The sequence below is a fragment of the Quercus lobata genome, chromosome 1 (assembly GCF_001633185.2).
Source record: "Quercus lobata isolate SW786 chromosome 1, ValleyOak3.0 Primary Assembly, whole genome shotgun sequence".
NCBI lineage: Eukaryota > Viridiplantae > Streptophyta > Magnoliopsida > Fagales > Fagaceae > Quercus > Quercus lobata.
The window spans coordinates 43964050-44035139 of record NC_044904.1 but is presented as its reverse complement, the minus strand read 5'-3'; the positions used below and the strand labels follow the sequence as shown (position 1 = coordinate 44035139).

Below are 71090 nucleotides of genomic sequence, written 5' to 3'. Positions count from 1 at the left end.
GATCCAAGTATGGTATATAATATATAAGTTTTACTATATTAAAACATAAATTATGATATATAATTAAAAGAAATATTAATTTTTATTTTAAATTATTTGAAAATTTTAGTACTAAATTTTAGTTGAAGTATTATTTTTATTTAAATTAGAACTATTAATAACTAATAAGTCATGTAATATTTTGGTAATATAGTTTAATATAAAGTAAACTATCTTAATAATTAATGAGAGTGTGAATATTTTTAACAAATATCAAGATAGTTATGTAGGATAAACATGATTTTTATTATCCAATTTTTATTATATAGTACATGATTTATATATATATTTTTAAAAAGTATAACTATATTTGCATTCTATTTTTTTTTTTCAAGTAAAACAAACTGATAAGGATATTTCAACTAGGAAAATTTTCTAACTCCTTTTAGCTGTCAGGTTGGCAATGCCCTTCGGGTTTCTTAGACCCTTTAGGCTTGAATCAACCTTTTGGCCAAATATACCCTTCGGGATCAATATACCTGTTAGGATAAATATACCCTTCAAGATCAATATATCCTTCGGGACAAAGGTGCCCTTTAGGATAAAATGTCTCCTTCGAGTCTGATGGCCACGTGACATTGTCTATACCCTTTATCTACATTCATCATCAGGTATGAATCTACCTGTCAAGTTAATCAATACCAATGGTGGAATATACTTAGTCCCACTCAATTTTTGTACTATCCACTCATGATTCCCTATATGAAAAGAACTTGCACACCACGTCCAAGGATCCCTCTAAATATTCATATCCTTTCAATATGGGAAATAAACCCCTAAAATCTTGGAACATTAACTCCACATCTTCCCTACAAGGAAAGGTCTTACGTCCATGGGATCTTGGTCAGCTCTACACCACTATATAAGCACCAAGTCTCTTCTTCTCCAAGGTATGTGAAATTTCCTAACTCTTACACTTTCAAGTTATTGGAGATTCTTCTATCACTGGCTTAACTTTTGGAGGGTCTTTGGTTGGCACCCCACCGGTGCTCTCTATAAGTTCTTCATTCTTTTTGTTCTTCAAGTACTTCAATTGCAGCCCGTGTGGATGATCAACTTAGTGATGATTTTGTGTATCATTAGTTGGCACCGTTTGTGGGAACTAAGTGATTGACCATATCACTGCTTCTAAGACAAATATTTGCATGGTCCAGACGCGATCAATGACTACCACCAACCTAAAGATCGGAAACCCCTCCAATGCCTTGGAGAGGCAAGTGTAAACCCTCTCCGCGGTCGTCAAGTGGCTTACCCAGTGAAATTAGGATCTCGAACAATGGATGAACCTGATGAATGAACGTCACGCCCAAACCAAAGATCAGCATAACGATGAGCACGACAACAATCATCTCCTGACGAGTGACCAATGTGAAAGAGAAGATCAGAAAGAAAGCAATGTCACCAACAGGCACAACCAACGGGAGGATACTGACTATCAGTCAAAGCTGGAGAGCAGCATAATGCCCACGACATAAGATATGTAGATTATGAAAGACAAGATGCACATTGATGAAGCCAAAAATAGTCATTAGTTGATAAACTTGTTAGAGCTTATGACGAGGTCGTGCTCCCTACAAAGATGAGAGAGAAAGACACCGAAGTGGTGTTAGCCAACGGTTCTCCAATGTTAAAGTCAATAGAGTTCTCAATATCTCTTAGAGAATAAGAATGTAATATGTTTGAAATTGTGTACCTTTCTTCAGGTGCTTGGGGGCTTATTTATAGCCTTAGTACAGCTGTTGGGATCATCATTATGAGTGTAATTGTTGGTGGCATCTTAATGGCTCTCTTGGCTATTTTGAGTAATGTCTGCTTAAGCTTAAATGGAGGTTTGATTGGTTCATGATTGGCCTTTCTCATCGTTGGAGCCCATCAATTACAAAACCATTAATGGCTACACAATTAATGCTAAATGGCCATCTTCTTATATGACGGTCCGTGGATGGGATGCTCATCATCTGTTATAACGATCTTGTAAATGTAATACTCGTCCGTTGCTTGGACGATTTCATAATTTTAGTATATGTCAGTTGCTCCCTTATTCATTTGTTGGTCTTTTGGATGGCTGTGGGAATATTAACAATTTATATCTCGTATGACGAGGATTTCCCTCTTTTAATGTCATTCACATCGCATTAAATGCGCTTTATATTACACGTTTGGTCGTGGCCATGTGTCGTTTTTCGATTGGTTGGACATGCGGGAGCTAAGTCTTGGTTTTCTTGCGTTGATTTCACGTTTTTTCTTAAAAAATCGTCAGTCTCCCTTTTTCATTTTATCTTCTTCAAGTTTTTGAGCTTACTTTCTCTGCGTCTCTCTATGAGTTCTCTCTTTCCTCCCTTGATTCATGATTGATTATACTACCATTAGGTTAGAATCCCCCTTGTGTCCTTTTTCTTTGCTAGGTTAGGGGTTTTTCTTAAGTACTCGAGTGGTTGGCATCCCCAAGTGGGTTTCTTCGTGGTTCGAGACTTTGCCTTTAGGCCGATCTTGCTTGAACTTTACCCTTTAATTCGATACCATTTAGCGAGTAAGATGGTCAAGGAAAGGGTTGTAAGTTCCAAGGTGAGGTTGGGCGAGCTAGGTACGGGGTTGTCGTCTAGTGATGACCTTGTGGGTATGGAGGTAGACATGGTGATGTCTAAACCATCTACATCTTCTTTGTCCAAACCATTTCAAGCTCTGATCATGGAGTGACACCTGAAAATTTTTAGGAAATGTTTCCAATTACCTGCTAAGACGAAGATACGTCTCCCTCATCTAGGCAAAAAGGCTTGTGCCTTTGCTCATGACCATGTTTGTTTCTACGAAGCCGATTTTCTTTGTGGTGTTCATTTTCCAATCCACCCCTTTATTCAAGAGTTGCTTGATCACTTCAAGAATGCCACTGGTTAGCTTATCCCAAATGTGTGGTAGATGGTCGTGAGTGTTATGTCGATCTAATGTCTGTCCATGAGGATAGTATAGTCAGTCTGAATAAGTTCTTGTATCTTTATTATTTAAAGCCTTCGACCCACTAAGGGTATTTTGAACTTCATCCTTGAGATAGGAATTCTAGGGTCGTCCATGTTCTCCCTTCTTCTTTTCGTGACTGGAAGTCTAGGTACTTCTTTGTTTATGGAAAGGAATAGGAAACTGCTTCTGATGAAGTTTAGAGTGAGGTGCCCCCATTGCCATGTACATGAGAGGTTCCCACACTTGGTGCATTTTCCCTTCTTTTGATTCCGTTTGTCGTTTGAGTATTAGCTCATCCTAACCCTCTTCTTTTTGCAGTGAAAGCTCGTCAAAGATTGAAGAGACGATATCAGGAATGGGTTTAAGCTACTTTGGACTTCTCTCTTGGTATCGAGGATTATGATGAGCTTATGAATCCTCAATCTTTATACGACCATTGTTTGGGAACCTTCAGCCAATGTCCATAGGTTGCTTCTTAGGGCAGAGTGGAGTAAGTTTTCGGCTTTATAACCTCACTTCGTCATTTCCATATGAATGAGCTATTCTGTTTTGTAGACGTGGCCACTCACCTCAGCTAGGATAGGTATGCTCGTGCCAAGGAGAAGAAGAATCAGCATTTGTCAAAGATTTCTTCACCTCCCTTGAAGAAGCAGAAGTTCGGGGGTAGTGGAGGCATCATCATATCTAGCCTTGTTCGTACCCCTCTACCGTCCTCTCTCGCGGTGTCAATTGAAGAGCTACCTTCTCCTTCTCTAACTCAAAAAGGAAAGGAGAAGAAAGGTGAGAGCATTTGGACGGACCCTGCTACAGCCCTTGGACAGACTCACAATGTCATCTCTAATGACAAGTTTAAAGCATTATCTTCTATTCCTTCCCACGAGCTCGTTAGTTGTCATGTTCACAAGCTTGTGCGGGTGATTTTTCCTTAAATAGTTTCTTCTCGTACATACGTATTTGTTTGTCTTTACATATAGTTACTTTCTTCAAGTCCATGGAATCGTTGTGCCTAACCACAGACTATCTCTTAAAAGAGGAGAAGGTTGTGATGGTCAATTTGAGGGCAGAGGCAATTGAGGCTAAGAGCTTGAGGCTAAGGAATGACCTGATTGAAGCAATGAGCCAGACAAATAAAGCTAAGACCCAACTAAAGGAAGTTTCTGAATAGCTAAGGACAGAGAAAATGCTTGAAATTCAAAAGGACGAGCAAATTCAATAGGTAATGCCAAAAATTGGCGACGAGTGTGAGAAGTCTGTGGCAGACTTCCAAGAGTCAGAGGCCTTTGGTATCATTACCTTTGATTAGTTCTTCAAAGGCTTCGAACTTTGGCAACGATGGACACCGAAGCACCTCTCTACAGCTATCGACTACTCTGACCTAGACTTCGAGGCCATTGACAAGGAGATAATGGCTAATGAAAGAGCTAGGGCCAATGAGAAAGCTGGAGTAGAAGGAGAGGATGAAGGAGAAGGCCTTGTGGATGCACCAGTTGATCCCCCTATTGATCTCGTCGTTTATCCTGCTGTTTAAACTTTATTTTTATTTAGCTTTACTTTGGTTTGCCCTTATTTTCGAGTTGGTTCTCGTCCATGTTTTGACAAGTTTGTTTAAAACAATTTCACTTTTTTTTTTTTTTTTTTTATGAACAATTTGGAGCTTTGCATGCTTCTGATAACTAGGAAGACCTAGCTTTGTTGATATTGTTGTTATTGCATCCTCATCAGTTCTTATACTTGGGATTTTATTCATGTGTCTTACCCTCACTTTGAGGATTAGATTGTCAACATGATTTTACTCCTTGGTTTTAATCTTGTGAATTTGATCGTATGACATATTCTTGCTTCGATGATTTTTCATCATCAACATGATCTTACTCGCTGATTTTAACCTTTTGGATCTGATCACATGACTTTTACTCTTGTGATGAGAATTTGACCGTCAATATGAGTTAATCAGTTGGTATTTAAGCTTGTGAATTTTAATCATATGACTTATTCTTGATTTAAAAATTTGATCATCATTATGACTATTCTCGTCAGTTTTTAACCTTATGAATTTAATCATATGAACAACTCTTGCTTTGAGAATTTGATTGTCATTATGACTATACTCGTCAGTTTTTATCCTTATGAATTTAATCATATGACATACTCTTGCTTTGAGAATTTGATTGTAAATGTGATTGTATTCGTCGGTTTTTAACCTTATGAATTTAATCAAATAACTTACTCTCACTTTGAGAATTTGTCGTCATTGTGATTGTACTCATTTGAATTTAACCTTATGTAATGACTTTTGTCCTTTGTTAAGGATTTTTATCATCTACATGGTTTTACTCATTTGGATTTCGATGAATCTCTTAAGGTGTTCTACATTCCATGGACAAGGTAACTATTTTTCATCTAGTGATTCGAGGTAATAAGTTCCCCTTTTGGAATACTTGACGATCTTGTATGGGTCTTCCTAGGTTGGGTTTAGCTTTCCTTGTGTTGGGTCTTTCGTGGATTCTGTTACTCCGTGCAGTACTAAAACTCCAATATTGAACCTTTTGAACTTGACCCTTTGGTCATGATACCTTATCATCTTCTGCTTGTACTTCGTCACTGTCCATAGGGCGTCTTCTCTAACCTTGTCAAGACAATCAAGGTCTAACCTTCGACTTTCATCATTATTCTTCTCGTCAAAAGGTTCTCTTCTGAGGCTAGACAGACTAACTTCCATGGGAATGAGTGCTTCTGTGCCAAAAGCTAGTTTGAATGGGATTTCTCCTATAGGAGTTCTTGCTGTCGTCTAGAATACTCACAACACACCAGGGAGTTCTTCTGGTCATGCCCCTTTTACCCCTTCAAGTCAGACTTTGATGATCTTTAGTAAGGTCCAATTTGTTACCTCTATCTATCCATTGGCCTGGGGGTATCTAAGGGAGGAGAAGTGGTTCTTGATTCCCAACTCATGGCAGAAATCTTTAAATTTGGAGTTATCAAATTGACGTCTGTTATCCGAAATGATGATCCTTAGAATGTCGAATCTAGAAACGATGTTTTTCTAGACGAAGCTCTGGATTTTTGCCTCCATGATCCTGGCAAAGGGTGCTACCTCAACCCACTTGGTGAAGTAATCAATTGCAACAAGTAAAAATCGAGTTTGCTTTTTACCTTGTGGGAGTGGTCTGACGATGCCTATTCCTTATGTTGAAAATGTCTAAGATGAGGCAATGCTCGTCATATTCTTTGCAGGAATTCTCAAAATATTTCCAAAGCATTGGCATTTGTCACATTTTTGGACCAAGGAGTATGCATCTTTTTGCATTGTTGGCCAAAAATACCCAACTTTGATGACCTTGTTTACCAATGACCTTGAACCTGAGTGGTTTCCGTAGATTCCTTCGTGAATTTCTCTGAGTGCATAGTTCGCTTCTTGCGGGTTTAAGCACTTAAGGTACGACAGTGCATACCTTCATTTGTATACATGGCCATTGAGAATGGTGAATCTCGTTGAACAAATCCTAGTTCTTCTAGCTTCGTCAAGTGCCTTTGGGCTCTACCTGCTGAGCTTGGATCTCTTCATTATTGGGCTTTGTCTGTACTTCAATCATCAAGCCTTCATCATGAGTTTACTGTTTTGACAAGGCTATCCAAGCAACCTCATCTACTTTTGAATTCTCCTCCCTTGGTAGTTGAACGAACTTAATTTCATCAAAATGATTAGCCATCTGGATTGCTAACCTTTGGTATTTTTGCATTCGTTCCTCTTTTGCCTCATACTCACGCTTCACTTGTCCGACAATAAGCTTGGAGTTGCTTTTGACCACTAAGCTTTTGACGCTCAAAGCTTTAGCTAGTCTTAAGCTAGTGAGTATTGCCTTATATTCTACTTCATTATTTGTGGCTAGAAATTGAAGCTGTACTCCATATTTGAGGACGCCCTTGTCAGGAGATATCATGATAACTCTTGTGCCACCCAGTTCTTTGACGGATGATCCATCAGCGTGAACCATCTAAAATTGCATTTGGTTGTCACCTAAAAAAGTGAATTCAGCAATAAAATCTACCAATACCTATGCTTTAATCGCTGACCAAGGTTTGTAATCGATTTCAAACTAATTGAGCTCGATGGCCCATTGCACCAGGTGTCTAGCTACGTCGGGTTTATTCATGCCCTACTTGATGGGTTGTTTCGCCATTACAATGATCAGATGTGTCTGGAAGTATGGAGGAAGCTTCCTCGATGCTACAATCAATGCAAATGATACCTTCTCTAGACGAGGTTAATTTGCTCCTACGCCTTAGGAAGCTTGGCTTGTGTAATACACTGGCCTTTGCACCCTGTTTTCTTCCCTAATCAAGGTTGAACTCACTGCTTTTTCTGAGAGATTGCAAGATATAGAAAAAGGTCTTCTCCCTTTACTGATGGGCTCGGGAGTGGTGGTCTCGTCAAGTACTCCTTCAAGTTTTTGAAAGCTGTTTCGTATTCTTTAGTCCACTTGAAAGCCTATTTGAGTGTTTCAAAGAAGGGCAAGCACTTTTCTGTAGCTTTTGACACAAACCTATTCAAAGCTACAACCCATCGCGTCAACCTTTGAACTTCTTTCACAGTCTTGGGCAACATCATTTCCAAGATAACCTTCACTTTCTCAAGATTGGCTTTTATTCCTTTTTGGGATACCATGAAACTAAGAAACTTTCCTAATGACACTCCAAAGGCACATTTTGTTGGATTGAGCTTCATCTTATACTTTCGGAGTGTGTCAAAGGTTTCTCTTAGGTTGTCCAAATGTTCTATGTTTGCCTTGCTTTTGACAAGCATGTCATTAACATAGACTTCTACATTGCACCCGATTTTCTTGCTAAACATCTAGTTCACCAACCTTTGATACGTGGCCCCAATGTCCTTTAGTCTAAAGGGCATTACCTTGTAGTAATAAAGTCATTGGCTTGTGACAAACATTGTTTTCTCTTGGTCTTCTTCGCTCATGCAAATCTAATTGTATCTTGAAAAGGCATCCATAAACGTTAGTAGTTCATGTCTTATCATTGAATCAACTAACTGGTCGATCCTTGGCAGAGGAAAGCTGTCTTTTGGGCATGCTTGGTTAAGATCAGTGAAATCAACACACATCCTCCATTTCCTATTTGACTCTTTCACCATAACGACATTAGCCAACCAGTATGGGTAATAAACTTCTCAAATGAAACCAGTTGCTAGGAGCTTATCTACTTTTTCCATAATGGTTTTGTTTCGCTCGAGGGCGAATACTTGTCATCTCTGTTGGATGGGCTTCTTCTTTAGATCAACATTTAGACGGTGTTCTATGACACTTCCGTCTATACTTGGCATGTCTTCATGAGTCCAGGCAAATACATCCAAACTCTCTTTCAAGAAGGAGATAAGGTTGTCCACTATTGCTGAAGGTAGAGTTGTCCCTATCATGGTGGTTTAGGATGCATCTCTTTCTACCAACTCCAAAATCTTCAACTCTTTTTTGCTTTTCTTCAATAATTCAGGTGTGGTTTTCTTTCCTTGCAAGCACTGCTTGATAGCATTCTTAGGCTAACACCTAATCTCCACGAATCTCTCCTATCCCATGGTCAGTTGGAAACTTGACTTTGAGATAGTATGTTGAAGTGGTAGCTTTCATGTGATTGAGAGTTAGTCATCCTAAAATGACATTATAGGATGATGGGTAATTAACTATGAGAAAATCAATATTTCTAGTTACTTGTGCAAGGTAGGTTCCAGCTGTAACAGATAGAGAAACGATCCCTTTTGGATAACTCGATCTCCACTAAAACTGACCAAGGGAGATTCAAAAGGATAGAGCCTTTTTAGGTCGATCTTCATTTGTTGGAAGGCCATCATATACATGATATCTGCTGAGCTCCTGTTGTCAACCAACACTTGGCGAGTGCTATATCCCTCTACTGCAAGCATAATCACCAATGGGTCGTCATGAGGCTACTCTTGTGGCATCGTATTCCGAAAACACAATGTCCTCTGCACCAGTACTTCTACACTTCGCCATTGGGTGTCTTGCATGAACACTGTTAACCTGTCTTTTGTGGGTTCTTGGTAAAGATTTGAATGATCCTTTAGTGACTGGTCCTCCAGTAATCATTCTTATTTCACCAATGGTAGCTTTAGCATCTTGCTCGTCATCTTTCCTAACATTAGCTTGCTTGGGCTTTTCTTCTGCCTGGTGACAATGATGGTCCTTTTTCATGAACTTCTATAATCTCCCATTCTGTATCAATTCTTCGATTTTCCCCTTTAGATCTCTACACCTTTCAATACTTCTTTGTGGAACCGGCAATACTTCTTTTGATCTCGTCTATTGGATTCTCCTTGATCTGCAACAAAACTTTCACCACTAGCATATTCAAAGGGGTGAAATTTACCATTTTCTTCAAGAGGCATGAGCTTCCCTTTTCATTCTTTTGATTAGGGGAGCGATCCTTCTTATCTTTCTTTTTGTGTCAAGGCTCGTTAGTGTCATCTATCTTTTGCTTACCATCCATCCCCTTTGCTGTCAACGCGTCTTCTCTATTCATATATTTTTAAGCTTTGAACAGGAGATTCGTCATTGCTTTTGGTGGAGTCTTGGCCAGGAGAAGATAAAATATTTAGTCATCAAACCAGCTTGGAAGGCCATCAATTAGACTTGGTCTTCCACTTCATCTACTTCCAAGATTGCTCGATTGAAACGTTTCACATAAGCCCTTAGAATTTCTCCTTCTTGCTGTTTCACCGTCAACAAATGAGAAGTCGGCCTTTTGTGCCTTTGAGCCTCGATGAAATGATGAACAAATGAATCTGTTAGGTTCTAAAGTTTAGGATTTTATGTATTTAGAACTCTAATTTGTATTATTGGCAAACCATGATCAAAACAATGTGTTTAGAAGTGTTTAAAACTAGCTCAAAGTTGTATGTCAATGTAAATTTGGAATCGAGTGTAAAGCAGGAAGCACTGTGGCTTTCGACCTGGCTCGATCGATCGAAGCTTAGGCTCGACCGATCGAAGCTCGGGCAGATCGCTTTTCTACAGAATTTTCCAACTCAGCCCAATTTGTTTTAAAACATTTTTAGGGTTTCTTATTTGTCCTAAGTATAAAAGGCAAACCCTAGCCACGTTTTAGTGTTACTCATATTGCGGTTTGTGTAAATCTCTTGTGAGATCTAGAGGAGCTTTCCTTTACACAAACTTAGGGTTTTCAAGGAGGAGATATTTTCTACACCTTGATGATCAATTCAGTTGCTGCCATTAAAACTTAAAGAATACACAAGCGGGGGTGCTTGTAGCTGGTGGGAATCCAAGAAAGAAGGAGTCCGTGGATTCGGAGTTTGCAAGTAGTCATGTCAGTAAGTTCTACTGGTTGGTAGCATTAGGAAGTCAAGCGGGGGTGCTTGTAAGTCCTTTTGTATGAACTTCGATTCTTTCAAGATAGTGGATTCAAGTTTACCTTGAGGATAGTTAGGTCAAATCCTCCCCAGGTTTTTACCGGTTTGGTTTCCTAGGTGATCATATCGTGTGTTATTTATTTTTCGCTGCTTTGCATGATTTGATCTTTATTATTGTGATAACCTAGACTTGTTTAATTGGACTAAGTAACAACTTGGCTAATTACCTAGGTTTAATCAATTGTTTAAGGGGTCTAAAAACTGTCAAGTGGTATCAGAGCGGGTAGCTCTTTTGTTGTTGATCCTTTGATCACTGAGCTGATCCTTGACCCCTGTTGTCATGGAACACGGACACTCTCTAGTTATTCCTCCTCACTTTGATGGGAATAATTATGCTTACTGGAAAGTAAGGATGAAAGCTTTCCTGAAATCCATTGATGAGAGGGTGTGGAACTCCGTTGAATACGGATTTGAGAAGCCCACTACTCCTGTTAGTGAATGGCAAACTTCTCAGAAAGAAGCAGCTTCGTTTAATAGCAAGGTTATGAATGCGATTTTTAATGCTGTTTCTATGGAGGAATTTAAGAGAATCTCGAATGTTGAGATCGTTCATACTGCTTGGAATATCCTCCAGACTGTGCATGAAGGCACAAAGGCTGTCAAAATAAATAAACTGCAGCAATTGACTTCTAAATTTGAATGCATTAGGATGTCTGATGATGAATCTTTTGATGAATTCTTTACAAAACTGAATGATATTGTTAATTCTGCTTTTAACTTGGGTGAAATCTATGATCAACCTAAAATTGTTAAGAAGATTCTTAGATCTTTGACTGAAGACTTTAGACCCAAGGTGACTGCCATTACTGAAAGTAAGGATGTAGACTCCATCCCTGTTGATGAGATTGTAGGATCTCTTCAATCCTATGAGTTGGATCTACCCAAAACTACCAAATCCAAATCAATGGCTCTTAAGTCAGTTGATGATGTTGAAAGTGGTGGATTTGATGATGAGCTCTCTGCTACAGAGATTGCCTATCTTGCTAAGAATTTTAGAAATTTTCTCAGGAATAACAATAGAAAGGCAAGAGGCACAAACACTGCTGAACCTAGAAATTTTAGGAAGTATGATCCCACTAAGGTTAATAACAATGATAAACCTAGAGAAAGAGTAGGTCAAACTTCCAATAATTCTTTGGGCTCTCAATGTTTTGGATGTCAAGGGTATGGACACTTGAAATTTGAATGTCCAACCTATTTGAAGTCTATGGGTAAGGCTATGGCTGTAACCCTTAGTGATGGTGAAGTTTCTGATCATGATTCTGATTGTGATGAGGATGGAAACTTCATTGCTTTCACTGCTACTGCTGTAGTTGATGAGAGCATATCTGTTGAAGAGAACCCTTCTGATGGGGAACTCTCTGAAGATGCAGATCTTCAAGAGGCCTATAACAAACTTTGCAAAGTTGCTGCAAAGGATGCTATGAATGTTGAACTTGGCCTAAAGAAAATTGAATCTCTTGAGCTTGAAAAGAAAAATTTGCTTGTTAAATTGCTTGATGCTAATGATCTTTTGAACAATGTGAAAACTGAAAACATGCTTTTGCTTGATAAAGTTAAATCTTTGAAACTTGATTTATCTGTTGCTAGATCTGCTAGTTCTAAACTTGATCAAATGCTGAGTGTTCAAAAGTCATCTTCTGACAAAACTGGTTTAGGTTATGTTGATAGCATCTGTGTGTCCGCTCCCCATTCCACTAAGTTTGTTCATTCATCTTCTTCTTCTGAACCTTCTGTGAGTGAGATAGTGAGTGAGACTGTCAAACCCTCTGTGAGTGAGGTTGCTAAACCCTTAGAAGGTTCATCATCTAGGAAGATTAGGGTTGATCTGAAAGAATCTGAGCCTAAGAAGCCTACCCTATCTAAGGACAAGACACATGATAAACCTGCATGGGTTTGTCACTTTTGTGGAAAGACAGGACACATACATCCAAATTGCTACAAGCTGCAAGCTGCAAAGAGAGCAAACAAACCAAAAGTACCTGTGCCTCAAGCACTTGATCCTATGGTACTTATTGGTGATTTGGTAAAGGTTTTAAACCTTTATTCCAATCCTGGAGTTGGTAATCATTCTCAAGTGAATAAGAACTCTAATGCTCATGGTGCATCTAAAAAGTTTTGGATGCAAAAGACTCGACCTAACTGAGTCTTTCTGACATGGTCCTTGTGCTTCATTGCTCTACCCTTTGTGACCATTGTTCTTTGGTTGCGTTTTTTTTGTCTCTAGGATTTGCATTGCATAACATTCATGCATTTCATTCTAGGTGTTTTTATTTTTATTAAAATAAAAAAAATAAAAAAAAAAAAGGAAAAGGAAGCACATTTTGTTTTTGCACTATTCTTCTTGATTTTTGAGAACAAGGTTGGTCAATTTATTTTCACATAACATGTTTTTTGTACGTTGTTTAGCTTTGATGAGCTTATTTATTACACTCTACTAGTTGAAGATTTGTAGTGCATGTTGTGTGGGAAAGATGTGTATGATTTTTGATTACTATGTCTTAATCTTGAAGTCACATGTTTTTAAATGTTGGACTTGAACTTTTAGAGAAAGGCATAAATAACCATCTCACCACTGTTCACTAGCCAATCATGAACACCTTAGTGCATATCATAAGATTTTGTGCTCGAGAAAGTGTAGCACATGCACAAAAAAGAACATAAGGTGAAGCCTCGGTAAAAGTGCTTAATTCTTAAAATCTAATTGGTGTGTACTATTAGGCTTGATGCCAAACTCACATAACTTAAAATTGGAATGTATATTATGAGGCATAAATACAAGAAACTTACATGATTGCAAGCTTATGATCTAGGAGATGTGGGAGTTATATGATGTAACTCTTTAGGTGATAGTCTCTTTTAAATTCTTTGTGATGAATTTTGTAGACTTTGTGATTGATTGCTATTCACATATCACCTCACATGTATCTCAAGTTTTTGCTAGTCGTACACACTACACGAGTTACTCTTTGCTAAACATTGTACATGTTATTGTGTGTGTTTATGGTCTGACCAACCAAGTTTTTGCAATCACTTTGAATTATGTGCAAACTAAATTTGTTGCTTGAAAATTTGTGGAGAATGCAAAATTTTGTTTTTGGGAATATTGGGCTTAAAATTCTTGTTTGAAAAATCATATCATCTCATACTCATGCATTTTTGTTCTTAAATTTTAATGCTTTGAGTTAAATCAACTTGTTTTTCAAAAATTGTGTTTTTTCCTGAAAAATATGGTGAGCCTCTGCCTGATTCGATCGATCCATTCTGTTTTTCGACTGATCGAAATTTTTAAAATTTTTTAACATTTGAGAGAGGGAGTCTCTGTCTGTTTCGACCGGTCGAGGATGATTTTCGACCGATCGAAACTCGTATATCAAGTTTTTTTTAAAGGCAGAATTGGACTTTTTCAAAGTCACTATTCAAACTTTTTCTTACTTTTCTCTCTCTCTACGTTGGCTCTTGGCTCCACCAATCAATTTTTGTCGTTTTCCTTCAAAATTTTTGCAAGGTTTTTGTCCTTAGAAGCCGGTAAGACCTTTTTGCCCTTCTTTTTCAAGTTTATTTCTTGTTTTCATGCATTTTTCATGCATTCTCATGGGTATTTTCGGCATCTTCAAAATTATTGGGGTTTTTGATGATTCAAGCCTATTCTTGTGTAATTGATCAATGGGTTTTTGTGCCATGATGTTATATTGATGTTCCCTATAGTTTAATTTGATCAATTTTGTGTTTTTTGAAAAATTGGAAATTCTAGGGTTTTGAATTTGATCCGAATTGGGGATTTTGTCAAATTGGCTTAAATTGATGAAATTGGCTTCTCCAATTGATGTAATTGGTCATTATTGTTGTTATTATATCATGTGTAATGATCAATTCGTCAATTTTTTTTTTAAAAATTGATCAAGTGGTTTCTATATTTTGGGGTTTTTGTGTTAAAAACCTTAATGTGCAAGCCAAATTTTGTAATTTGAATCTTTTTGACTTAATTCACTTCATTAGAACATGCATCATGACATTTAAACTTGTTCATGCATCATATAGATTTTGTTTCTATATTTTGTTTTCGTGCTAACTTGCTGTCTGCCCTTGGTTTTGGTTTTGTGGTTTTTGTTCTTTCGCTCTGTGTTTTGATCCTTATCTTAGCACCATGCCTAGGAAAACTAGAGCTCATAGGACCACTTCCACTTCCTCTGAGTCTCCGCCTAGAGTAGAGCTGTTTAAGAATGATAAGTGTAGAGAAGCCTATGACACCTTGAACTGTAGGCGTAAGATCTGGTCTGAGCGAGCTGTTGTGTTAGATGCGCTTGATCCGGCCATTAGGGCCAATTTTGAGTCTAGGGGTTGGTTGCCTCTCGTAGAGATAGATCATCCACCTCCGACCGCCCTGATTAGAGAGTTCTACTCGAACCTCTCTTGCCACATCAATGATTCCAACACTCTAGTTAGGAGTTGGATACGAGATGTAGAGTTCACCATTACCCCTCGGGTAGTGGCTGAGGCTCTTGGGGTGCTGGTTGTTCGGGATGCTAACTATCCCTATGATGAGTCACCCTCTTTAGACGTTGTCATGTCTTACATCACTGGGTCATCTATCCAGTGGAGTTCTGATCCTCGGATCACGTCCGCTGAGTTTATCGAGATTGCCTATCTCTTCTTTGGGATTGCGTGTCATTCCTTGTGGCCTATCTCTCACTTCTACACCATCCCTTTAGAGCAATGTGTGTTTTTGTACGCCTTTGCTTCTGGAGCGTCCATCAGTTTTCCACACTTGTTCCTTCGTTCTTTGAACGAGGTTCATAGGAGTTCTGCCGTAGGGCATGCGCTGATTCATCCTATTTTCATTCATAGGATTCTGCTCTATTTAGGTCTAGATGGTTTTCCATCAGGTGAGCCTGTTCATGTGATAGCTCCCATAGGTGCCACCTTTCTTCGTCAGAGGGTTGCTCAGTTGAGAGTTCCTCCTCCTCGTCCTAGAGGTGCGTCATCTAGTAATGTTCCCCCTCCTCCCTCTTCTACAGGTACAGCTGCTGCTGAGACTTCAGGTGCTGCTGCTGATGCTGATGCTGCTGTTCCTCCACCGACTGTTTCGGATGATTCAGACATTCGTCGCACGTTGGACCATGTCTTGACCATTCAGGCGGCTCAAGGACAGATTTTGGTGGACGTACTTGATGAGATACGTGCCTTGCGTGCGGAGTTGGCGCAGTTTAGACCACCTCCCTTTTGATGATGGTTGTCTTGTTTGCCCTTTGGCATTCCGTCACAAAAAGGGGGAGTACTTGTAGGTTTTTGTTTTCAGGGGGAGACTTTTTGTTTTTTGGTTGGAGATTGTGGAGTTTTAGATTGTATCTAGGTGCTTCACTGTGTACTTAACATTTTTAGCTCTTACCTTGTTTTTGATGGGATATTCATGTTAGGGGGAATTTATGTTTTTGTTGGTACTTTATTTGTTTCTTGTTTCAAACTGCTTATTGATTTATATTTATGAGTTATTCATTGATATATGTCTTTATTTGTGTGTTGTTTGAAATCAATAAGTTATTTTGTTTACTTGTATTATTTCCACACATGCGGTTATGCATTTTGTTTAGTGTTTCAAGAAATATACAGGTTGATTCAATTGAGCTGCTGTCTACACTTGCAACTGATGGATAGTAGTTAGGATTGAATTTGGTTTATGAGCATTATTTTGTAAAGGGCTTTTCATTTTGTAAACTTTGAGCTTCTAAGTTGTGTTTTGTCACGGATTGCCAAAGGGGGAGTTTGTTAGGTTCTAAAGTTTAGGACTTTATGTATTTAGAACTCTAATTTATATTGTTGGCAAACCATGATCAAAACAATGTGTTTAGAAGTGTTTAAAGTTAGCTCAAAGTTGTATGTCAATGTAAAGTTGGAATCGAGTGTAAAGCAGGAAGCACTGTGGCTTTCGACCTAGCTCGATTGATCGAAGCTTAGGCTCGACCGATCGAAACTCGGGCAGATCGCTTTTCTACAGAATTTTCCAACTCAACCCTATTTGTTTTAAAACGTTTTTAGAGTTTCTTATTTGTCCTAAGTATAAAAGGCAAACCCTAGCCACGTTTTAGTGTTGCTCATATTGCGGTTTGTGTAAATCTCTTGTGAGATCTAGAGGATCTTTCCTTTACACAAACTTAGGGTTTTCAAGGAGGAGATATTTTCTACACCTTGATGATCAATTCAATTGCTGCCATTAAAGTTTAAAGAATACACAAGCGGGGGTGCTTGTAGCTGGTGGGAATCCAAGAAAGAAGGAGTCCGTGGATTCGGAGCTTGCACGTGGTTGTGTCAGTAAGTTCTACTGGTTGGTAGCATTAGGAAGTCAAGCGGGGGTGCTTATAAGTCCTTTTGTATGAACTTCGATTCTTTCAAGATAGTGAATTCAAGTTTACCTTGAGGATAGCTAGGTCAAATCCTCCCCAGGTTTTTATCGGTTTAGTTTCCTGGGTGATCATATCATGTGTTATTTATTTTCCGCTGCTTTGCATGATTTGATCTTTATTATTGTGATAACCTAGACTTGTTTAATTGGACTAAGTAACAACTTGGCTAATTACCTAGGTTTAATCAATTGTTTAAGGGGTCTAAAAATTGTCAGAATCACTTAACTAACCGAAGTTTGCTATCAAGGATAATTCTAGCTTGTTGAACCAAACCCTAGCAGCTCCTTTTTAAGAGTTATTGAGAAAGATCTGCACATCACCTCATTAGTGTCTTCTGAAGGTTCAGCAATGTCTTGAAATACTTTATGTGATCTAACAAGGCTGCTGGTTCATTTGCATTGGATCAAGTGGGCCTATTGAACTTGGATCCATTGCGTTGTTTAATTGGTAGAGCTACGAAAATCTGTATGATTCAGATCTACGCTTCCCACAGATGACGTCAAACTGATGAAGCCAAAAATGGTCGTCAATTGATAAACTCATTAGAGCTTATAGCGAGGTCACGTTCCCTTTAAAGTCAATAGATTTCTCAATATCTCTCAGGAATAAGAATGTAATTCTTTATGTTTGAATTTATGTACCTTTCTTCTGGTGCTTGGTGGCTGATTTATAGCCTTAGTACAGCTATTGGGATCATCATTAGGAGTGTAACTATCGATGGCCTCTTAATGGCTCTCTTGGCTGTTTTGAGTAACATTTGCCTAAGCTTAAATGGAGGTTTGACTGGCTTATGATTGGGCTTTCTAACCACTGGACCCTGTCGATTACAAAACCATTAATGACTAGGCCATTAATGCTAAATGGTCTTCTTCTCATATGATAGCCTGTGGATGGGATGCTCGTCATTTGTTATGACAATCCTGTAGATGTAATACTCATTCGTTGCTTGGACAATCCCATAATTTTAGTATTTGTCACACATAATGATGAACGCCATGAAAGGATGAGTGTCCATTAACTTGGATGAATTGGTCCACCATACTAACTCCCCCTTCACGACACAGGTCACATTTTGTCCCCTTCCACCCAAGTTCCAAATGCCACAGGTTGAGATATATGACGAGTCAAAAGATCCTCAATAACCTAGAGCCATTCAAAACTCTCATGCACTTGCAGGGTGTGCCCAACAAGATAATGTATAGAGCATTCCCAACCATGCTCAAAGGACTAGCTAGAGCATGGTTCCGCAAGATTACTCTAAACTCCATCTCAACTTTTAAGGAACTAAGTGGGCACTTCGTCATGCACTTCATTGGCTGGAAAAAGAAGATGAGAGCATGAGGTCCTTTGTGGCTCAATTTAATAGGGAAGCCCTCTTGATTGATGAAGACGATGACAGACATGCTATACAAAGCCACCAAGCACATGAATGCTGATGACGCCATGATAGCCCGAAGGGGCAAGACAAAGAAAAGGGAAAGACAGGACGACCCCCTTCCGGACGAACAAGCCCTTGCAGAAGACAATAGTGGTCCAGACGGACAAGCTCTTGCAAAAGACAATGAACCATCTAAAAGCAACCGGAAGACTAGTCTTACAGGGGATAGAATTAAGTGAGTTTGACATACAATACCATCCAAGAACAACCATCAAAGCCCAACCCTTGGTTAACTTCGTTGCTAAGTTCACAACAAAGGAAGACAAAGGCTACATCACCCTTGGAGCTCCGAGCACCTGAGGAAGTATTACCAGTTGTTCATCAACTATAAACTATGTTTTAAGTTTCTTTTTCAATTTTTCTAAGTAAACTATAGAGTGTCCGTCTGACACCTAATCTATTGTTCCATATATTTTCTCTAATTCAATAAAGGCGTCATTCTCAAGAAATTATCACATGACTACATAAAGAGAAAGGAATAAAACCAAAGTCGTCTATGGGTGGATGGTCCAAAGTAAAGTCATCCCAAAGAGGGAAGGACAATGACCAAACTCGCCTACGGGTGGACGATCCAAAGTAAGGTCATTCCAAGAAGGAAGGACAATGACTAAAGTTGCCTATGGATGGACTGACAACCAAAGTCGCCTATGGTGGATGGTGTAGTGACCCAAAAGGGGAGGTCTTGCATTCTATGGAATCCCCAATCGCCTAGGGAAGCATATGAGAATGTGTTTATAAGGAATGACCTCCCTTCAATGTGTAGAGGCCTTTTCCCCAGCGCAACCTGGGGAAGAACAAAACCATGAAGGGTATGGGCCCCAAAGTGGACAATACCATCTGTAACGGCCCCGCCCCAACTGTGTAGATATTGTCCACTTTGGGGCCCATACCCCTCATGATTTTGTTCTTCCACAGGTTACATTGGGGAAAAGGCCTCTACACATTGAAGGGAGGTCATTCCTTATAAACACATTCTCATGTGCTTCCCTACGCGATGTGAGATTCCATGGAATGCAAGACCTTCCCTTTTGGGTCACTACAATCCACCCCCCTTACAGGCACATGCGTCCTCGCGTGTGGCGCCCACACTTCCGGTTAGGGCATGGCTCTGATACCATCTGTAACGGCCCCGCCCCAACTGTGTAGATATTGTCCACTTTGGGGCCCATACCCCTCATGGTTTTGTTCTTCCCCAGGTTGCGCTGGGGAAAAGGCCTCTACACATTGAAGGGAGATCATTCTTTATAAACACATTCCCATGTGCTTCCGTAGGCGATGTGGGATTCCATGAAATGCAAAACCCCAATTTTTGGGTCACTACAGATGGTCCAAACTAAAGTCATTCCCAAGAGGGAAGGACAATGACCAAACTAGCCAACGAATGGACGAAAAACCAAAGTCGCCTATGGGTGGATGGTCTAAAGTAAAGTCATCCCTAAGAGAGAAGGACAATAACCAAAGTCGCTTACGGGTGGACGGATGACCAAAGTCACCTACGGGTAGACAGTCCAAAGTAAAATCATCCCTAAAAAGGAAGGATAATGACCAAACTTGCCTACGGATGGATGGAAAGCCAAATTTGCCTACAGGGAGTGGAGACACCGCAGTTTATACCCCTTACGACTTGGGCTCCCGTTCCCCAATGATGCTTGAACTCTAAGGCCCAAGGCCAATTTAGATCCCAATCAGATATTAAAATGACTCGAGGAGTGTTAAAATGGAAAATATAACCTTTTAAATGAGAAAAAATCTATTTTTAGAAAATTAAATGACCAAAGTGGCCTTCGGCTTTCGTACGTGAGTCGCAGCTTGCGTACACAAGCTAAAGTATACATATGCAAGCAAGTTTTTTGCAATAATGGTTGAGGTTTGGAATGAACCCCATATCCTTTGGGAGCCATTCCAAACCCCATTTTTCCAACTATAACAAGCCTTACATGGTAGATTTTCAAAACACACAAAAATCCCCTGGGAAAAACCTAAGATTCAGTAGAAAATAGTGAATCAAAAGGGAGTTTTTCATAAAACACCCTCAAGTCATTTTTACTTGATTAGGATCTTTTTTGGCCCCAATCCTTTGAGTTTAAGATTGCTAATCACTATTTTATTGAATTGTGATAAATTTGATTAAGGGGAACGGTAAAAAATCAAGCCTAGGAGCTTTTGCTTTAAGGTATCCTTTTAAACTTTTCCTTTTTTTTTTTTTTTTTCTGCCTTTAATCTTTATTTCAATCTGTGTTTTGTTTAGTTTATGTTTATACATGTTTTTTTAGGTTAGTTTTAGGTTTTCTTTACGTCCTTAAGCATGTTAGGTTGTTAGATTTTACGTTTTATGTTTTGCTTGGCTTCTTCTCTGTTTTTGTGTAAATTAGGTTTTCTAGATAAGGATTTGCGTACACATGATATAGCCTACGTACGCAGGCTGAACTCATACGCACGCAGACTTGTTCTAGCGTGCATGATGCCGTTACCCAAAAACCCTAATTTTTTTTTGCTTTGTTTCTACACTCACATGTGTCCGTGTAGCCTCATTTTCATGTGTTTCAAGCCCCATAAATGCTTGTTTACCTTTTAACATGTTTGTTTGTTATCACATGTGTAGATTAGGATTTAGATTAGGGTTTCATAATGTTAATACAATTCATTCACATGTTCATGCATTGATGCCATAAGTGTTGTGCTACTGAGAGGTAAGTAAATGATAAGCCATGCATTAGCAATGTTCATGCATTGTATTAGGGTTTCACTTTGATGATATGATAGAACATGCTTAGATGTAAGACCAGCATTTTGTAATATGTTTGCTTGTTGTCTTGTTGTAGATGCACGATAGGTTTTCACATGTTAGATGAATGCTAGGGTTTTCTTTTGCGCCTTAGCTCCCTTTTGTTTTAGATTGATAACTATGTGTGTTTTGGGATGAAGGATACCATGATTGTATGCATAGATGCAAGAGTTAAAAGTGATTTTAATGAGGTTAAGGTATAAGACACAATGATGGAAGGGCAACCTTAGGGTTGGGCGTTATGGGTGCCTAACACCTTCCCAAGAACGTACCTAAATTTCGAACCCAAACTCTGGTAGTAAGATCAAAGGTCCTTCCTTGAAAGGACGTTGTATTCATTGTTTCTAGACCATTTAACTAGGTGGCAACTCCATCCGTTATGCCAACAGTGGCGACTTCGCTAGGGATGGTGAATTTAATTCCTATGTGTATTATTTCTTAACCTTGATAAGAATATTTTGAATACTTGTTGCACACACTTTCACTTGTTCTTTTATCCCTTAACCTTGTTTAGTGATGAGTGGGAAGATGGAAGACTCCATTCAAGCCCAAATTTTTTGAAGTTCATCCCACCAACTCAGAATCGATGCCATCACCTATAATGGGCCTTGAGTACGTTAAAGGTTTGCTACCAATCAACTATAGGGTCCACTTAGGCCCTCGGTTGGAATCAAAGCCCACCTAGTTATGAGTGACCTACTTTTCTATCCCTTTAGCCTTAGGAAGCCTACCCACACTAAAGAGATCCTAAATCCTATCATAAAGGGTACCCTTTATATATCTCTTATTTATTCAATGATATATCATGTGTTCACCTAATTCTAAAGGACAAATAAAAGATATAAAAATGGAAGAGATGGCCATAAAGTTATGGTATACCCTAAGATGTTGTGGGACAAAAGAAAATAAGTTCTCACATATAAAAGGCTTGTCCCTAAATCCAAAGGCATATCTTAACTTGAAAGGTTCATAAGACTATAGCTTAATTGCTATCATAGGCCCAAGTGGAAAAAACCCTTTTGAAATAGAGGACTTTGGGCCTAAGATAACAAATGTGCTATGGATTTAGCATCCAATATCCTTCAAAGCCAAAATGAACTTCCCTAACCTTGGGCCTCTTTGTTGTATGCCTAGGCCCAAAATAATAAGAATTTCATAGACTTTGAGAGGAAGGCTACAAATATTCTAGCTAGAGGGCTATTTCAAAAACAGTGATGAAATAATGAATAAAAATGAAAAGCCCATAGGTGATGAATACATTGTAGGCCCAAGTTTGAGACAGGGTTGAAGATTCCTAATTACATTTTAACGAAAGCCCATGAGAGTAAGATGAGAGCTTTATTGTAAATGGACCAAAGCTTAAGGAAACAAAGGGCAAGGATCCATGAGAGGAAAGGGAGTGATATTGTAATTGGGCCTTCATTAAAATGAACTTTAGAATTTTCCAAGAACATCTAAAGGGTAAAAGGAACCTTGTAATTGGGATATGAGCTTAATGAAAACGGGGCTTCTTTTCAGAAATTGCTCCAAATTGAAGGCTTATCGAGAGGGAAGGATGGATGCTCCCAGTGAGAAGGTTTTTTTCGCAAAAGATGCTCGAGTGTGTAGAGATGCAAGCTGAGGTCCTCAAGAAGATACTAGGTCACATTTTCGAAATTGAGAAAGAGGAAGCTGAGAAGCACAAGACTGAGCATGAATCAAGTGGGCTAACTCAAGAAGGCATCAATCGCGTTATGGCAGAAGGGAAAGTCCACTTGCCTCTACCCAACTTCAAGCCACAACTAAGGGGTGCTTCGGGACCATGGACTTTCAAGAAGGCCCATGTCAACGAATTTTCCGAATTGGGAGAAGTGAGACCATGGGAAGATCACTATTGGCCAAAATGGACCTCAAAGGTGGGGATAACCCAAGTCATCCCAACTCGCTTCATGCTTGAACACAACGTGGACCCTTTTACTGATGATGACCAATACCTCGTGATGAACAAGGAAGAGGAAGGAGATGATGAAATGATTAGCTGTTGGAGTGGGGATGATGGTGACTGGTTCCTTGACGAGGTGAGGAGAGACTTCCCCAACGAGGGCAAGGATCTATATGACATGACCGAGGCCACACATGTGTGGGAGCCCTTGAAGAAAAAAGACTAGCTGAAGAAAGACAAAGGGAGGAATGGCAAGCCTTGAGAAAGAAAGAAGAAGGAATTCATCATGCCTACTACAGGGCTCATTAATAATTGGACTTGGGTTGGGTTTTCTAAGAATATGGGGAAAAAGTTTTGTAATGCAAGTTCCAATGTACTTTTCAATATTTTCAATAAGATGAATTCTGATTTGGCTTACTTTGATGTTTCCCATAATGAAATTTAAAAATGAAATTAATAAACAATCGGAAAGGAAAATTGAACCCATGAAACCAACTCTTGAAACTATTAATTTGGGCAATGATGAAAATCCACACTTAATTAAAATTGGCTCAACTTTAAATGAAAAAGAAAAGAAAAATCTTCAAGAACTCCTCATAGAATTTCAAGAGGTGTTTGCATGGTCCTATGAGGATATGCCTAGAATTGACCCTGAGATAACTCAACATCACATTGATATTCATGACCACATGGTGCCTGTCAAGCAAAAATTGAGAAGAATGAGGACCGAATGGCTTTTAAAGATCAAGGGGAAGTCACTAAGAACTAAAGGTGGGGTTCATCAAACCTGTAAACCAAGCCAAATGGATAGCCAATGTCATGCCTATGTCGAAGAAGGATGGAAAGGTGAGGATGTGTGTGGATTTTAGGGACTTGAATAAGGCATGCCCTAAGGATGACTTCCCCCTCCCCTATATTGATGTCTTGGTAGATAACAAAGCAGGAAGTGCCTTGATGTCCTTCATGGATGGTATTTCAGGATACAACCAAATCAAGATGTCTCCTAAAGATAAGACCAAAACATTTTCACTAGCGAATGGGGAATCTATTGTTACATGGTAATGCCGTTTGGCCTCAAGAATGCTGGGGCAACCTACCAAAGGATGGTTACAGCCTTACTACATGATATGATGCATAATGAGGTAGAGGTGTATGTTCATGATATGATAGTGGAATCCAAGGATAGAGAAAACCACACCACGAACTTAAGGAAGTTCTTCGAGAGGATTAAAGAGTATAGATTGAGATTAAACCCACAAAAATGCACCTTTGGAGTAACCACTAGAAAGTTGTTAGGGTTCCTAGTGAGTGATAAAGGAATAGAAGTTGACCCATCCAAGATCAAAGCCATACTAAAGATGCCTCCACCCGAAAATGAGAAAAAGATTAAGGGTTTCTTGGGTCGACTACAATACATTAGTTGATTCATCGCCAAGCTCACCTCCACTTGTGAGCCCATCTTTAAATTCCTAAGGAAGAATAAACCACACACATGGAACGATGAGTGCCAAAAAACTTTTGAACTTATCAAGGAATATTTCCTCCACCCACCTATCCTAGTGCCTCCACAACATGGAAAACCCTTACTCCTATACCTTTCCATCATAGGGGATGCAGTTGGAAGTATGCTTGCACAAGAAGATAATGAGAAGAATGAGAGGGCAATATATTACTTAAGTAAGAGATTCCATGATTACGAGACTAGGTACACTCCTATAGAAAAATTGAGGCATATCATTTTACCCTTCCAAATATGGGTGGTGGCAAGAATGGACCCATTGAAATACCTCTTTGAGAAACCCACTTTGAGTGGAAGATTGTCAAGATGGTTGAATTTGCTAGCAGAATTTGACTTGAAGTATGTGGCTAGGAGAGCTATCAAAGGAAGCGTCATGTAAGATTTTTGTGTCGAGAATCCTATAGAGAGGGAGGATGGTAAAGAAGATTTTTTGGATAAGGACCTTTTGGGTGTTGAATTAGGGACATGGAAAATGTACTTTGATAGAGCCACAAACCAATATGGAAATGGGATAGGGATACTCTTCATCACTCCCGAGGGATCTCATATACCTTTGGCAAACAAATTAAACTTTAAAGCGACTAACAAAATGGCTGAATATGAAGCTTGCATTGCCGGAATGGAAGCTCTTCAAGAATTGGGGGTAAAAGAAGCCGAAGTCCTTGGGGATTCAATTTTGGTTATAGCCCAAGCGCAAAGGTTGTGGAAAGTGAAGGAAACCATCTAAAGCCCTATCAACAATACCTAGAGGACTTGACCAAGAACTTTGACAAGATTGAGTACACAATCATCCCTAGAGCTTAGAATCAATTTACGGATGCCTTAGCTACTTTAGCCTCCATGGTTGAAATGCCCGAGGGGGTATGGACACAACCCTTAGAGAACGAACAAAGTTATGAGGAAGTGCACAAAAGGAAGACTGAAGCTCTAGTAATGACCATAGAGGAAGAGGAAGTTCTGTGGTACTATGACATCATAAAATTCTTGGAACTAAGGGCATATCCAGATGGTGCCAACAAGAGAGAACGTTGTTCCATTAGGATGATGGTAACCCAATACATCCTATGTGTAGGAAAACTCTACAAAAGGTCCTATGACAATGTACACCTTCATTACTTGAAGAAAGAAGAAGCTGAGAGGGTAATGGAAGAATTTTATCAAGGAATTTATGGCCCACATAAGAATAGAAGAATGTTAGCCAAGAAAATCCTAAAGGTAGGGTACTACTAGAATACGATGGAGACTGATTGTGTGGACTATGTGAAGAGCTGCCATGATTGTCAGACACATGCCAACTTAAATCATGTTCCACCTAGTGAGTTGTATAGCATGACCTCTCCATGGCCATTATAGGTTTAGGGCATAGATGTGATTGGATGAATAGCTCCCAAGGCTTCAAATGGGCATGAGTACATTTTAGTGGCAATTGACTACTTCACTAAATGGGTGGAAGCAGCCTCCTACTCTATATTGAAGGCTAAGCATGTGGCTCAGTTTTTAGAAAACAACATCATATGTCAGTTTAGGGTGCCCCAAGAGATCATTTCTGATAATGGTTCCCATTTTGAAGGTGAAGTCCGAAAGGTCATGGAAGAATATGGCATTAAGCATCACAAGTTTTCACCATATTGACCGCAAGCTAATCGGGCTATAGAAGCAACCAATAAGAATGTGAAGAATATCCTAGCCAAGATGGTAGTGACATACAAAGATTGAGCCGAGAAACTTTCGTTTGCCATATGGCGTTATAGAACTTCTATCCAAGCATCGACTAAGGCAACACCTTACTCCTTGGTGTATGGCAGTGAGGCGGTGCTTCCTATTGAGGTGGAGATACAATCTTTAAGGGTATTGGTAGAGACTAAGGTCCTAGAAGAGGATTGGGCTAAGGTGAGATATGAACAATTGGCTTTGATAGATAAGAAGAGAGCTAGGGCACAATACCATGCACAAGGATACCAAAAAAGGATTGCTAGAGCATTCAACAAGAAAGTGAAACCAAGAAACCTTAAGGAAGGAGACTTGGTCCTAAAGGTGCTTAGAGATGAGACTTTTGATCCAAGAGGAAAAATGAAGCCTAGGTGGTTTGGACCTTTTATCATTAAAAAGATCATGTTGTAGGTGCTACAAGAATCACAGATTTGGATGGGGAAGAGATGCTTCGACCCATTAACATGGATAGACTCTGGAAATAACATATTTAAAAGAAAAAAGCTTACTAGGTTGAAAACTCGAAAGGGCGGCTTAGGGAAAAATTAGGGCAAAAGAACCCTGCTAGATTGAAAACCCGAAAGCATGGTCTAGGCAAAAGTTAGGAGAAAAGAACATGGGCATGGCCAAAATTCCTCAAAGGATGTCATGGGCAAAAATTACATGGCAAAGGAAAAAGAAAAGAAAAGAAAAAATGAATAAATGAGATGACAATAAGCAAAGATAATAAAAAGGGAAATTCTTTCCTTACTCAAATTAAAAGATAATAAGTTTGTTTTCATAGGGGATTTGGAACATTCCAATCCTTTGTTAAATTCAAAAAAAAAAAAAAAATGAGAATCATAAAAGTGCAGGAAAGTAAAACATGGGGCATATCAAGGCAGTCACTCAGTTCTTATCTTCTTGCTAGTCTTTATGTGGGCTTTCTCATCCTTCAAAATCCACTTAATGCCATCCTCCAACCATTGTTTGTAGTTTGCAGTAAGGTAGATATATTTAGGAGGAACAATGTCTTTTGTCACCCTACGGTGTGGCCAAGCTTCACTAATCCTGCCCAAGATCCTATTGGTGAACACCGTAGTGTGAAAGGCACCCTCATCATTAGGAGCTCCTTGATGCACTCCAAATTTCCTTGAGATATGACAAGTGGAGTAGTAAGAGCAGCAATGAAGCCCAACTGAAGTCACACAATGATCCTTGCAGCAACTCTAGACCATGCTTAAGATATGCCACCATTCCACGACCCACTGAATGTCGGTCTCCTCTAGGCGACCCATAAGCTCCATGTATGCCTCAAAACCTAGGACATCTCGAAGCCGGCAGTCCCTAAGATGCCTAGGAAGGTAGGTACTGAGGGGTACAATAGGAGGATGAAGCAACTGAAGCCTCTCTTGTAGCCATATCTGACAAAAGAGGAGAAGGGAAGAGGAAAAAAAAGGGAGAAAAGAAAGAAAAAGGAAAAAAAAAGTGGAGAGCATGAGTGAAAAAATAATAATAATAAAGAGACAAAGATGAAAGACGATATAAGGTGCCTTGATGGGTTGAAAACCGCAAGGCAATCCATGCAAAATTAGAGGGATCCCGCTAGGTTGAAAACTTAGGCAAAAGTTAGGGATCATACCTGAAGAAGAAGGGGACTTCGCGCAAAGAAACTTGCTTCCCTCCTTTGAAAGGCATCCAAACCATTACGAGTTTCCGCCAAGATCAAACCCACCAAATTGCCCCTCTTTAGCTTAAAAGCCACCATACACATCCGAAGGTCCACACAATATGACTGTTGAACTAAGAAATACCTTGCAAGAGCACATAAACAAAATGCATGAAGGTAGTACAATCATGGTCTCTCACCCTCAAGAAGGCCCAAACCAAAAAAGTAATCAAAGACCAACCTAAGATTGAGTTTACCAAAGACTCACCACCTATTAGTTGTGGTTTTAGGGACACCCAACATAACTCGCAGCAAGGAAGGAAGATCCCCACCCATGGTAGGAAAGATAAGATCATCAATCTCCGGTTCACCCATGATAGCAACAAATTCCTCAATAGTGGGGCATAATTCTATTCTATTAAGGTGAAATAAATGCCGAGAAGGAACCCAATAGTTGGCAGCAGCACGAAGAAGAGACTCATCTACCCTAATTTGATGGTAAAGGAAGATGCAAGAAAGGCCATAGGTAAATCGAGACCAAGTGGAGACATCAAGAGGAGAGTTTTCTACCATTGGGAGACCTCAAAAAAGTGTTCTCTAGGTTGGAAATACGTTGGTAAGGGTTTTGGACTCAAACGGTTACTTTTATATCTAAGTAAGTCAGCTAGGGTTTTTCTAATTCGTGGCTCACGTATGTAGGATCAACCATGTGTACGCATACTCATTTCTACGTATGTACGACGCTTGGCAGAAGCCCATGTTCCCCTATTTTGAGTAGATTTTTTCCTACTCCCAAACATTCCTAGTGTCCCTATAACATAAAGAACCATTCAAGATGTGTTCCAAGCACAAGATTGCAAGCATTAAAGAAGCAAACTTGTATAGAAACATACAATTTATCATTATCTTGTAAATTAAGTGCTAGATTCCAATCAAAAACATAAATGTAAAAGATGTTCTTAAATAAAATCCTTTGTCTCAAACCAAACTCAAATGTCTGCTAAAGGGAATTGAAAAAAAAAAAAAAAGACTTTAAAAGCAAAAAAGAAAAGGAAAAGTTGTGTATTGTTTGTTGTATATATGATGTGACTAAAGGTGATCAATGGTGCCACCTCTTCCTTGGCTGGTAACTAGGAGTCGCCTTCGAATCCTCCTCCTCGCCACCACCATCATCATCATCATCACCGTTGCCTGGGTGGGCCTCTCCTCTCGGACTGTATAACTCCCTTAAGTAGTTGGTCACCTCCAACTTGAGATTCCCGGCCAGCCATACCAACTCCTCATGCTCTTGGATAATGGGCTGCAATTTGAAGAAAGAGAGGTTAGTGACTAAGATAAGAAGAGAAATTTGGTAAAGAAAGAGGACAAGGGGAAGAAAGAACTCATCGCTTGAGTGTTGGGAGGGAAAGGATAGCCCATGACATTAGGATTGCGGGGCACAAACATGCTCCCTAGCAAAGCCATCCGAGCCATAAGCATAGACCGTCTAAGGGATATGTGGAGGATCAATGGACTCACCGACAGCAGGTCCCTCCTATTACAATTTCCCACATTAAGGGTCATGACAAACAAAGAAAAAAGAGAGAGAAGTACAAGAGTTTGAGAATATACTTAGACAATGAGAGAAGGCATGAGGAAAGTAAGGTTGAACTCCTTATAGTCCAACCCCTCAAAGAGCCACTTAGCATAGGAAATAACACTCCCCCACAAGTTGTACTCAGCATCAGTCATGGAGTGTGGGGCAAGTATAAACTCAAGAGGGTCCCTCAGAATTTGTGGGTCATCCATACTCACCAATTGGTACCTCACCCTCTCCGCCAAATATAAAGCCCTCAAACCTGCTCCTTCAACAGGTCAAGTAATCTCTGAGGCAACAAGAGTGGCAGGCTCTAAGTTTCAAGTAGCAGGAAAGGGTTGGCCAACCTGTGGGACCTAGTTTACCTATAAAGGCACAAGGATAGGAAGAAAGTATCCTAAAGGTAATAAAGGAAGAAGCATGAACAACTAAAACTCTTAAAATTACCTCATTTGAAGTCAATCTTGTAAGATATGCCCTCACTTGGTGAAAATCCCTTAGAACTAGGTCGGTGCCTGGAGTTATGAGGTTGTACCTAACAACCCACCACTGCAAGAAAGAAGCACAAGCCACAGGTTAGATGCAATATGATAGTTTTCAAGACAATACAGTTCACATGACTACAAGCTACAAATAATAGTGCAAAAGATGAAAAGAGAACTAACCTTAAGGAGCTTCCAAGGCCCTACAAGCTACCAGAAAGTGCCCTGGCTAAGAGTGTCAAAGGTGGAGTAAAGATAAGCAAGACATGCTTACCCCCAATTGGCCCTTCGTGCCTCCCCAAAATCCTGGAAAAGGGTTAGCCACCTCAAAGACACCGTTTGCCCACCATTGGCAAAGAGGTAGGCTCCTAGCAAGTGGAGAAGGAAAGCCCTTGCCATACAGATGCACTCCTCCATGGTCTTTTGTGGGAGGAACATGTAATTCGATACCAAGTTGAAGTAGCGAATGGTCTCAGTGGAGTACTTCCTCCCTAGCATGTCAATGCTCAGTTGCACACCCGACGCGCCATCCAAACTGATGATGGCCCCCTCAAAGCTAAGGCCGAACATGCGATAAAATTCATAGGGAGTCACTGTCATCTCCCACTTGGTAATATAAAAGGTATGGGTAGTATCCCACCACCTCTCAATGAGGCACTGTGCCAAGGTAGCACTCGCAGTCTTTTCAGGAAGAAGACTAATGACATGCCTCCCAGATATAATCCCTGGTTTTGGGGACAAGTAACTTGAACCACTCCACCACCTTATTGGTGCTTCCCCTACCAGCATAAGGGGATGATGACTACAAAAAAAAAGATGTCTTTAGATTCATGATTCAAGTGAAATTCGAGGAATATAGTGTCGTGACGTATGAGTGGAGATAAAAAGGATGATATAGTGACATTTGAATACAAGAATGACAAAAAAAGGTGTTAGAATTGCATATGGAGGTGAAACAGTTGAAAAATGAGTGAAAATGGGCAAAGTAGGGCTTCTATCAAGCGTCTCACATACGCGGGTCAAAACCCACACACGCAGGCAAGACCCCGCGTATGTAGGTCCATTCCCACATACACAGAACCTCAAGAACATACTTATGTACACAAGAACAAAGCGTGTACGCATAAATACAAGCTGCATATGCAGGCCCGAGCCCACGCACGCAAGAACACAAACAGAAGTAGTTCTTCGACATTTTCAAAGATGCATCATCCAAAATCAATCCTAGACATGTTCTTACCCCTCCTAAGACATCATTTTTTCATCTAAACCCATCTCATAGCAAAACCCAAGTATTCACATAGTCAAAAACACATTTAAACCAAAGATCTGAGGGAAACCTGAAAATGAGAAGAAAAAAAATGAAAAATTTACAAATTCACCCTTGGGAATGTGATTATTTGGTCGGTATGTCAATGGTGGAGGTCCTACCAACCTTGTGGCTTTACTCCAACAGGTGAGACGGAAGGCACCAAAAGATAGGACGTAGGAGGATTTCTTGGCCTTGGGTGCCATTTAAGAAGATGATGAGAGAAAGAGAGAAAATGAGAAAATGAGAGAGTTTGAGAGAATGAGAGAATCAGAAGGTGTGAGGAAAAAGAAAGAGGGGAGGGAGGTTTTTGTAGAGAGAAAAGAGAGAGGAGTTGTGAAGAACGTGAAGAAGTGAGGGAGATGAAGAGAATGAAGAAGAAGAAAAGAAATGGTTGGCAACAATTTGAGAAAATGAAAAGGCGGGAACACACTTGATGGCTAAACTATGTGTAGTTTAGACCTCACCACTAAACTACGTGTAGTTCAGTCATGAATAGTAAAAAAAAAAAAAATCTATTATCTTTCTTTCAAAAAAGGGAAGGATATCTCAAAGATTTCCACAATTAGACATGAATTATCAAAAAGAATTCCCCAGTGGATCAAGTACATTAAAAAAAAAATATTCCCAGAGAATTGAGCACATCAAGAACCATTCCCAGTGGTTCAAGTGCCTCAAGGACCTTCCCCAACGAGTCAAGCATGTCAAACATCATTCTTAGTAAGGAAGTAGAAGACTCTTCCTCAATATTTCAAGCAAATATAGCATCGTACCCAATACGAAAGCAAAAGATTTTTCCTCAAAAGGATCAAACCTATCAAATATCATCCCCATGGAAGCAGAAGACTCTTCCTCAATAGTTCAAGCATATCGAGCATCATCCCCACGGAGGAGGCAGAAGAGTCTTCCCCAATGGACCCAAGCACATTAAAGCAAATCCTCAGTAAGGAGGCAAAAGATTCTTCCCCAAAACATCCATAGTAAGGAAGCAGAAGATTCTTCCCCAATAAGTCCCATACACCTAAAAAAAAAATCCCCAATGAGGAAGTAGATTCTCCCTCAAAATCCTTAGTGAACCATATAGGAAGTAGAAGATTCTTCCCTAGTAGATCACACATATATGCTAATCCTTAGTGAGTCCATCCATATTACTCCTCAACCCGAGGCAAGAGTCTCACACGAAAAGGTAAAGAAAGAAGTGAAGAAGACAAGAGGAACAAGTCAACTAAAGAAGTTTAAGGCAAGAGCCTCGGATGGACACCACAGAGACTATATCCTTTTGTTGTGTGATGGGTTAGCTCATAAGAGCACCCTTGTTTGTTTTCTTTTTTTCTTTTAGTGACTCTAAGATAGTAAGTCACTTACCATTTGCTTGCAAATGGCAAAATAGGTTCTAGGATAGTAAACCTGTCGTTGCTCATTTCCCAAGCAACAAAGGTGGGACTTCGGACATATGAATCCCATGCAGCTCTTTGGAGTTGTACCCCGCCCCATGTATGCGTGATGTGTGTCGTATGCATGGGTTGGACTCGAGCCATACGTCGAAACAAAATTTTTTGTCTCTTATTCTTTTGATTCCATTAGCGAAGCTTACGAATCAAAAGTAGGGCATCTGTAGAGACCGCATTTTGTACCCCTTACGACTCAAGCCCCCGTTCTCCAATGATGCTTGAACTCTAAGGCCCAAGGCCAGTTTAAAACCCAATCAAATATTAAAATGACTTGAGGAGAGTTAAAATGGAAGATATAACCTTTTAAATGAGTAAAAATCTACTTTTGGAAAATTAAATGACCAAAGTGACCCTTGGCCTACATATGTAAGTCGCGGCCTACATACACAAGATAAAGCATGCGTACGCGGGCACATTCTTGTGTACGCAGCTAGTGTTTTAGAAGTATATGAAAGGTAAGTTTTCTGCAATAATGGCTAAGGTTTGGAATGAATCCCACATCGTCTGGGAGCTATTCCAAACCCCATTTTTTTAACTATAAAAAGCCTTACATGGTACATTTTCAGAACACATAGAAATCCCACGGGAAAAACCTAAGATTCACTAGAAAATAGTGAATCAAAAGGGAGTTTTTCATAAAACACCCTCAACTCATTTTTATTTGATTGAGACCTTTTCTAGCCCCACTTTGAGTTTAAGATTGCTAATCACTATTTTATTAAATTGTGATAGATTTGATTGAGGGGAATGGTAAAAAATCAAACCTAGGAGCTTTTGCTTTAAGGTATCCTTTTAAACTTTTCATTTTCTTTTTTGCCTTTAATCTTTATTGTAATCTGTGTTTTGTTTAGTTTATGTTTACACATGTTTGTTTAGGTTAGTTTATGTTTTCTTTATGTCTTTAAGCATGTTAGGTTGTTAGATTTTACGTTTTATGTTTTGTTTGGCTTTTGCTCTGTTTCTGTGTAAATTAGGTTTTTTAGGTAAGGATCTGCATACACATGATCTAGCCTATGCACGTAGGCTAAACTCATGCGTACACAGACCTGTTCATGCGTGCGTGATGCCATTACCCAGAAACCCTAATTTTTGTTTGTTTTGTTTCTACACTCACATGTGTATTCTGTGTAGCCTCCTTTTCATGTGTTTCAAGCCCCATAACTATTTGTTTACCTTTTAACATGTTTGTTTGTTATCACATGTGTAGATTAGGGTTTAGATTAGGGTTTCTTAATGTTAATACCATACATTCATATGTTCATGCATTGATGTCATAGGTGTTATGCTGCTGAAAGGTAAGTAAAGGATAAGCCATGCATTAGCAATGTTCATGCATTGTATTAGGGTTTCACTTTGATGATATGATAGAACATGCTTAGATGTAAGACTAGGGTTTTGTAATATGTTTGCTTACTGCCTTGTTGTAGATGCATGATAGGTTTTCACATGTTAGATGAATGCTAGGGTTTTCTTTTGCACCTTGGCTCCCTTTTGTTTTAGATTGATAACTATGTGTGTTTTGGGATGAAGGATACCATGATTGTATCCATAGAGGTATGTTAGTGTGTGCGTGAGTATAGATGCAAGTGTTAAAAGTGCTTTTAATGAGGTTAAGGTATAAGACACAATGATGGGAGGCCAACCTTAGGGTTGGGCTATCTAAGGTGCCTAATACCTTCCCAAGAATGTACCTAAACTCTAGTAGTAAGATCAAAGGTCCTTCCTTGAAAGGACGCTATATTCATGGTTCCTAGACCATATAACTAGGTAGCTACTCCATCTGTTATGGTTTTTAACATAACATTTATGTTGGCTTATTTCGAGACAAAAAGTGTTGTAATTGCATTAATTTATTTCCTTGTATCTTGTGAGATTTTATTGTATTGGATTTAGTATTAAATTGGTGAAGATTGGTCAAGAAGTTGATCTCGTGACTCGGCTCGCGAGTGGTGCAACCCGCGAAAGTCACATGAGAAGCATGTGTTGGAAGCTAAAGAGTCAAGTGCCCGGTTGCATTTCGTGAGTCATTTCGCTACTCAGACCAAGTCACGAAGTGACTCGCGAAACTCACTGCCTGGAGGATTTTTAATGTGACTATTATACCCTTCACCCATACTATATATACCCTCATTACCCACAAAATTATAAGCATGGTATTTAGAAGAAAACTCTAGAGAGGTTTCTACAACACACCCACCCTTGTTAAAGAGAGCAACTCATCCTCAATAGAGAAATCCTTGTAGTCTCTTCTCCTTCCCCTCTCCCATTGTTATATCTTGAGAGGAGATTTGTACTCAAACATAACCCACACCTATTCAAAGTGTAGAGTGTTTTGGAGCTTAAGAAGCATTTGGGATTTGCCAAAAGAAGCCGGTGGGGCTTGACGGATGCAATCAGGCGATATTGCGAGATTCGAATAACTAGCGAAGACAAGACTTCGAGAAGTCCGTTGGTAGCCGGAGCTTGGAGGGCTCAAGCATATTGGGTAGATTAGGCTTAGAGAGTCTTTTTAATATTCGTGTACTCCAACTTATTCACTAGTGGATCGATTTTGACTTGGAGGGTCGTGGAGAGGTTTTTTGCCAAGTTCTTCAATTTCCTCTTCGATAACACATCGTCGTGTTATCTTATGTTTGCATCTCTCTTCCCTTACTCTTTGTGCTTTACATTTATTGTTTATTGCTTATGTTCATGCACTAGAGTAGTTTCGATTTATTGCGCTTCATTTACTCTTATTCTGCACTTAGATAAGTAGAGTAAAAGCAATCAAGCCGTGTTTTTAAAATTGGGGGGTCTAAACAAGGATTATTGTTTTCACACTAATCAAGCTTTCATCTTACACTTTCAAGTTATTGGAAATTCTTCTATCATTGATTTAACTTTTGGAGGGTCTTTGACCGACACTCCATTGGTGCTCTTTATTGGTTCTTCATTCTTTTTATTCTTCAGGTACTTTAATCGCAACGCATGTGGACGATCAACTCACTGACGATTTTGTGCATCATCACAAACTATTCCTACGAATTAAGGGTACCACTATTTAGAAGGAACCAAAAAAAAAAAAAAGCCTATTGGATCTAGTTACACCATCCTTAGGTTCAATAGAATGGCTTTGGTAATTTGGAAAGAGGGGTCCAATTTAACAAAAAGTTGAAATGAAAATCCAAAACAATCAATCTAGATGACATGATGACATTTGATTATTTTCTATACTTTACTCCTAACATTATCAAAGAAAAATGTATGAGAATGCAATTCACTTATTCTCTCCCTCTCTCTCTCTCTCTATCGGTCTAATTTTCGAATTGCTATATCAACTACTGTCCGCTTTTCTTTTCTTTTCTTTTTTTGGCAGTTTTGTACTTGAACCTATTTGTGCATTTTTTTTTTTTTAAGAAATTTATTTGTGCATTTGTTAAAATATAATTCTACCTATAAAAAGTGAGGGAGACTATAAAAACTAAAAAAGTTGAAAGGTGAGATTATACAAAAATGTACATAATTATTTATTTTTTAAAAATGTACATAAACAAATAAGTTAAAAAGAAAAAACAGTTGTGCGCTTGCACCCACCCCGATTGGGCTTTGAAGGTAGATATGGAAGCTTGGTCTCATAAAAAATAAAAAATAAAAAGACATGAATATTGGACTGGCCTCTTTAGAAAATGTTTACGAAGTCCTACAAACTACAAAGTTGCCTGGCCCGTCAAGTGCTGTTCTGTATTTCGAACCCCAAACGCCTTATCCGAAAAGAAAAAAACTCATCCATGGACCTGTATAGTGTACAGGACCTTAATTATCTCTCTGCACAAAATCTCTCATTCAATAATACAAAAATGTTATCATCCATGGCAGTTCAACCTGGTGTTAACACTGCTTTCTTCTCTTCTTCCTTCTCTTCTCAGATACCCAGTCTCAGACCCTTCAAAACCTCACCTTTTGTGACGCCTAATGCATTTTCTCTACATCCGTGTACCATTATTGACCAGAGGAACAAACCCTTTAGAAGAAATCAAAATGTCTCTGTTTCAGCGGCCCCAGAAGCACTCACAGTTGAAACACCTTCTGAAACTGAGAGTTCAACCTCCACAAGCTCAGAAGAACCGAATCCCACTAAAGAAATTGAGGTTCAATTCTCTTTCTTTCCACAAGAGCGTGTTCGTGTATGTGTATGTGTGTGTCTTTGTGCATGTATTATTGTTTTATTTTGGTGGGTTCTTGAATTTGTAGAAAACTGAGGTGGTGGTGAAGCCAGTGGAGACGCCAAGGCTGGTGTTGAAGTTCATATGGATGGAGAAGAACATTGGTCTAGCTCTTGATCAGGTGATACCAGGGCATGGCACAATTCCCCTGAGTCCTTACTACTTTTGGCCGAGGAAGGATGCATGGGAGGAGCTCAAGACCACTCTAGAAAGTAAACCATGGATATCCCAGAAGAAAATGATTATACTTCTTAACCAGGCCACTGATATTATCAATCTGTGGCAGCAGAGTGCTGGCAATCCTACATCATAAACACAGTGTAGGGAAGACCTTGCTTTTTTGAGGGGTGCAGTTATCTAGGATCTGAGAGGCTGATTTGATATTTTTCTTTCCAAGTGTTATTTCATTCTGAATTATGTCAATGTCCAGGCTTGTTCAGGTTGCAATTCCTGTAATTTTGCCCAACTTTATCTGTTTATGGAAGCGTGAATTGATTACTAAGTGCTTGTATTAATATTGTTTCTTCGTTGTATACATATAAGCTAGCATTTAGCAATACCCTACCTTTCAGAATGTAGCACACCATCAAGTGCTTGTACATGTTCTGCTAGTACAATCAAATAGTGTTGTTTCGAGATATCATATCTGGTGTTTGCCATTCTGAATGGTTAAAGAGGCCACGCAAATGTGAGGCTCATCCCATCTCATTTCCAAGCTCAATCATAATCAATTGTATTGTAAATATACATATCTCAGTCGAGGAATCGACTGATGAATCAAATCAGGCCGAAACAGTTTCATTATTTCACAGAGTAGTTCTACTGTTTTTCACGTGTCAACAAAATTTAATCGATCTGTGATATAGCTCACTGATATTCAGACTGATTCAATATTTACATTAGCTACAGTTCATCATCAACATTCAAACAGAGAAGGTAAGCTATTAAGCCAACCACAGGGACAAATCTAAGATAGTTTACAATCTCAGCCTTGCTTTTCTGAACATTTTGAAGGTTGTCACCTATCAACCAAGGCTGGAAAATTATGTAAAAGCATATATCCCAAATGAACGCATAAGCCAGCCTCTCAGATCCTAGATAGCTGATCAAGAAGTTCCATCTCTCTCCTATGCTCCCAAAATTTCCATCCATTCTACCAAAAAGTGCCCACAATCCAGATATGAGACACATGGCCCCACCAATTAGTCCAACAATGGGTGCACCGTTGGTCATCACAGATCCAAGTTGTGAGCGCTCTCTTGGAGGGTAGTCTGAATCTGCCTCATTCAGCCGGATAGCCATGTAAGGTATTAAGAATGCTGGCATCAAAAGAACAAGTGACAAATTGGTCAATGGAACCTCAGTAAGCAACCTCATGAAGCATGAGAGTTTGAGAGTTTAAATTCAACCCCAATTATGATGGTTAGTCAAGCCTGGCCGCCACACATTTAAATTCAAGCGAATGATATGTACTTTTGAGCTACATGGTCAACTGATATAACCACTCATGAAGCATGAGAGTTTGAGAAAAGCATACTGTTTGTGAGGAACATCTGCAGGCCCCATAGGACATCCAGAGACCCCTTGTATCTGTCCCTCTTACGATCCGTGAAAAGCAAAGGAGCAAACATGAACGTCCACCCAATGACAAAATTGAATAATCCTTCAGATATCTGATGCAGTAATGGTGCAGCATCATAAAGATGTTTAGATCAAAAAGCATGGTGGAAAATGGTGAGGTGCCAAGCAAATTGACATAGCATAATGATCCTTACCGGATGAAGAACTGGGGCATCAATTAGACGAATGCCAACTGCTCTGCCAAAAGGTTTATTGCAGAAATTATCAAGGATTGAACATAATAAGAATTTGCTCCATAAACCAGAAAGCAAAGCAATCAACTACTAGTACTGCATAGAGTTAATAAAAGTAAATCAAATAACAGCATCCCATGTGAAGGGGGGAAAATAGGAAGAAGAAGCAGAAGAAGAAGAAGAAGACCAAAGCATATGTTGTTTGCCTATGAAACTTATAAAAAAAATTTTGTTTTCCTATAATTCTATCAAAACAGTCACCTTTTGAAAATACCTTGAGAACCAGTACAACATATACTTACAATTCTTTTAAATATTAAGAAAACATAAATTTTGCTTTCCCTCCCCCCTCCCTTCTGTTCTTTCTCATCCCAAATGGATAAGGAAAAAAGATGGAGATATCCTCTCAACTAATGATGAAAACCCAGTGGCGGAGCCACACACAAGGGTGGGGGGGGCCAAGGCCCCCCCAAAGTTTAAAAAAATTATTTTATAGTATTTATATTATTTACATTTAAAAAAATGTAGCATGTAAAAATTGAAGTTGGCCCCCCCAAATTTTGAGTCATTTCAATGTTGCTCTTAAAAGAAAGAGAAATTATATTAAAATTATATAATTTAAGAGGTTTAACAAATTGAACTATGTAAAAAATGATAAATTTTTGTACATGTCTAATAGAAGAAATATATGACTTTTGTATGCTCATTAAAATTTAGGAGATGATAAATTCTCTTAGTAAATTAATTTATATATATGTGTGTAGAGGTTTGTCTTGATTAACAAATATATTAACATCACAACTTGCCCCCCCCCAAACCAAAATTTCTAGCTCCGCCCCTGTGAAAACCGTTATCACTTGTTGATATAAAGATATAAATAAATAATGACCTGTTTCAAATGCCCTGGAAAAAAAACAATGAAATATTGCTGTTTATATTAACATAGTGAAATATCATCCATACAGTAGGGATGAATACCTTAGATAAGAAATTCATTTAAATATATATATATATATATATATGATAAGAAACAAATAACATCAAGGATGAGATACCATCCATAATAACTAGGTGAAAAGATTTCAAAATAGAAGCATCACGAATCTATCAGAATTGAGAGGGAGACTCATAATTGAGAAGTTTAACATCACAAATGAAGCATAACAAACAAACATTGAACATACCAGAGTTCATAAGAGGCAAGATAAAGAAGAAATTGAGAGAAAGTCCAACAAGAGAGTTTATTGTGTCTGAACTGATGGCCCATACAGGATCTCCCTGTTATAACGCAAGAAAACTTTATTCAAATTTGAACTTTGATCCATTTCCTTTGGGTAATAATATTGTAGTGAATGAAATGCTACTTTTATCAGATTTAAAACAAAGAGGGAGCAATAGAAAAAAGTTGTTGAAAAAGAACCATATGCAATATATAACTAATCAAAAAGCTTTTAGACAGCCATGCTTCATCAAAGGATTTATTTTGCAGTATTGCCAAGTTAAACTTGAACAGATAACGTTGTACTGTACTGCAAGGAAATCCAAAATTGAGATACTAATAAGTTGTTAAGTTTATAATGATTAATGGCATTTGTAGGAAGCTACCACAGGAGGTCTGGTTTCACTTTATTTGGTATTCCAGGGAAATTCCAAAGCATAGTTTCATTGCTATATATGCTTCCTTCTAATTTCTGGAATAGGATCCTAAACTCGTGTCAATTCAAAAAGATCCGCGGTAGCTGAAAAGCGCCATGATTCCTTTCCTCTTTGCCACTCATCAAGCTCAGAACTTGACCTACACTTTTCTTTCTCGATAAATTTAACTCAATTATCAGGCCAAAAATAAGCTTCGGATGTCGTGTGACAATGAAATGATATCATTTTCTTTTCCCATCAATGGTTATGAACGCAAATTCCACATATAATTTTTTTTTTTTTCTTCTTAAAAAAAAAAAAGTGTAATTCTACTTTATGCAGCTCATTCTAAGTTTCAAACCCACTAAGGTAATGCTTGGTAACTCTAGCGCCAGTAGAGAATGAATTCTGGTAAAATAAATTATCATGAGAAGTAGTGCTTGGTAGTACGTTGAACAACATACTAAAAAGTAGTTTCTAAAAATAAAAAATAGTAATCATACAAGCCCAAAAAAAAAAGGAAAGTAGCATCAAACGCCGGCTAAAGAATTACATTAGTGCATTAATTTGGAGTTTTGGACAAATGTTTTCAATTCCCAAAAATCCGTAAAAAGACGAAATAAATATGCTTATTAATTAAGGACAAGAATCACATTTCAAAATAACCAAGCAATTGGGTTGAGAAAAAACAAACTTAGAAAAAGAAAAAGCGAAAGTGAATTAAGAGCATAGCTACCGGGGCGTAAGGGAGCAAGAAGAGGTAGAGAATGTAAACTCCCTCAGCAACCCACAGAAGGAATTGCAGCACGCGCCTTAGATTGTCGTCGTCGTCGTCGTCGTCGTCGTCGTCTTCGGAGGATGACGTGGCAGTAACGTTAGTCTTGCGGCGTGACGCGTGGCACACAGTACTGGTCCTAACCACATAATCATCATTGGAGACGATGAGTGGCGTTGTGTTCAAACTCCTCCTTGGTGGTTTGGCCAATATTTGGGAATGAGACTGACATAATGATAGTAGTGGAACTGGAAGTGAAGAAGGTTTTGATGATGAGCTGAAGTAGTTGCAGTTGCAGACCAGAGCTTGTTGCCACATTATTATTTGTCTGTTTCTGTTTCTATTTCTATTTCTACTTCTATTTCCGGTTCTGGGAAGAGAGTGTGGTTGTTCAGCTATGCCTATGAACACCACCCATATATACTATTATTATTTTCCAAGGAAATAGATAGATGGATAGACAAGTCAACTACAACTACTACTATTTTCTTCGTTAATTTGGGGTTGAAGCTTAGCTGAGGTTAATTTGTTATAGTAATTGTCAGGTGCTTAATCGTCATGTCGTATTAATAAATGACTAAAGGAAAACGACCTACAGTTTTCTGCACTGCCTCTGCGCTTACTTAATAATGTGGAGTATAATATAATAAAATACTAGTGAAATTTACAAACCGGCCATTATGTACGGTACTTTCACACACCAAGACCGAGAGTGAGACCGAGAGTGTTTTTTTGGTTTGTTCCATTGACATTATAGTCAAAGTTTTCAGATCCGAATCGTTTATTGAAAAGTTGGAATGATGATATAATATGTTTTATTTGTTATCCAAAAAATATTGATTTTCTAAGTTTAAATTTTCGAAATTTATAATTTATTTAATGAAAAATTTGATGACACATGCCTTTTGTCATTATTATTATTTTTTTTTTAATTTTCTTAGCAAAACCTAGTTGTTTATTATTGAAAGATGATGATATTCATTATTATTCTTAGAAGATTTTAGTGAGTGGATATAATGCCTTTAGTAAATAGGTACTAAAAACTATTATAGTAAAATAGTTATATATATATATATATATATTTTTCTTAAATAAAATAAATATTTATATGTTAAATAATTACAACCCCCTACTCTTTTCCCACGTCATCCACTGCCTTGCTGATGCTGCCCTTACTAGTGTTAAAATAAAGGCATAAAAGCAGGCTTTGTTTTGTATTTTTGGGAAACCCAAAAACCAAAGGTTTCAGATTCAGACAGACATTTTCCCGCCTATTTACCGATCAATGGCTCCCAAATCAGATAGCGCCGAAGGTACCTCTCTCTCTCTCTCTGTGAAACCATTTCGTTTTAATTTTTCTATTTTCCAAGTCCCGATTAATTGATTTTTCAAGTTTTTCACATTTTGTAAAACTTTTTTGCTTTTTTGTTATCAGCAATCGTGCTCAACTTCGTGAATGAGGTAAAGCAATTTTCAGCCTCCTATTAATCGTTTCGTTCTCTGGGTTTAAAACTGTAACTCATTTGCTAAACTGTATTATGTGCTTCAATAATTCAGCTGGAAATACTTTATATTATGGTTATGGGATTGGGATTGGGACGCATATCTCAAAAATTCAGTATCATACTTGAATGAGATAAATTATTTCATAAACATTAGTAATTGAAATTAGTAACTTCAATTACACAAAATCGAAGTAAAAACAAAGAGAAATAAAAAAAAATTTACCTTAAGGATCTACTTGTTGTAATATTAAATAGTATTATATCTATAATAAGTTTTAGTATGATTCACTGAGAACTATGTATAGTATGGCTCTATGAATTAATGCTTAATTTGTATCTTACATTGTGGCTCGTGTTTTTCGATTTTCCTTTATTCAGCAAAACAGGCCGTTAAATTCTCAAAATGTGGCCGATTCATTGCAAAAGTTCAACCTCAAGAAGGCGGCCATTCAGAAGGCACTGGATAATCTGGCTGATAATGGGCGGATTTCGTTCAAAGAGTATGGTAAGCAGAAGATATACCTTGCTCGCCAAGACCAATTCAACATTCCGAACAATGACGAGCTTAATCAGATGAAAGAAGAAAATGCAAAACTTCAGCAACAGCTCCAAGAACAAAAGAAAGCAATCAGCGAGGTCGAGGGAGGTAATTCCTATACACCCTTTTTATTGATTGTTTTTTATAAAATGTGATCCGTCTTGGTAGTCTTAATTATTTGAACATGTTAGCTTTGTATATTTAGATTTCGTCTTGGATGCCAACAAAAAAAAAAATGATATTGGAGGACAAGTCTATCAAATCATGTAATGTGACAATTTAAATAAGCATTTTTTTGCAGAGATTAAAACTTTGCAATCAAATTTGACCCTGGAACAGATACGCGACAAAGATGCCAAACTGAGAAAGGAGGTGAATCATACTATTGAACTGGGTTAGAGATATCTTTGAAGAAGTTTGGAACATACTTAGGGGCTTTTAATTCTGTATCAGGTTAAGGAGATGGAGGAAAAACTGGATAAATTGCGTGGAGGAGTTACACTGGTGAGGACAGAGGATCGTAAGGCAGTTGAGGACATGGTCTCGGAGAAATTAACTCAGTGGAGAAGGCGTAAAAGGATGTTCAAAGATCTATGGGATGCTATTACTGAGAACTCACCCAAGGATCTCAAGGAGTTTAAGGTAATATATATATATGGTTTATGTCTTGTAAGCATACATATTTGTGATTGCTGAAGTTACTAATGTTTGTACACACTTTTTCAGGAGGAACTTGGAATTGAATATGATGAAGATGTTGGTGTGAGTTTGCAGCCATATAGTGACCTGATGCAGCGTGATAAGAAGCGTCCAAGAGGCTACTGATGTTTATGAAGTGTTTAATCCTCAGTCAAGGATTTAAGCATATTAGATAGTGTTCTCCTAGAGGTAAATCTGTTGCAAAAGGAAAATACATGTGAATTCTGAATGCTTTTTAAGATCTAGAAATTGTCATAGTTGTTACATGTTGACTGTTTGTTTCACAAGGATGCATGATATGACAGTTTATGTAATTAAGAGGAGCACAGAAATTAGTCACAATTTTAAGCATAAGACACCGTGTACTTGCTGTTATGTTTCATTGAATAGAAATGATCAATTATGAGCAATTCCTTTCTCGTATCCTGTGATGACTAATGTGTGTAACATTTTTCAAGAACAGAACTGCAACATGACTTGTAATGTATAGAAGGCTGAACTTGTAACCATTGAATCTGGGCCTTTGTAGCACATTCCTCAAAATTTATTTAACCTCCCCACCCCCAATCCCCAAAAAGAATCCTTATCCTTTTATGGTAAAACTGGGGGTTTATTTAAATGGCTTCATTTCTAGTTCTAGAGAGTCCTAGGATTTTCATATTGGGGAAGTTTTGTGTACCCCCGATATGTTGGCTACCCACTTCGCACAGTGGAGTACATATTAAACTTAGAAAATCTAAGGATTCTTACCCCATTAATCCCTCAATGTAAGGAAAGCTTGTGAAGGAGATTGTGCAGATTGCTCATTGCTTTAGATCTTGTATGTACAAGCATTGGTATAGGACGATTAATGCTGTGACAGCATTTTTCGTTTTTTTCCTGCCTTTTTATACATGTAATACTATTGATAGTTTTTTTGTGGAATGGGATTACTTTTGGAGACCAGAGATGCTGAGTGTAGATACGTCTAGATGTACAGCTACAGGTAGTCTTTAATGAAAATGTGGCCCTTCACCTCCTGAGAAGAAGTACTAAACTAAATTTAGAAACCTGAATTATTTGTTTGATAATTTTCGAACTTGGACAAACAAAATCATTGTCCTTTTTAAGGTTGTATTTGCAGAAAACGTGGGGAAGAGAGTAATTTAATTATAACTTCAGCCTAGCCTATTCGGGAAGCTCACAAAAAACCCCAAAAACATATCTAATACTCATATTCCTTAGTACCAACAAATTTGTCTGCTCATAATGTTAATGGAATTTACTCAAATAAAAAAAATAAAAAAAGGTAAGTGGTCCTGATTGACTCTCGGATGAATAACGATAGAACATGAGATGCTGTTATGTACAATTCATACATGCTACGAAAGCTGTCTCATAAAGTTCATATGGGGATGAACCATAGGATAGGACAAGTGTGTCAGATCTTGATACACATACACACTATTGCTAACCAGTTCTCTCTTTCGTGAATCATTGCAGGTGACCATCACGCACCACAATTGTAAGTGGATCAAAATCTTCATTATTACTTATTTATGTATAACTGTACGGCTTCCCAATCCCTGTCATAGGCCTCCACTTTTCTTAGTTTAAAGGCTTTGCACTTCGCATCCCTTATCCCTAAGCAGCGACTGCAGTGACAGTAACAACACAACCCATGTTGTTAGACCAGTGACTTTATGACATTTGTGTGAATTGCAATACATATAGGATTCCAAGCCTTTTTAAGATCTAGATTTGTGCTTCTGGAATCCCAATCAGCTAGTTTACCCTTCAGAAACTTTACACGGCAAACGTATTGTATAGGTATCACATGTGAGGCCAATGTCGTTGAAACGGGCACAAAAATTGGTCAGAATGCCAAGCATAAGCCCTAATGCATTTTCTGTAATTTTTTGGTTAAGAAGTGATTAGTAAGTTAAAACTTTATTAAGCTCATGATAACTGATGTGAATAGAACCTTAACATAGCCTGTGATGTTGCTTGACAATTACATAAATATAGCCGTAAATGAGGATGCTGTGGTGTAAATGGATGAACAATTGCTCTACCCCGAAGTAAATTTGCTGTGTGCATTGACGCTCATGAAGGCACCTGCTGTGATTGGATCTGTTATGTTCTTTTGTTTACAGCGTTTGTTAAATTTATAAGAATCATATGAAAGGTGTAAATTCTGGTTCTCAGGGGTCCCAGGGTTTTCATATTGGGGCACACAACACAACACAATAAGTACCCTTGTAAAATGCGATGAGCACAGGTTAAATTTAAAAGCCTTGTAACTGAGACCAGCTATGCCATTTGGACTGTGGTGTGAATGTATCTTGGTAAAATATGTAATTGCTTCTAAGACCATAAGGAGGCCTATTGACAGGGATTGGGAATGCCATGACCAATTTTTTTCTGCCTTTTATACACTAACATAAGACAATTGATAGTTCTTTGCCTCATGAGATACCTCGTGTGGCTGACTTGCTTATTGAAGAGTATGTCTAGATGAACACATTCAAATATATATATTTTAAGAACATTGCTTTCAATCCAACATAAAACAATGATAGAATATACATAATTAACAAATAAAAAGGAAAAATAAACTTACAAGTTTTAACTATTTGCAATGGTAAATTTCAACTCACGGGAAAAAAAAAAAAGCACTCACAATTCAAACGATGACACTAGTTAACATTTTCTGCAATTATATGGAAGAAAAAAAATTTAAAGAAACAAGCTAATATAGACTCAGCCTATGATGTTACCACAAATCAACAAAACTTACAAATAGATATCAAATATGCTAAAGTGCTTTTTCAGTATCCGCGCACTTGTCTAGTCCTGACAGATATTGGTGCCTTCTCCATGTTTAAATTTTGTGCAATGTGTATCCCAGTCCCAGATCGTTCTGCAGCAAGTCCTGTTGGGTGTCCAAGGCCTGAGCCCACCTTTAGGCCAGCTCGAAACCCTGAAGGAATTTGCTTATGAGGTAGGATGATGCTTTCTTCATGCGAAGTCTCATTGTCACTCTCATCAAAATGCATTTCTTTTTCCAAAGGATCAGCCTGACCTATAACAACTGATGATTTTGTGGTCACCTTTGAAATGTCTTCTGCTGAATCTGAACTTGAAGCAGACATTGACCTCTTCAATTCTGATGCATTTTTCTGTTTCATTTTTTCAGCTTGATTTTCATTGTGCGTTTCTTTGTTTACCAATTCAGATTCGTGTGTCATGATTTCATGCTTCTTCAACACTTTGCCTCGTCCATTATTGGGACTATCCTGATCGTCAGGATCATGTGGTTCAGATCGAGAGAGCTCCACTGCTGCTCTTGCAGCTGCTGCTGCATAAGCTGCCGACTCAAAAGCTGCTTGAGCTGCATCAGCTACATCCCTGTATTTTTTCTTTCCCTTCATTGAATCGGAGAACCCATAATCTTTTTCCACCTCCTGAGGCAAAATTTTTGAATCATCCCCAAGCTTGGTACTACCTGAATTGGCCTCAAGATGGTTTTGCTTCTTGTTCACATCCAAACTTTCCTGTACACACCACATAGCAAGCCACACGTCATGAACAGTTGTCAACATTTTGGGTGAATTAGTGTACTATTTTTTTTGCAATTCCTATCTCTTTAAAGGCTGGTTTGGATTGAGGGGGAGGGAGGGGGAGTAAAGTAGAGTACTATTTTTATTGCAATTCCTATCTCTTTAAGGGCTTGTTTAGATTGAGGAGGAGAGAAGGGGAGTAGAGTAGAGTAGAGTAGAATTGGCTAAAAATAAGCTAATTTTGGATCAATTCTACTCTACTCTCCTTCAATTCAAACGGACCATAAACTTGCATACCTCAGTTGAAATAAAAGCTTCATCAAATTGCAAAACAATGTTGTGCTCGGAAGCAATTTCTTTGACCACTTCCATTCTGTTCTCCAAGCTTGGTTGCCTGGTTGATAGCTTTTGTATCATCTACAGGAACCCAATACAAATACAAATGTATCATATGTCATAAACAATGATAAACATACCCAATAATCAGATTATCAAAGTTTGACAATTTTTGGAACTACTCAGATTTTCTCTAACTATTCTATGTAATAAAGATGCAACCAAATTACTAAATATTTATTACACATGAATAATCATTCCATTAAGGGATTTATTACCACAAACCAAATATGTCCTCAAGTAATTTCCTCATCTGTCTATGATCATTCAGTATGTACCAAATGCTATTCACTTTAATTATTGTTTTTTTACCATAAAAAGATCAGCATTTTGGGTCTATTTTCAGTTTTTGGCATATTTATGGGTACTTTCAAAAGATCCTATTCTAATGATGCTCCTTGGACAAATATACAAATTTTCACTATATGATCGAGCCAAGTAGACAGATTTTTACATCTTGAAAATTTTCCAAATCATAATATACCTTACGGTTGACTCCACAATTGTTGCGTAATTCAACAGCAGAAGCAGCAAACTCTTTGCCAAAACGAGTTGTCATAACAGCACGAATCTCTTGAAGCTCAGGAAACTCCCCGCATCTCGAAGCTGCATAGAGCAAGCTTGATATTGCCTCCCTCAGTTCATCGGGGCACACTCTATACAAAACATACAGAAGCATGACCATCAAAAACCAGAAGGTAAAAAAATAGCCAAAGAAAAAGAAAAGAAAATAATGTTTTCAACAGTCAAAATGGAAAAGTAACCAACCTTTCTTGTTCAATGAGGTTGATCCTTTCAATCAAAAGATTGCAATAGCTCTCTATCATAACAAACACATCCAACATGTTTTGTTCCTTGATCACATGCTCAACCTGTAAGAAAACCATAAAAACTTTATACAGTGCCCAAAGAAAAAACCATAGCTAGTAAAGAAGATATATTAGTCATACCCTCCATTAATTCGTCAATTCCATGGTTCATATCTATGAACATATATATTATTTTCTGGATCTAACAGTAGTACGTACTATGATAGACTGCACACCTTTATAAATTTAAAATGAACCATGAAATGAAATGAAGATGATCGTTTTCGTTTTCATTTGTAAACCAAAAGCAAAGAAATTAAAGCTTACACGAATAAGAGCACGTTCATGGTGACCAAGGTCAAGGAGCTGAACAACATCAGACCGGGCTTGGGTGCAGCGGACTTGGCGCTGGCTCTTCAAGACAACGAGACGAGAGAGAGCAAGATTGACAAGAGGCTTAAATTTGGAGGGCTTAAAGGTTCTACCAAGTAGAGCATCAAGCTTCTTTCCCATTTCTTAAGAGTGTTGTTTGATCAGTGCCCTCTCAAAGGAGCAAAAGAAAGCAGAGTCTTAATTAATTAGCAGACCAAACAACACAGAATATATGTGGAGTAGTTGAAATGCACAAGGTAACAAACGAGACTTGGCTCGCTTGGAACTTTATGTTATGACGAGAGAGAGAGAGAGAGAGAGAGAGTCCTTGACCTTGTGACCATTTATGAGCTGGTTGGTATTTTAGTGTGTATGGGACTTTTGCCTTACGAGTTAAGTTTTCAAATTAAGAAGAGGCCCTGAGCTTGAGAGCTTAATGGGAACGAACGAGGTGTCGTAGAAAACGCGGTTGATAATGATATTTTTAGTCGATTTCGAGGAAGGAAAGATACGTATACATATTACTATTAGGGGCTGGTGGGCTCCACATGGGGCCCATTTAATCGACCGCCACACGCGTTTGAGGCTTGAGCACGTGAGAACGATTCTATTCATATGGGTCCTCGTACAGGGCTAAAATAGTAAAATGCAAAAGAATTTCGTCTCCAAAATGGACCAAATCTGTCTGAGTTGGCAGGGGGAAAAAATAACATAAATTATAATAAAAATTGGCGGTGAATCATAGTTACGAAATTGGAAAATCGGCAATATTAGTATTATATATTTTGAGAAGAAATAGAGAAATCTTATTAAGGTAAATCACGATCAATGGATACATTCAACAATGTCTACTACGAAAGGAGGAGAATCCTCCGTCCAAATCATAAACAAATAAAAAATTACATTAATACAATTGAAACAAAAATGGAAGAGAATGAAAAGAAAATAAATATTTTTCTTTCTATTACTTGGATTTTTTTCCCTCAAAAAGAAAAAAAATACTTGGATATTTTAAAGGAAAGTAATAGAATGAAAACTAACATTATTGGTGAGTGTTTTTTTTTTTTTTTAATGAAAACATCATTTGAGAGTTAAATAATCAAGAATGAAAATGAATCCTTTTATAATAATTGATGGGTATAAATTGTCCAAAATATTAACACCCCATGTCTATATAAATCTCGGGGAAAATGGGTTTTTGCTCTTATTTTTTAAAATATCCAACAAATTGTTCCTATTTTGAAACTATTAAGCACCATGTCCCTGTTTTGAAACTTGATTTTTAGAAAATCAAGTTTCAATGTAACTTGATTTTATGATTATGGAGTTCTAGGTAAGTTTTGGCCACATTGGACAAGCAACCGTGGCTTTTCCCAATTAAAGAAATCCAGTTGGAACTTGATTTTAGTAAAATCGAGTTCCTCAAAAAAAATTTCAAAGTTGAACTTGATATTTGTAAGACTGAGTTTTATGCGAATTTGAAATAATATTCAATATTACAAATTTTTTTTCGTGTCTGCAACTCGATTTTAAAGTATCGAGTTATATTGGGATTTTTTAAAAAGTGAACTCAATTTTGTCATTATTGAGTTTCACTAATGCTATATCCAAACAGGTTGTTCAGAATCAGCATTTTTGGCCTCCTTAACTTCAGTGTTCCTCACAAATCCACAACTATACATATTTGGATTTGGTGTTATCTCTCAAGCGATCATCTCTCTATCATCTTAGGTACAAAACCCATATCATAATTTAATGCACATAGAAAAATTTCTGATGTAGGTGAGGAATAGTTTTAGATATTGCAAAGGTTTATCAGCCAAGATGTATTTTCATATTGGGGAAGTATTTTCATTTGTATGTTGTATTGTTTGTGCTTTGGTATTTGGTTGAATAAGCGTTATGTGAATACATTGGGGTTATATTGGCTGTTTGGTGTTGTAAATTTGAAGTAAAAAAAAAATTGAAAATTTTTAGATCTGTAAAAAGCAATGAAGGATTTTATTTTGGTAGTGACTCTTGTTATTTTCCCCTTTAAGGGACAATGAAAATGTTTCCCCCCTCTAATGAAAACAAAAACATGTTAATTTTGAAAATATTATGATGATTTAGTCTAATATTATGATAATATTATTTAGGTACTGTTGATTTAATTTAGTATTGTTGATAATACTAGAAGGCTTTTATTATGAACTCAATTTCACTATGAAAAAGTACACTGTGGGGGTAAAAGAACTGAGTAAGAGTATTGGGCCATGGGTCATGCCTGAGGATGCCATGGAGCCCAAGGATGGTCAAGCAGTAAGAAGGTCAAGTGGGTTGATGGGCAGAAGATAAGGGCCAATAACAACAAACAAGTGATGTCTCTCGAGGATCCAAACTTCCTCGGGAAGCGTTGTGAGAGTCTGGAGCCCGACCACCTAGCAAATATCGTGCAAAAGGTAACCATACTTTGGAAGATAAGCTTCAGAGAGAGGAGTCAATAGTGAACTAAGAAATATCTGAGAAGAAGGCTACTACCACTACATTAAATGCTCTGCACCTAACCAACTGGTAGCATTTATGTGGAAGTGATGCTTGAACAGTGATATTCAACCTTACAACTACACATAGAGGCTCTAGGAAGGTTCTGATGGGACAAGCATCCAAGAGATCATCTGCCTAATCAACAAGTGGAAGGCTGGGATGAAAGGAGAGGGAAAGACTATATAAGGGGAGGGCCTCCATGAAGGATGGGGCATCTCACCTACAAAAAAATACATGGAAAGAACTCTTTGTACTTAGAAACAGTTGGAATAAATATAAGAACTTGTTTTCCTCGGATTTGACTGAGTGTTTTTCTCTTCAAAGTATATTTCTCAATCATTTTAGCATTAAACCAATCTACTGTGTCCCATACTTGATTCATTAAGTCTTCACCTATAAAATCCACTCTCTAACAAATTTATTGTTGTGGGCTTGTTGGGCTATCACTCACGCTTCTTAGGCTGAGGGTCAAATCTAGCCTTTACAATTGGTACCGTCTGTGGGAAATACTGGGAAGGCACTCATAGTCTCGTGTAGTCATGGTGGGTTCGGGACCAAATCGAGAAGAGTCTATGGGATCTCAACACCAGGACCATTTTCTTAACCAGGAACGGAGGAGAGATCATGAAGTAAGTATGCACACGACTCACACCAGTAGGAGTCATTCTAAAATTGGGAGCCATGTATCGCATGGGGAAGAGACTAGAAACCTACAAGTGGAAATTGATCATTTGAGTAGAAAACTACGCCGCAAGCAAAGGAGGGAGTCTCTTTCAAGCTCAGGATCCGAGTTCGCAAATGATGACAGCTACAGACCAGAATCAAGAACTCCTCCTAGTGAATCTTTTTCCTATAGGGAGGACCGTTATCATAGGCAAAGGAGTAGAAGTCTAGCCCATAGGGGCTTGGGAAATGATGCAATGAGTAGAGCCTTATACCAAATCTCAAAGTCACCATTTACACGGAGGATTGAAAGATCAAAACTTCGTCGTTGGTTCACACAACCTGCTTTTACCATTTATAATGGGAGGACAGACTCGATGGAACACATTAGCCATTTTAATTAGAGGATGGTTGTGCATTCAAGGAACGAGGCCCTCATGTGCAAAGTATTCCTGTCTAGCTTGGGACCTGTTGCGATGAGATGGTTTGATGGGTTAGAGGAGGGCTCTATCGGCTTATTACAAGAGCTTACTAGGGCCTTTGGGGCTTGATTTGTTACATGTAGTAGAGTTCCTCGTCCCCTAGATTCCTTGTTGTCAATGGCAATGAGAGAGGGTGAGACTTTAAAGACTTACTCTGACAGATATTGGGAAATGTTCAAAGAGATAGATGGAGATTTCGAGGACGTGGCTATAAGGACATTTAAGGTTGGTCTCCCTACTGAGCATGATTTGAGAAAATCCTTGATTAGGAAGCCTGCGTGGAGCATGCGTCAGTTAATGGACCGAATTGACGAGTACAAACGGGTCGAGGAAGGATCAGCAACAAGGGAAGGGAAAAGCTAAAGTGACCCCCCCTGACTGAAGGAATTTCAGGTCGGAAAGGTATAATAACAATAGACCTAGGATAGATTTTCCAAGACATGTGGGGCAATCTACTGCTCAAACAGTTACATAGTTTTTAGGGAACTTGTACACCAAATCATTGATAAGATAAAGAATAAACCATATTTCAAGTGGCTAAATAAGATGGGAGGAGACCCTACTAAGCGTAACCAAGGTCTTTATTGCCAGTATCATTAGGACCGTGGGCACACTACGGAAGATTACAAAACTCTTCAAGATTATCTTGAGCAATTGGTCAAGGTCAGGAAGCTGAAGCAGTTCCTGTACCAACCATCTATGCAAGGAAGTCAAGCTGGATCAGTACATCAACGAGAGAATCCCTTAAGACCATCCCTGGGAACAATCAATGTAATCCTGGTGGCCCCAGGTCAGATTGGCACGTATTCGTCTGAGATCATGTCCGTATCAAGTTCACATACCGAGGATCCATTCCCTGAACCTAAACAGGGAAAGATGCAAGCCCAACCCACTTTGAGCTTCTCTAACGAAGATAAAGTTGGAACTTATCAGCCACATGATGATGCTTTAGTGGTTACCCTTCAGATAGGAGGCTATGATGTAAGGAGAGTCCTGGTAGACCAAGGCAGTGGTGTAGAGATTATGTATCCAGATCTTTACAAGGGACTTAAGTTAAAACCCGAGGATCTAGTCAGCTATGATTCCCCTCTGGTAGGGTTTGATGGGAAGACTGTTGTCCCAAGGGGCATGATTAAATTGCTTGTTCAGGTGGGCCAAAGAGTAGTAGAGGTAAATTTCATTGTGGTGGATACTTATTCCCCTTATACTGCCATCTTGGCAATACCATGGCTTTATGCCATGGAAGCCATATCTTCAACTTTACATTTGAAGGTGAATTATCCCTCTGAGGACCATGTTGAAGAGCTGATTGGAAGTCAGGCCATGGCAAGGCAGTGCTTGGTTGCTGCTATCAAATACTAGTTCGAGGGTGAATCCTTGGGAATCCCTAAGAAGGCCTTGCAGCAATTAATAGAGGTAGAAGTGTCCTCGGATGTTACAGATAAAGGGATGAAGTTCGAGGAATTAGAGAATGTCATTATTGATACTGATGCAGAGAGATACTTCCAACTTGGAGTCCAATTGCCTCATCAGGAGAAGGAGGAATTGCTAGCTTTCCTTAGAAGGAATGTATATGTTTTTGCTTGGAGTGCCTATGAAGCTCCCAAGGTAGATCCGAATTTCATTTGTCATCATTTGAATGTCAACCCAGCCATTACCCTGAGGAAGCAACCACATCGACACTCTTCTAAAGAACACGCCAAGGCTGTAAAAGAAAAAGTGATGAAGCTTAAGCACATAGGGGCAATTAAGGATGTTTTTTTACCCAAAGTGGTGCCAATATAGTTGTGGTGAAGAAGAAATTAAGGAAGTGGAGAGTTTGCATGGATTTTACTAACTTGAATAAAGCTTGCCCTAAGGATCCTTTCTTAATTCCTAGGATAGACCAATTTGTGGATGCTACGGTCAGTCATCCTTAGATGAGTTTTTTGGATGCCTTCCAGGGGTATTATCAAATACCGTTAGCCTTGGCTGACCAGGAGAAGACAGCTTTTGTGATGCCCACTGGGAATTACCATTACCAAGTAATGCCTTTTGGATTGAAGAATGCTGGGTCTACCTACCAGCGGATGATGACTAGAATGTTTAAATCTCAGCTTGGCAAAAATATCGAAGTTTACATTAACGATATGGTCGTGAAGAGCAAGGTGGTGGCCAAGCATTTGAGTGATCTCGGAAGTATATTTGAGGTGCTTAGGAGACATAAGTTGCGTCTCAATACTTCCAAGTGTTCTTTTGGTGTTAGTTCTGGTAAGGTTTTGTGCTACATGGTCACCCATCATGGAATTGAAGTTAATCCTGATCAGATTAAAGCGATCAATGATTTACAACATTCTCGGAATCCTAAGGAGGTGCAGAAGTTGACTGGGCTGACTGCAGCCTAGAATAGATTTATCTTCCAATCAGCAGACAGTTCAGCTCTTACACAAGTGGAAAGAGTTTGAATGGAATGAAGAATGCACCCTTTCCTTCCAACAATTGAAGGAGTATCTATCTCGACCACCCATTATGTCCAGACCTGAGAAGGAAAAAGTCCTCTTCGCCTACATTGCTGTGGCCTCATGCAATTAATTTGATTTTAGTAAGTCCTTGCTAGAGGCAGAAGTTCGTTACCTACCCTTGGAAAAAGCCATTTTGGCTATAGTACATGCTATGCGAAAACTCTCCCATTATTTCCAAGCATATACAGTTGTAGTTCTCACTCAACTCTCTTTGTAGTCATTGCTTCTAAAATCCGATTATATGGGGAGAATTGCCAAATGGGGGATGACTTTAGGAGCATTTGATATAAAGTACATGCCTCGTATTGTGGTTAAAGGGAAAGTTCTTGCAAATCTGGTGGCAAAGTTTACTGAGTCTCCAATAGTGATCGGGGCCGAGGAGCAAGAGTTTGGGGGAGAACAAGTTTCAACAGTTTCTCTACATGGACATTCACCTTGGAAGCTATATGTTGGTGGTGTGGCTAATCAAAAAGGATCTGGAGTGGAAATAATGATAGTGTCTCCAGATAGAATCACTATTGAAAAGTCCTTGAGGTTGGGCTTATCAGCTACTAATAATGAGGCAGAGTATGAAGCCTTGCTAATTAGGGTAGCTATGGTCAGGAAGCTGGGCGGAAAGGCAGTTGAGCTCTTCCCAGACTCAAGGCCAGTCATTAGGCAAGTAAAAGGAAAGCTAGAGGCCAGGGACCTGAGGATGCAGGGATATCTGGATAAAGCTCGGCAGTTACAATCTAGCTTTGAGTCTTTCTCCATACAACAGGTCTCAAGAAGTAGAAATGCACATGTAGACTCTTTGGTAACTTTGGCAACCTCTTTAAGACAAGACCTTCCTCGAATTATCCTCGTTGAAGATCTGGTGAGGCCTACCGAGGAGGAGGTGAGGAAAGTTGGGGTACTCCAGATCAGGGTTGGTCCTAGTTGGATGGACCCCAGATCTATTCTTGAAAGAGGGTGTATTACCTCTCGAGAACGGGGAGGCAGAAGAGATACGAAGAAAAGCTCCTCGCTTCTAGTTGTCCGAGAAAAAAAAGTTGTATAAATACTCTTTCTCAGGGCCATACTTGCTTTATGTCCATCCCAAGGTGATGGAGCCACTTTTGGAGGAATTGCATGAAAGAATATGTGGAAGTCATACAGGGGGCAGATCATTGTCACACAGAGCTCTTACTTAGGGTTACTAGTAGCCAAGCATGCAACAAGAAGCGCAAGAATATGTTAAAAAGTGTGATAAGTGCCAGAGATTTGCTTCGATCATTCACCAGCCTGTGGGTGTGCTAAATCCTTTGTCTAGTCTGTGGCCATTTGCACAATGGGGCCTGGATATTGTAGGGCTATCTCCCAAGGCTGTGGGAAACTGAAGGTGGCTACTTATAGGAACTGACTATTTTCTTATATGCTCATCTCGGATAATGGGCTTCAGTTTGATAGTAAGGCCTTCAGGGGATATTGTTATGAGTTGGGCATTAGGAACAGATATTCAACCCCGGCCTATCTGTAAGGGAATGGACAAGCTAAAGCAGTCAACAAAGTTATCATCAGTGGGCTCAAGAAGAGGTTGGATGAAGTAAAGGGTAGACGGGTCAAAGAGCTCCCATATGTTCTTTGGACATCGGACGACTCCTCGTCAATCAACTGGGGAAAACGCCTTTTTCCATGACGTATGGGTTCGAGGCAGTGATCCCTTTAGAGATTGGATTTCCAACGTTAAGGACCAACTTGTTCTCCCTTGACAACAACGATCAATTACTGGAGAAAAGCTTGGACCTAATCGACGAACGAAGAGAGATGGCTATGGTCTAGTTGCAACATTATCAGCAAAAGTTCAAGCAGGGATATTATGTGGGTGTGAAGGTTAGACCATTAGCACCAGGGGATTTGGTGTTGAAAAGAGTGGTGGGGGCTGCAAAGAACCCATCTTGGGGGAAACTAGGACCTAATTGGGAGGGGCTATATTGCATCAATTCGGTGGTTAGGATAGGAGCTTATTTTTTGGAAGATTTAGATGAAAATGTTGTACCAAGATCATGGAATGTAAATAACCTTCGAAGGTACTATTATTAATGAAGGGCACTCTTGCCATCCATTATTTCCATTATTGTTGCTCAATTTGATTTTTACTTTTCTAAGTGTTAAACAGAATCATGGTTATACCTGATTCCTCGGACCACATACCTTGGGTAAATTAATACTTTTTACTTTTCTAAGTGTTAAACAGAACCTCGGTTATACCTAGTTCCTCGAATCACATCCCTTGTGTAAATTAATGCTTCTTACTTTTCTAAGTGTTAAACAAAACCTTGGTTATGCCTGGTTCCTCAGACCATATACCTTGGGTAAATTAATGTTTTTTACTTTTCTAAGTGTTAAACAGAACCTCGGTTATGCCTGGTTCCTTGGACCACCAACCTTGGGTAAATTAATGCTTCTTACTTTTCTAAGTGTTAAACAGAACCTCGGTGAGGTTCGATTCCACGAATCACCTACCTTGGGTAAATTAGCACCTAATTTACCAGTAATGGATAATAGAGACTCTTAGTATAGCACCCTAATTGAAGAAATCTCCATAACCATCACTTAAAGTATTTGAAAGTATATCCATGAAATATTCTTTGGTGATAAGCATAATTTCATTATGCATTGCTCCTCGGATTACACACCTCAAGTGCATTAACACCATTCGTTTGATTCAATCTCGGGAACATAAGTATTTTATTAAGTATTTCTTTTGCTTTGTTGCTTGGGTATTTGTGAATATACTGGAATAGTTTTGTGCCAATTAACAATTTTTGGGGGACCTACAAGTCATTTTTATACATTCAAATGTAGCCATGGTTAAGATAAGGTCAATAACAATGTGTACTATGCTTTAAAAAAAAAAAAAATAGAATAGTAGCACATGCCTTTCATTAAGTAAGAACTGAGATTTTTCATTGAGTCATAGAGTTTTTCCTTGCAAAAACAAGGGGAGTACATTACACCGTAGGACATTCTCTTACCCAAAAAAAAAAAAAAAAACAAACAAACAAACAACAAACAACAAAAAAAGGTTGAAGTTGACAAAAGTGCTAGGCTAACAAGGATGATGAGGAATAGTAGAGTCCTACCTACCTGTGGATGGAGGAGGGTCAGCATTGGTTGTGGGTGGTGGACCTGAATGCTCAACTTCTTTCCCTTAGGAAGCCTCTTTCTCTTTTGGTGCTTTTGGAGTCCCTGAGGTGGTTTTGGAAGTAACCTTTTTTCCTTGGGAAGCTTCTTTCTCTTTTGAGGCTTGTGTGGGTTCAGAGGTAGCTTTTATGGTACCCATGCTGGCAGGTTGAGTGGCTGTAGAGACTTTGGCAGTGGACGAAGCAGTGGCAAGGGTCTTGTCAACAAGTTGGGCAATTGGGGGAACCTTGGGGGTAGTGGTTGCCTGAGAGGTTAGAGGGGCTGCTATTCACAATGTTGGAGGGTAGAAAACATTCTCTGTTTTACTTAAATCCGAGGAAGCTCCTACTCCGGCCAAGTTCAACGCCTTAGTCCACACTTGGAGACAATAGCTTCGGCAGACTCCTATAACTTGGGCCTTGAGAATATCTTCTATTTCCTTTACCCCAGTGTCATAGCCAGACTACTCAATCTGAGTGAGTGCCTCCTCCTTCTTCTCCAGCTCTTTCTTTTGAGCCTCGATCTATTCGCGGGCAATGGTTAGCTACTCCTCGGCCCTACGTAGCTGTAGACGTTGATCCTCGGCCTGTTTCTCAACACCGGCCATGGCAAATTCGGTGCTTTTTCATTCCCTATCTGCCTTAATCAACTTCGCGCGAAGGTCTTTGATCTTCTTCTCGGCCATGGCTAGTGTCTTGACAACAGCTATCTGGCATGCCTCCTTCTCCTTTAACTGAGCATGGGCATCATCCACCCACTCTTCAGCAATATTTGTTGTTTGGATAGCCTAGGAAAAAGTAGTAAAGTGAATTTCTAAAGTATTAAAAAAAAAAAAATATATATATATATATATATATATAAAACAATACAATGGATAGTCTGAAAAACATACCATTGCCAAATCCCTCTTCAGGATAAGGAACACCTCGAGCTTTTTTAGAGTCCCTAAGTTAGCCATGTCTTGAGGAAGGAGTAAAGGCTATTCTAAGGCATTAGCCACGTAACCGGCTTTGCCTTTTTGGAAGTCCCTAATGGAAGAGTCCATTGGGAGAGGGGCCCCATCCAGCTCGAAAAGGGGGTTCCATGTCAAAATCCTAGGACGATGTTCAGATATCGTCTCAGCAATGTACCCTCAGCCGAGGACTTCCTTTACGCGTGCCCTTTTGGCAATTTTTGCCCATTTTTGGGGTTCAAACTCTTTGGAAGGAATAACTTCGCCTTCTTTGGATACTTCCTTCCCCTTTTTATCCCTCTTCCTCTTCTTGTTTGCTTGTTCAGGAAGGGAGGTATGGGTAGGGAGGGGAGTTGGAGGCTAGGTTTGGATAGCTACTTCAGGAGTAGATCCTCTAGAGTGTGACTCTAGCAGCTCGAGAAGGCTGGTGTTCTTTTTCCTTTGGAGCACCATGGCTTCTAAAACATTAGATGGCTCTTGACTACTACTTACTTGAGCAGAGGGTAAGCGAGAGAAGGCTAATTAAAAACCTCAAAGTCCTCTTCAGAGTCTACAACCTCTATCACTTTAGTTGTCTCTTCCTCGAGAGCGGGATTTGAAGAGGTTGTTTTTTCTTTGGTAACTCGCTGATTGGGCAACTCAACTTGTTGAGTACCTTCAAGTGGAGGGCTGATGAGGAACCTGGGCACTAGATGTTAATCTGTTGCAATCGGGGGTCCATCGCCTTTATTACGTACTTTTAAGATAGAAAGCTCGTCGATATCGGCTTGTATCCGAAGATGACGAGGGTGGCTCGCAGCTGTCTGTCCGTATGGAGGAAAATCTCGGACTTGAGTATCCTGGTAAGGTCGGGCTCATTGACGAAGTTGAAATTGGGGGCTGTGAAGTTCTTGTCTGCAAAAATCCAAGAAACAAAGGTGTAATTAGAGAAAGGGTTCATTAGACAAAGAGAAATAAATTTTTGAACTATGAGAAAAGAAGCAAGAAACTATGAAATTAAAGTGTTCAATGTTAATACAAGGAGCCTAAGCCTGAAATACCCCACCTAGTTTCCCTTCTCGTGTCGGATAATGAAGACCATCATGCCACTCACCCAAGATAATCAAAAAATCTTGGCCCATGTCCTTATTAAATTCGGGAGACACGAGATGAGCCTGACTTGGAGAACCCTAGTCTTAAGGTAATATCCCATACTTTTAAGGTGTTGGCAATTATACACCCAATTGACATCGTGATGGGTAAGATTTACTCCTATCTTGTCATTAAGGGCATCCACACTACCTAGTATCCTAAATAGGTTTTGGGAACATTGAGTCGGGCAGAGTCTATGGGTAATCAAAAAATCCCTAGTCACTCTCCCCATGGGGATCCTCATCCCTCCCTCTATAAAGGCGATCATAGGGATCACCACTTCCCCCCTTGACCTTAGAGCTTGCCATTTTCCTTGAAGGCAATGTCGTATAGAGACCTTAGGTGGTATATTGTATTGGGCCTTAAATTTTCTATTCCCTCGGGAGTATTCACTAAACTAGCAAACCTACCTATCCAAGAAGTAAGAAAGGATTGTTAAAAGAATGAGGTGAAGAACAAGAGGCAGAGGAGGAAAGGGTCCTAAAAGTCAATATGCGAGCTAAAGAGTACTTACAAAAGTATAGGGAAGGAGCACCTCAGACCGCTTCTTGAGAGTTTGAAGATTTAGAAAATGGAGGATCTTGATTCTTCGTACACTTTATATAGGAAGAGAGAATGAGCGGGAAAGTTCCCACTCAAGTCCCTATGAAAAACCTCTACCATAGGATTCTCATTGCACCGTAGAACGTGAGGGACAGGGTGTCATGTGAAGCAATTAATGGGACGTCGCAGATGCTAAAGCGTTAAGAATGTGTTCATAGCAAGTGAAAAGACGTTCCCACGTAGGGAGGTTCATTGAGCATGGGAAATTCAAAAAACCCAAAATCAAAACCCCACTTTCCTCAAATGAGAGAAAAATTGGAATTTTGAGGGGCTATGGTGGGAGTAAAAGAACTGAGTAAGAGTATTAGGCCATGGGCCATGCTCGAGGATGCCAAGGAGCCCAAGGATGGTCAAGCAGTAAGAAGGGCAAGTGGTTGATGGGTGTTAATACCATATTTTGTTCGCCTTCGATTTGCGTGCCGGACACTGAAAAATCCAAAGATATTAGTTTCCACCCATGGGACCAAGAGAACATCCAGAATGACGTGGCGCAACCCGTTCGGACACCGGAGTACCCAAAGTTCTTTTTTCAACTAAAATGACCAAAATGCCCCTAGTCAACCTAGGCCAAAAGTCAAACAAGGTCAAAATCCACACGAAATAACACATTTCATATTTTTTTCATCAAACCCGAGCTTCTCAGAGGTTTTTAGGCACTTTGACCAAGTTTGACATGAAGTTGACTTTGGGTGGGCATAAAAACCCTAATTTTGATCCAGCCGTCGGAACAAGTTGAAACCAATGCCATTACGAATATTATCAAATTCTCATTCCAACAACTATTCATGGGTCAAAATCGGAGTAAGAACGGCCGAGATATCACAAAAACCAGGTTAACGCACCAATTGATGCACTGCTAACTTCCCAGAGCCATAACTTATAATCCAGCCGTTGGATTTTTAAGTTCCACACCATTTTAGAAACTAAAAATCAAGATCCTTCCAGGGGTGTACAGATCCACACATTTTGAGGAGGGTGACACCTTGAAAAATGCGCCCAAGGCTACAAATAGCCCTAGGCATCCCCACAGAAAGAGAGGACACACTTTTTTTTTTTGAAATTCGCCCTCTGCCTAGCCTCTCTACACGTTTTTTTTTCTCTCTCTCTTCCAAACACCAAAAAAAACCCAAAATACACATCAAAGTTTCTTGATTCTTCTCTCTTCACCAAAAACACAAGGTATTGTTCTTATACCCAATCTTCATTTCCTTGCTTCTACACTTTGGATTTGAGGTTTAGGGGTGTGGATGTAGCTTTTCTAGCCATCATCCACACCCCTAACCTTCTAAATCTTTTTTCTAGCTTTTATTTTGCTTTTATGCCTTAATAATACGATTTATTGCTTTTTTAGCATGTTTCTTGCTTTGTTTGTCTCTAGCTTAAATCTCCATGCTTTTTATGTCTTATGCCATGTTTCATGCTTAGATCTACATTTTTACATGCTTATTTTTTTAGATCTACATGCTTAGGGTTTTATGCCATGTTTTCCCATGTTTTATCCCCTTTTTTTTTTGTTCTAGGTTGATGATTAGGGTTATTTTCTCACATGCTTGTATAGTGTTGTTGGCTATGCTTTTCTCGGATCTATGTGTTTATGTGATTTTTGCCATGTTTTGTGCTTAGATCCGTATCCATACAAGTCTATATGCTTGGATCCATGTTCTACCATGTCTTTGCACTAAATTTCTATATGTTTACGTGCATGTTTCTATGCCTATATGTCTACATCTATGTTTTCACATGCCTATGTGCTTGGATCTATGTTCTCTACATGCTTTTTGCTATATTCCATATGCTTGTGCGCTCCATGCCATGTTCGTATGCCTAGACCTAGAATATGTTTGTCATGCCATGTGCTATTGTAGCCCTTTTGTCACTTTATCTTTCTTTCTTATATTTTGGCCTATTGGTTCAGACCTGATCTAGACCCTATGGTCTTTGTCATTGTCCATACCCCTTGGCCCACATCAAAGGGTTTGGATCATCTTTATCTGCATGTCTATGCTTGCTTGTTTCTATGCTTTACACTTGTGTTAGCCTCTCTTGTTCTAGGCTTTGTCATGTTTGACACCCTCAGCGGGTTTGTAGTTGTGTGGTTACATTCGACACCCACGAGGCCTTGTCTGGATGTAACCATTTAGAATGCATTGCCACGATGCCAGTTGCTTCGTGCATACCTTTCCCCTTTTCCATTCCATGTGATGATATGCTTACCATGCTTGTTTGTGCCACCTGTTGGCTTTCTAGGCATCTTTACACGCTAGCTTTCATGTCCATGCATAAGTCTTGCTTGCTAGTGTGTCGTCCATACTTCAACACAATGAAGTTATGGACATCTGATCTAAACCTACATTTTTCCTCCCGCAGACACCACCTTTTGTTTGTTTTCTTGCTTGTGTGCCTTTTCGCTTGTTCGCTTACTTTCTTGCTATGCTTGCCATGTCTATCACATTTATCTGCTTTATGCCTCTTTCATATGCTCTTTGCACCTTTTCCTTCCATTTCTTGTCTGCTGGTTTCTTGTCTTTGCTATTGCATGTACATATATGGAGCAAGGACACATGGAGCTAGGGCATGGTCTCCCAAGCACAAGCGAAAGGGCAAGGATGTGAGCATGTCAATATGAGCCAAGCGGCTGCAGTTAGTAGATCTAGGAGTTTAGCCTTTCCCGTTGGTTATGTACTCTTTTAAACCCCTTCCTTCCTCCTCCTTTTCTCTCTTAGATGGTTTGTATTAGGTATATCATGCCATGTACCATTCATCCTTATCTCTAGAGTATGGCGACCCCTGTTTATTTTCCTGCGCTTATATTTTGGGTCATGCTCTAGGCATGTAGGCATTTACTTTCCTGCTCTATGAGCTTGCATTATGCATGACTTATGTATATATATACCTGCTCGCCCCCTTTCGGTATGATTGTCACAGTCCGTGTCACCTAAGGCAAGCGATGCCTAATTTCCACTGTGAAAGTAAGGTGACATGTCATCGGATTTTCGCTGTGGAAATCTGGTACTTTGCCGAATGCCTTAGGAAAGCATAGATTGGGACCAAACCCAATCAAAAGCCAAACCTTAAAGCCCCCATGCATGCAAAGCCCTAAAAGCCAATGCCAAAATCCTATTTTTACTGCCAATCTTCGAAAATTAAGGTTTTATTAAAACAAAAGACTGTCCTTGGACAGGCATTGTGGGCTGCCTAACACCTTCCCCACACATAACTAAACTTTCAAACCTAAGAATCAAGATTTTTTTCCATCCACATTAGATTAGGAAAAATGATCTTTTTATTGGCCTAGGATCGGTAATAAAATCAACTAGAAACAGGCGACCAATCACACCTTAGAAAAATCCAATGATTGGTGGCGACTCCACTTACCTTTGGTAATCACCTAAAATTTAGCCCAAATTCCTGCCATAACGCCAAAGGTAGACCTACCTTCCTCCACCGAGAGAGAGAGCACCCAACGAACACACGCACACCATCACTATCGAGAGGGGCCCTCCAATGGGGCCCTGCGTGCGTAGGATCTATCGCCACGGCGGGTGGTCGAACGAGGGCCCATGATGGTGGCGGTGGTCTTTCCGCTACAGTTCCCAATTGAGGCTGGGCGACGACAAACTGGCAACTCCACTGGGGATCGATAAGACTTTATCCTCTAGAGCTTTTGATAAAACCATAATCTTTGGACATTGGCTTTCAAAAACACAAAACTTGGCATTGGCCTCTAGGGCTTTCCTTTTGAAAAATACTTCTACTATATCCTAGTAGACTATTTTCAAAAGAGCAAAAATCTTTTTCCAAAAGGGAGGCTTTGAGGTATTTTCAACATGGGGCTTTACCGCTTTCCTCACATGCTTTACAGCTTTCCTTCACATGCAAACATATGGTAGCAAAATTTAATTTCCACTAAACCTTTATTTGTTTTCTATATAAATATATATATATATATATATATATATATATATTTGCTGTGATTTGAAAAAGTCTTTCCCCTTCATTAAGGATTGCATGACATATACACCCTTTTTAAGCCAAACCCGGGCTCCGCACTGCTGGCGTAGTCACATCTCTTTGGGGATTTCATCACCCCATCTGCAGATGCCCAGATGCACACATCGGTAGTGTTACCCATAGTTAGATTCGGGGCTGATGTTGTAGGCACTTCTGGGTCCATGGGTGGACAGGAGTTGCTGAAAAGGCCCCTTTGAACCTTCCTACCCCATAACTTCCATGAAGGGAGGGTATGGCGATTGAGTACCCTAGGACAGGAGCCACCTACCAATTAAGTCTTTGCATACAGTTGGCCTAGTTATTATGTCAAACCCGAGAGGACTAGATCAAGCCCAGAGCCTATCAGGACTAGGTGAAACCTAAAGAGTGAACATCCATGCCTAGGAAAGGATACCCTTATAGGGCTGGAGGTTAGGGGAAAGTGTCTTGTAATAGGTGCGCCCTTTTTGCTTGCGCCAAAGAGATTGTGCTCTACTCCAGGTTCCTTCTATCCTGTTTGCATAACATCCATGATCAAACCCTAGGAAAAGCAACCCTATTGCTTGTACATCACACCCTATCCCTAAGGGTTTACAACCCTACAAGGGCACTCACGCATACACTAATTGGTTCCATCACCTAATTATGCAAAGATAAAATTTGTGGTAGGTGACCGAAACTCTATTCAAGGGGGAGGTGCTACCGGAAAACTGTTAAGAATCCCAAGACATCATGAGTCCAAGATTTCATCCAAGGAAGATCCAAGAAAGATTGCTAGGAGGCCAAGGGCTTCCCCAATAAATCCAAAGGTCCGAGAGATCCATGCTGTCCAAATTATCAAGAGATCCAAGTGTCCAAGGGCTTCCCTGAGAAGTCCACAATGTCAAAAGTCGAGTTCTTTCTTGCAGTTATATTTCATGTAAAAAGGCCCACTGTTGGAGCTGATAAGCCTAGTATTGTAAAAGCAAATTTTGTACAAGCATGAAATCAAAAGAGGGTCCGTCCCGCATTGTTGAGCATGTCATGAAAGTTTCGGTTACTTGCCAATCTTATGCATTAAACTCGCATCATAGTAGAAACTCACCATGATAAATACCCGAGCAAGGGTGCAAAGCCAAATTTTTCTGAAAATGATAAGTGCATGTTAAATAGCAAGAGCATAAACTAGCTTGATTTTGGTGTTGTGTTTCCACTTCGTCAAATGCACCCCATTTCTTTCACTTCCCACTTTCCAAGGATCAAAAGATTGTTAAAAAGAAACAAGCTAATCTACTGCCACGCCGTGATTCCATTGTCACTATATCTCGTGCAAGAGAGTTGTCTACTAGTGGTACTTCTCCCTATGAGGAAAATGCTTAGGAAATTGCTTTTCTAAAAGGGCAAATGGTAAAAATGATGTGTATGATGCAACAACTGGTTGTAGGAGGAGGACTAAACTTTTCTGGTTATAGTCAAGGGGGTCCCCAAACCGAGAATGAAAATCAACTTCCGCCAGTACAAGATCAAGGCCACAATGTACCGCCCCAGGGAAATAACCAGAAAACAGATCCTTCTAAGGACAAGAACCTCGAATCTAGGTATGGCCAAGTCAAGAGCCAAATGGAAACTCTAGCCGAGAAGTTTTGTATCATAGAGGGCTCCAGCGTCCATGGAAGCGTTGATCTAGGAAATTTGACCAACTTCCCTTAGGTTATTATGCCCCTCAAGTTCAAGGCACCAGAGTTCGTCAAGTATAATGGTACAGGAGACCCCTGCGCTCACTTGCGCATGTTCTATAGGAAGATGGCTCCTTACGGGGATAATCACCCTCTGTTTTGCCAAATTTTCCCTGATAGTTTGACCAACCCTGCGACCACATGGTATGTGAGATCGGGAAAGACCTCGAGCTAGAGGGAAATGGCCAACTCTTTCCTGGAATACTACCGATTCAACACCAAGATAGCCCCCGACCGCACAGTTCTTCAGAGGATAGAAAAGAAGAGTGGGGAATCCTTCCGTGAGTATGCCTAGAGGTGGCGTGAGCTAGCCACACAAGTGTAACCCCCCATGATGGAGAATGAGATGATCAAGTGGTTCATTGATAACCTCAAGCCTTTTTACTATAAGAAGATGATTAGCACCCAAGTCCCTCATTTTGCTAGCCTCATCCTTATTAGGAAGCACATTGATGAGGGTATTAGGAGTAAGAAGATCATGGACGCTAAGTATCTGAGTTCCATGGTTGAATAACAAGTCAAGAGAATGACCGGCCACAAGACTAAGAAAGCTGATGTTCATATGGTTGATAATGCATCAGAAAGGCCTAGGGGTGTTACTCCTGCCTATGCTACCCCAGCTGCTAGACCCTATCAACAACAGAATCAGTTTGCTCAAGCACCTAGCTGAGCCTTTAATTAGAGAAAGAGGCTGGACCAACCTAGTCCCTTTAGGAGGAAAAACCAGAAGTACACTCCGTTACCCATGCTCATGGCAGATCTCTATGCTTACCTACTAGAAAGGAAGCTGGTGATGCCAATGTTTTAGAGGCCCAGAGAAGGTCCTCTTCTACCAGGATTTGATTCGTCCAAGAAGTGCGAACACCATTTTGAGGCCAAAAGGCATACCCTAGAAGAGTGTCACCAGCTGAGAGATCGTGTTTAGGACCTTATTGATAACAAGTTGATACAATTCGATAATGCAGCCGCTTCGAATATCATCACCAACTCTTTGCCTCCCCATCAGGAAGGGAATGTGAATGCCATCATTACTGTGGAAGAGAGGACTCCGAATTTCTCCTCCCCATCATTCCCATGGAAGGCTATGCTTCAAGCCTTGGTCCAAGAGAGCCATCTTGACCTTAGAGGCATGGGGACCCCAGGATTTGATTGAGGAATCTGCTCATTCTGTAATAGTGAAGACAATCATGTCTTGTTTGATTGTAAAGTGCTTCGAACACAATTGCAGAGTCTAGCTGAGCGCATTATCATCTGGATTGAAAGAGAAATTGTGTGAAGAGGCGATTGTATGGCCACTAACCTGTGTCCTCTACCTACCTAGTCGGAAGCCAATTGCAATGCTATATCAGTTGGGTCAAGGAAAGATTGGGACGAATATTTATTGAAATGCATTGGCTAGGTTGCTCTAGCATTGTCCTTTTTAGTAGTCATTGAGGAGATCATAGAATCGCCTGTGAATTCAAGGTCATCAGATTCAGGGAAAGGGCAAACCCCGCCTGCCATTAGAGGATTTGATCCTCTAGTTCTTGCATTGCCTACGGTCACAGGGCCAGCTTCACCATCAGTTTAGGAGGGAACCGCTATTGTTCCTACTATCCAAGGTTTTGATCCTCTTATTTTGCCAAAGCCTGCCTTAGGAATCTCTGGGGTGTCCGACTCAAAGGCCATTAAAGCCATTCTACCAAGTCTAGTGGTCATTAATCCGAAGACGTTCTCTATAATGCCCAATTTGCAGACTTAGGAATGTGTTATCATTCACGTGCCGAAGCCGTTCCCTTATAAAGATAGTCATTGTGTCCCCTAAAAATACAATATGTCCTTGATCTACACTCGAACCGAAAAAGAGGAGATCAGCTCCAATATCTCTTTAGGTCTATCTGGGCTTACTAGGAGTGACCGTTGCTATACTTTTGAGGAGCTAGAAAAGAGAAGGAAAGAGATTGGTAAAGGTACCGCCAAACTTGTCAGGAGCAAGGTCACGACCAAAGAAGCCGAGGAATTCTTGAAAGTTATTAGAAACTCAAAGTACACTGTGATTCAACATTAAACAAGTTGCCGGCTCAGATTTCCATCTTGGCGTTATTGCTATCCTCTAAGGTTCACTGCAATGCTCTCTTGATGGTCTTGAAAGAGACACGTGTTCCTATAAGTGCTATAGAATCCGCCTTTAAGGGTATGGTCTCAAAAATGTTGGCCACCAACTAGATTTCCTTTACGGATGATGAACTACCACTGGAAGGTAGAGACCACACTTTGCCCATGCACATTATAGTAAAGTGTGAGGATATGATCGTCGCCAAAATACTAATTGGCAATGGGTTAGCCCTGAATGTTTGCCTAATGTCCACTTTGGAGCGTTTGGATGTGGATACTTCTCTTATCCACCCTACCACCATGATCATTAGAGCTTTTGATGGCACTCCTCGGGAGGCGTAAGGCAAGATCGAGTTAGCCATTGGAGTTGGCCCCATGTCTTTCATGTTCAACTTCCAAGTCATCAAGGTGGATTCCCTTTATAATATGCTCCTCGGAAGGCCTTGGCTACATGCCGCAAGCGTAGTTGCTTCTACCCTTCATCAGAGACTCAAGTTCCAAGGATCTGATGGTCGCTATTATGGCTGAAGAACCCCTTTCTTCAAAGAGACTTTTTTTCCTTACATTGGTGCTAACGCCTTTCCGAAGGCAACTTTTTACAGTTTCGAGCTAGTCACCATGATTTCTAGAGCTTTGGAACTCAAGCCAGCATGGCCCTCAGCTACTTTAATGGCCGCCAAGGAGATGCTCAAGTTTGGTTATCAATTAGGTCAAGGCCTCGGTGTCGTAGGACATGAGAAGGCTTCTTTGGTTGAACTCCCGAACAACAAAGAAGGTTTCGGTTTAGGTTACGACCCCTCCAATGAAGAACTCTTTCAGGCTTCTAGAGGGAAGAAAATGAAGTGCATGGGCCGAGGGATGTCTATTCCCCACATCAGGATCACTTTTCTGGCTCTGGCCGAGGTCATCAGATCAAAAGCAACACAGGAATCATGCGAGGAAGAGTCAGATCTGGCGTGTCTTATCCACCTTTTCCTAGAAGAATTCTCAGTGAATGCCATCATATCCCTAGAGGATGATCTGACTTCTACTATTAGGCCCTATGTGCCAGGTGAGACAGTAGGCCATTGAATCGCCAAGCCCTACTTTGTGGTTGCACTGGTTGAGTAAGAAGTATTCCATTATCGTGTGGTTGGGTCCTCCAATTGCTTGAGAGAGTTGGAATAACGTATCTAGTTTATTTTGCATGTTTATTTCTCATTTCCTGCATTCCTTGTTTGCATTTCCTAGTTTATTTTCTAAGAAAAAAAAAATCTTTGCATTTCCCTTTTATCATTATCAGGCATGAACTTTGTTATCCCCCTATCTATAATCCACTAATGAAATCATCCAGCGTATTATTCAAAAAATCTTTGCATTTATCTCTTTACTCGCTTTCTTATGAATATGTGTGTGCAAATTGTCTTATGTTTCCTTGTATATGTTCTGTTCTATAGGATCTATTCTAATTCCCAAGTGAGTACATCGTCCTATTGCTATAACGAGAGGATATTGATGACATGAAAGAGACAATAGAGTTGGAACACGACATTGAAGGATTAAAGGAAATTTCGAGTCTGCCTCGTGATATTTTGGAAGCTCTAAACAGAGTGAGCGAAGTGTCCAAGTCCAACATAGAAGAGACAGAAGTGGTTAACCTTGCTGACAAAGGCGAGAATGAAAAACCCGTCAAGGTTGGGGTAAACTTTCCTAAAGACATGAAGCTTGAGCTTATAGCGCTACTCAAGGAATTCAAAGAGATCTTTGCTTGGTCCTACCAAGATATGCCAGGGTTAGATACTGAGATTTTCATGCATAGAATTCTAATTAAACCTAAATGCCCTCGAGTACGGCAGACCCTTCGAAGAATGAAATCTAAGATCATTTGAAGATCAAAGAAGAAGTAGAAAAGCAGTTGAAAGCCGGTTTCCTTACTACAATAGCCTACTCAAATTGGGTTGCCAACATTGTTCCTGAGCCTAAGAAAGATGGGAAAGTGCGTCGATTACAAGGATTTGAATCGGGCCAGCCCCAAGGCTAACTTCCCATTGCCACATATCGATACCCTGGTCAATAATACCGCCACCAACAGGTTCTTCTCCTTCATGGATGGTTTCTCAAGTTATAATCAGATCAAGATGGCCGAGGAGGACAAAGCCAAGATAGCATTTACCTCTCATTGGGGAACTTATGCATATGATGTCATGCCATTTGGCTTGAAGAACGCCGATGCTACCTATCAGTGAGCCATGGTAACCTTGTTCCATGATATGATGCATAAAGAGATCGAAGTCTATGTAGATGACATGATTGCCAAAACCCACACTACCAGGGAC

General features: G+C 39.5%; 5 protein-coding genes across 7 annotated transcripts; 3 read left to right on the top strand and 2 right to left on the bottom strand.

The window, feature by feature from the left end:
- The first annotated feature begins 36337 nt into the window (after positions 1-36337).
- LOC115990709 (30S ribosomal protein 3-1, chloroplastic-like) lies at positions 36338-37532 on the top strand. The gene is made up of 2 exons (XM_031114511.1): positions 36338-36814; positions 36918-37532. The coding sequence occupies exons 1-2, from the start codon at positions 36353-36355 to the stop codon at positions 37200-37202; spliced, it is 747 nt and encodes a 248-aa protein (XP_030970371.1). The 5' UTR covers positions 36338-36352; the 3' UTR covers positions 37203-37532.
- Positions 37242-41524, bottom strand: LOC115990698. The gene is made up of 5 exons (XM_031114504.1): positions 41075-41524; positions 39888-39981; positions 38665-38702; positions 38427-38562; positions 37242-38208 (listed from the first exon to the last, which is right to left on the bottom strand). The coding sequence occupies exons 1-5, from the start codon at positions 41429-41431 to the stop codon at positions 37793-37795; spliced, it is 1041 nt and encodes a 346-aa protein (XP_030970364.1). The 5' UTR covers positions 41432-41524; the 3' UTR covers positions 37242-37792.
- Positions 41525-42315: 791 nt separating this feature from the next.
- On the top strand, positions 42316-46832 carry LOC115990687 (homologous-pairing protein 2 homolog). Of its 3 annotated transcripts, none has more exons than XR_004092156.1 (8): positions 42316-42426; positions 42549-42574; positions 42997-43264; positions 43458-43528; positions 43610-43798; positions 43883-44044; positions 45338-45359; positions 46746-46832. XR_004092156.1 is itself a non-coding variant. In XM_031114496.1 (6 exons), the coding sequence occupies exons 1-6, from the start codon at positions 42399-42401 to the stop codon at positions 43979-43981; spliced, it is 681 nt and encodes a 226-aa protein (XP_030970356.1). In that variant the 5' UTR covers positions 42317-42398; the 3' UTR covers positions 43982-44286. The 3 variants fall into 3 exon arrangements, 1 of the variants encoding a protein (XP_030970356.1); XR_004092157.1 differs by lacking the exon at positions 46746-46832 and adding an exon at positions 45863-46453; XM_031114496.1 differs by lacking the exons at positions 45338-45359; positions 46746-46832 and having other exon boundaries at positions 42317-42426; positions 43883-44286.
- LOC115990678 lies at positions 46535-49410 on the bottom strand. Its single transcript, XM_031114488.1, has 5 exons — positions 48930-49410; positions 48562-48665; positions 48278-48449; positions 47695-47814; positions 46535-47391 (listed from the first exon to the last, which is right to left on the bottom strand). Exons 1-5 carry the CDS (start codon positions 49113-49115, stop codon positions 46666-46668), a joined length of 1308 nt encoding a protein of 435 aa, XP_030970348.1. The 5' UTR covers positions 49116-49410; the 3' UTR covers positions 46535-46665.
- Positions 49411-52762: 3352 nt separating this feature from the next.
- LOC115954521 lies at positions 52763-54007 on the top strand. Its single transcript, XM_031072395.1, has 2 exons — positions 52763-52870; positions 53246-54007. The coding sequence occupies exons 1-2, from the start codon at positions 52763-52765 to the stop codon at positions 54005-54007; spliced, it is 870 nt and encodes a 289-aa protein (XP_030928255.1).
- The last annotated feature ends 17083 nt before the right edge of the window (positions 54008-71090 follow it).

Bases quoted from the DNA above. Each gene is read 5' to 3' on its own strand.
- LOC115990709 (XM_031114511.1), top strand. From the start codon at position 36,353: ATGTTTACGAAGTCCTACAAACTACAAAGTTGCCTGGCCCGTCAAGTG. The intron at 36,815-36,917 runs GTTCAATTCTCT...TTGAATTTGTAG, and splicing joins ATCCCACTAAAGAAATTGAG to AAAACTGAGGTGGTGGTGAA.
- LOC115990698 (XM_031114504.1), bottom strand. From the start codon at position 41,431: ATGTGGCAACAAGCTCTGGTCTGCAACTGCAACTACTTCAGCTCATCA. The intron at 39,982-41,074 runs GTAGCTATGCTC...GCGTTATAACAG, and splicing joins TCTTGCTCCCTTACGCCCCG to GGAGATCCTGTATGGGCCAT. The intron at 38,209-38,426 runs GTATGCTTTTCT...TTTTGATGCCAG, and splicing joins GCAGATGTTCCTCACAAACA to CATTCTTAATACCTTACATG.
- LOC115990687 (XM_031114496.1), top strand. From the start codon at position 42,399: ATGGCTCCCAAATCAGATAGCGCCGAAG. The intron at 43,529-43,609 runs GTGAATCATACT...ATTCTGTATCAG, and splicing joins ATGCCAAACTGAGAAAGGAG to GTTAAGGAGATGGAGGAAAA. The intron at 43,799-43,882 runs GTAATATATATA...ACACTTTTTCAG, and splicing joins AGGATCTCAAGGAGTTTAAG to GAGGAACTTGGAATTGAATA.
- LOC115990678 (XM_031114488.1), bottom strand. From the start codon at position 49,115: ATGGGAAAGAAGCTTGATGCTCTACTTGGTAGAACCTTTAAGCCCTCC. The intron at 48,450-48,561 runs GTTGGTTACTTT...TGTTTTGTATAG, and splicing joins AACCTCATTGAACAAGAAAG to AGTGTGCCCCGATGAACTGA. The intron at 47,392-47,694 runs GTATGCAAGTTT...TGGTGTGTACAG, and splicing joins AAGCTTTTATTTCAACTGAG to GAAAGTTTGGATGTGAACAA.
- LOC115954521 (XM_031072395.1), top strand. From the start codon at position 52,763: ATGGCAATGAGAGAGGGTGAGACTTTAAAGACTTACTCTGACAGATAT. The intron at 52,871-53,245 runs GTTGGTCTCCCT...CAGTATCATTAG, and splicing joins TGGCTATAAGGACATTTAAG to GACCGTGGGCACACTACGGA.